We start from the raw sequence: 72,089 nt of genomic DNA on the forward strand, positions 1-72,089 counted from the left end.
TCAAACGATCGCGTATCTGCACGATCTTGTCTGTCGTCTCAAAAACGATATCTGGTCCAGACAACTGGACATCCCCAACTTCTGCCCAACAAATGGGCGATCTACACTTTCTACCGTATAGGGCCTCAAAAGGCGCAGCCTTTATGCTGGAATGGTAGCTATTGTTGTAGGAGAATTCAATCAGTGGTAGGTTCTTATCCCAACTACCACCCAAATCGATCGCACATGCACGAAGCATGTCTTCCAAAGTTTGAATAGTACGCTCACTCTGACCATCGGTCTGAGGGTGATAAGCCGTACTAAAATTCAAACGAGTGCCCAACGATTGTTGGAAACTCTTCCAAAAATGCGACGTATATCTAGTATCTCTATCGGAGATAATAGATATAGGTATACCATGTAGCGCTACAATCTTATCGACGTATAATTGAGCCAACATATCGGAGCTATACGTCTCCTTGATGGGTAGAAAATAGGCTGACTTAGTCAGTCTGTCTACTGTGACCCATATGGTATCATTTCCCTTTTTCGTCTTCGGCAACTTGGTGATGAAATCCATTGTCACCATTTCCCATTTCCATTTGGGAATTTCAGGTTGTTGAAGCAAACCTGACGGCTTCTGATGCTCAGCTTTGACTTGCGCACAAGTCAAACACTTTGCTACATGTTCAGCTACCGACTTTTTCAAACCAATCCACCAGTAGTTTGCTTTCAAATCCTGGTACATCTTATCAGCTCCAGGATGAACGGAATATTTAGAGCTGTGGGCTTCCTGGAGGATAACATCCCGAAGTCCCCCATAGACTGGAACCCATATTCGTCCGTTTAGTCGTAGCATTCCATCTTTGTCGTAGGATAACTGCTCCTCAGTTACTCCTAACTTTTCTGCAGGATAGTTAGCTTCCAACACAGCTTCCTTCTGTGCAGCTAACACCCTTTCATTCAAATTATTCCTTATCTCAATGCGCTTGGCATTGATTCTGATTGGTTTCACCCTTTCCTTTCTGCTTAAGGCGTCGGCAACCACATTTGCCTTGCCTGGATGGTATCGTATCTCGCAGTCGTAATCATTGAGAGTTTCCATCCATCGCCTTTGACGCATGTTCAATTCCTTCTGATTGAACAAGTGTTGAAGACTCTTGTGATCTGAATAAATTATGCACTTGGTTCCATACAAGTAATGTCTCCATAGCTTCAAAGCAAACACAACTGCACCCAATTCCAAATCGTGGGTGGTGTAGTTCTTCTCGTGCACTTTTAGCTGGCGGGAAGCGTAGGCAATGACTTTGCCTTTCTGCATGAGTACGCAACCCATGCCCGTATGTGATGCGTCACAATACACCACAAATTCTTCTATTCCATCAGGCAATGTCAACACTGGCGCATTGCTCAGCTTCTTCTTCAGAATATCGAAGGATTCCTGCTGCTTAGGGCCCCAATCGAACTTAATCTTCTTACGAGTCAACGAAGTTAGGGGCGCAGCAATTCTTGAAAAGTTCTCGATAAATCGCCTATAGTATCCTGCCAATCCGAGGAAACTGCGAATCTCGGTGGGAGTCCTCGGCTCCTGCCAGTTCATGACTGCTTCTACTTTAGCGGGATCTACTTGGATACCACGCTCGCTTACAACATGTCCAAGGAATTGGACTTCTCGAAGCCAAAATTCACACTTCGAAAATTTGGCATAAAGCTTCTCTTGATGCAGAAGTTTGAGAATACAACGAAGGTGTTTCTCATGGTCAGCTTGGCTCTTCGAGTAGATAAGGATGTCGTCAATAAAGACGATAACGAATTTATCTAAATAGGGTTTGCAGACACGATTCATGAGATCCATGAATGCGGCTGGTGCATTGGTGAGCCCAAACGGCATCACTAGGAACTCGTAATGTCCATAACGAGTCCTAAACGCGGTCTTGTGTACGTCTTCATCCTTGACCTTCAACTGATGATAACCTGACCTCAGGTCAATCTTGGAGAAGTAGCTTGCTCCCTGCAACTGATCGAACAGATCGTCGATCCTGGGTAACGGATATCTATTCTTGATAGTGACTTTATTAAGCTCACGGTAATCGATGCACAGACGCATCGAACCATCCTTCTTTTTAACGAATAAGATTGGCGCTCCCCAAGGAGATGAGCTAGGTCTAATAAAACCTTTAGCTAACAAATCATCCAACTGCGTCCTCAACTCCTTCATCTCCGTTGGTGCCAATCTGTATGGTGCTCTTGCTACAGGTGCTGCGCCTGGTATGATATCTATCCGAAACTCTACTTGTCTATCTGGTGGCAAACCAGGTAGCTCTTCAGGGAATACCTCAGGATATTCTGAGATAACAGGGATATCCTCAATCTTCGGCTTCGGTTCATCAATGGTAACTTGTGCCATATAAATGACACATCCTTTCTGCATGCATCTGGATGCCTTGAGCATGGACACTTGCTCCGGCAATCCATGATGGGTATCTCCTTGAATAGTAAGGGACTCACCAGACGGAGTCTTAACTATTACTTGCTTTCTGTTGCACAGAATCTGGGCTTGGTTACTCGACAACCAATCCATGCCTATCACTATATCAAATCCAGCTAGCTTAAAGGGAAGCAGGGATAACGGGAAAGAATGATTCCTAATGGATATAACACATCCATCTAAAACAGTCGAGGCGGTTTCTATGGTTCCATCGGCTAATTCCACCTCATATTTCACGCTTAAGGTTTTAACAGGAAGGTTTAACAATTTACAAAACTTATCATCTACAAACGACTTATCGGCTCCTGAATCAAACAAGACTCTAGCAAAAACATCATTTACAAGAAACGTACCCGTAATGACGTTGTCGTCAAGAACTGCCTCCTTGGCATCCATTCTGAAGACTCTCGCATTAGTCTTCTTCCCATCATCTGCTTTCTTCGCATTCTTTGGGCAGTTGGGCCGAATGTGCCCCTTCTCGTTGCAACCAAAACAAGTTGCATCCTTCATTTTCTTGCAATCCACAGCTTTATGGTCTGTGGACTTGCAGATTCCACATCGTTTCTCTGAAGACTGGGATTTAGACTCCTGCCTGCATCTCCCAAAGTGATGCCTCCTACAAACCTTGCATTTGGGTTTCTCACCCGACTGACGATCTCCTTTCTTAGATCCCGACCCTTTTTGGTGGTCGTTGCTCCCTCTGTGTCGTTTCTCAGGCCTTCGTGAGGTGTCATCCTCACGTTTCCTTTTGTTTTCTTCTGAGCTCTTAATAGCTCTCAATCTGACGACATCTTGAGTGAGGGAGAGGGATAGATCGGCTACTGATCTAAATGTAGTAGGCCTTGAAGCCTTGACGCTTGCCTTTATCTCCGGTGCCAGACCCCCAATAAATCGAGCAATCCTACGCGGCTCCGGGGTCACTAGATAAGGCACTAAACGAGACAAGGTGTTGAACGTAGTGAGATATGCCTGACAATCGAGGTTTTTCATAACCAGGGATACGAAATCCGATTCTATTCTTTCAACCTCATGCTGCGGACAGAAATTCTCCTTGATCAGTGCTACAAACTGATCCCATGTCATGCTATACAGAGCGGTCTTTCCAGTAGCTTGTAGAAGCGACTTCCACCATGCTAACGCGTCTCCCTTGAATGACTGGGACGCGTACTTCACAACATCCCTATCAGCACACCCGCTGATATCAACCACAGTATCCATCTCATCAATCCACGTCATACAATCGACGGCTCCCTTTTCCCCAGTGAAATCTCTGGGCTTGCAAGATACGAAATACTTGTACGTACAGGACCTGCTGTGCGTATCATGCTTCATCTTAACTTCTTGCTTTGGGATGCTGCTGTGGTTGGAGGAGTGATTATCATCCTCATCCTTCTTCGGCTCACTCTTTTTAGAAGGTGGCTTACTATGAGCCTCAGAATGAGTCTTAGGCTTTATGTGCGTTACTGTTCGGGTCCTGCTCCGAGTACTGCTAGATTCCCTGAATTGCCTATCCATAGCTTTGGCAACAGCGTTATTTATCAGTGCTTGCAACTCTGCACCAGTGACGTGAATCTTTGCATTATCTGAGTGTTCCCCAGAATGACTGTTGGTCTCCTCCGATTTGGCCATTGTAGCTTTAAGCTACAATAAAGGACAAGGTCTATTTAGAAACCTAGCAGCATTATCGTCCTAGACGATTTATTAACCATGGTATTAATAACCATAATAGTTAATTTAATTAATTTCATTCAAGGTTTTTATTAGCAGCTATATCATGGAATGAAATATATATTGGCACAATAGGCCTAGTCACTTCGGACAATTACTAAATTATAAATTTAGATTTTTATAGGATTATAAATTGTATAATTAAACAAATAATCATTTTCTAGACAGAGAGTCATAAACCACAACTGCCACTATATGACATAGTCATAACCCGTAGGTATCGAGTCATTAACAGACTTGTGTACAGATATAATCTGTAAATAATTTATTAAAAAGGGTGGCTTGTGTGATTTTTCAAATCACACCTGGCCAGGAATGTTAACATGTTTACAGATGTTAACAGAGACTTGAATCTTTTCAACCAGGTTTTACCATCATGGCCAGGCCTGTCAATAAGGCATTCAAGCTAAGTTATACCTTACTAAGATTCTTATTAAAATGGCAAATCAAAAAAAAAAAAATTTGATATTTTCCATTATTTAAATATTAAATTCATGCACATAACTAAAATGAGAAATTCCAATTAACCATTTCAAATTTCAAATAAAGTAACTAGTACATCTTTGCCCTAAACGGGACTTTAATTCAAATAACATGAATAACATGCCCGCGCAGGGGCTAAACAAATAACAACAACAACTAAGCAAAACAAACCCACGCAGGGGTTAACAGAACAACATACCCACACAGGGGTAGAATAAGGGAAATATACCCACGCAGGGGTAGAGTACAGGAGTAAATGTCCACGCAGGGACATGAGTAAATGAGATAACAATCAAAGGATTCAATGATCCTTCTTACTCTTACCCTTGAGTAAGTCAAACACCTTCTTGAACATGCCACTGTTGCGTCGGCGGTCAGCTCGCATCTCGTGTTGCAACTCACGTCGCATGCTGTTAATCCCATGCAGGATTTCTTGAACCTGCGGCGGCGACAACATAGGCGCCGGTGGCGGTGGCTGGTACTACTGCGGCTGCGGTGGCTGTGGCTGCTGGTAACCCGGAGGGTAACTAAAAGTAGACTGCCCAGCAGCCCAAGTGTCTCCAAATGGACCACTAGGTGGAAGCGAGCTGTAGTTTGCAGCTTGCCAATAAGGGTCTCCTGTTTAGTCGTAACCCTGGGGGAAAATCTGCTCGAATGGGTTAAAATGAGCTGCGCTGGCATAAGCCGGAATCGGCTCTCCATAGTTCTGCGGCGGCAGAGGCGGGATCGGTACTGAAGTGACCTCCGATACGGGATGCGGAGACTCTCCCGTCTCGGACTCCTCGTGAAGAGGCGTGTAGCGGCTGCTACCAACGTGTGGAGGGGTGCCAATGCGAATCCCTCCTCGCGTAGACATACGCGCATTCCTCCTTGGCCTCTGAGGCGGAGGAGGCAGAACTGGTGGTGGCGGTGGCGACAGAGTGATCACGTCGCGCCAGAGGGCCTCAGATAGGTCCTACTGCAGAGGCGGCTGCTGAAGCTGCTGCTGCTGAGAGTGGTGCTGCGAGTGCACCGGCGATCCATGGTGTGACTGGAGCATCGGAGAGTTGTGGCGGCTGGGGGTGTAATACCAATCGTGCTGCCGAAATCTCTCCTGAAAGCTGTCCACACCATTGTAGGGTGATCCCCTAAATGGTGACCCATCCGATATCTCGATGGGATGGTTAGGCGTACCTGACGGTGGCAGTGAAGGGTCCGTATCCTCGTCAACTTCCATCTCGTGATCACCAGGAAAGTGGTCCTCCGGTCCTAGTGGGTTATGACCCACCGGCTCGTCCAAATAAGCATCAGGGTTATACATACCCTGGTAAACTGGTGTTGGGTATTGGTGAGGCGACTGATGAAGAGGTATATAAGATCCATGAGAACCATGGGGCCCATTCTCCGAGTGGGGCCCAAATGATTGGGGTAGTGATGGCGAAGTGCTCATAGACACCGAGTGTCTAGCCGGCTCGGCGAATGATCCCCAAAGATCATTGGCTGCAGTGTTGTGCGTAGCTGACGGGGCTCGCCTGTGTGAAGGTCCTGCCTCATGGTCGTGAGATGTAGCGAATCCTCCCTGACCTCTCATACGTGGCGGCATAATGATCCTGTCAAAATTTAAACAAGTTGCACAACAAACTATATAAGACAAAGCTAATAATAAAAATAAAATAAAATAAACGAAATGTTGAACATTTCCTAAGTTCTTTGTCTAGACTCGAAAATCGAGGAATGTGCAATTGTGTAACTGAGATTAAACACATTAGGATAGTGTTTAATTCACTCAGCGTTGGCTCTGATACCAACCTGTCACACCCCGGTTTCCACGTGTCACCGGTGGGCCCGGTGTGGGGTACAGTGACGTAGTTGGCATCGTCATAGACAATCAACACAATATAATAATGCACAGCGGAAGCAGAATAGATACATTTCAACTTTTAAATAAAGTGCAATAATAATATCACAGTAGTTGAAACGGATCCACAGGCGGATCAAATAAAATAAGATAAAAATCGTTCAACAGATATTTTGTCGTCCGAGCTTGCGAGACTATAGTGGACGCTCTTAGGAAACAGCCAGCCTATTTCGTATAGTACCTGCACTTAACCTTTTGGGAAAAGTACGTCAGTTTACACTGGTAAATACAAATCAACCGACTCATTTTGAAAATGATTGAAAATTGATTTAAATGCACAAGGCATAAATATTTTTATTAACTTGGGATAATTATGTAATATAAACTTGTGAACGATTTACATGCACTCGTATCTTTGGTGGCCCGGGATCTACTGTCCGGGCTAAAGATTAAATGACACACCACATTAAAGAGTTATACACGCCGAGTGTACGCCTACACCCCGTGCTCTGGTCGTGGCCATCTCGTAAGATAATGCCAAGGATATCCGGGACACGGTCAATAACCCCCCAAAGCCTAAAGTAAGACAAGACTGTTTAAACGAGTCGCACAAGCTATTCAAGACTGTACACCCATAAGGCGCAGGACTTGTGTGCCCGATCAAGCGGTATTTTAAATACCGTACCCCAAGCCCGTATAGGGAAAATAAGTCAAAATGTATTTACCTGAGCAAGTATGTAACACAATCGGTAAGTGTGGTAGCTTTTACTGGGCCTCCTAATCTGGAACAAAGGTTTATAATAACCTATTAGATTTCTAACGGGTCTTTTATTTAAGCCTAAGCTTTGACCGGTTAGTTTTAAGAACGATACGGTTTACGCACGATTAAGCGAAAGACCGGATAGAATGTGATTTAGACCCGACAAGTTTGAACACTTGTATAATATGGGTATACTAAATACATTTTGGATTTTGAGATAAAAATGATAACGTTTGACCCGTTTCGGTCAATTTACGCAAACTAGTTACGTAAACCGAACCGAACACAAAAAGGGCGTTACGGGTGGCCAAAAGAGTCAAATGCAAGTTCCCTGAGATAATATGCTTTAAATATGATATAATATCAGTAAGTTATGTTCTATATTGCCCGGGATAATTTTAAACTCAATTTATGCCTTAGAAGGGCATTTTGGTCATTTAAAAGATCATGAAGGAGTAAAATTAGAAGTCTGAGTTTCGGGTCTGGTTCATACAGTAAATATACTTAATTTAACATGTTATAACAGTAGGGTATGACCCATATATCAAATTTATCATTTAAAACCAAACTATGCACCGTAGGGGTATTTTAGTAATTTCACAAGGGCTAAAAATGCCAAAACTGGAAATCTGAGTTCAACATATTATACTTACTGTTATCATATGAAAATATGCAATTTACATCAGTAGGTATAAGTCTTATATGTTAAAAATGAGTAATACGCTTACTATGCGCTAAAAACGCTTAAAATACGATTTAAAGGCGTTTCCGGGTTTTCAAAATAAATCTGGGATTTTTATATTTGCAGAACACTTAAAATAATTTATTTAACATATAAAATCAGTAGAAAAAGGTTTCGGGTCAAAAGGATGTATAAAACTCATTTTATGGCTAAAACGGTCAAAACCGACATAAGCCGAAATAACTAAGCGATCTAAGATACGACCAGCCAAAAATTAAATAAAAATCATCTAAAATCCCAAAATATTATATAACATCAGTGGGTAAAAATTTTTGTATCAAAACGTGGCCAGAAATGGGTTATACGCGAAAAGGGCCGTTTATGTAACTTAAGAACATAGTTTTACGCTAATGGCCATAACTCAAAATCTGGACCACCAACTGATCCGAAATTTTCGGTGCAAGTTTATATAATAGAAATAAAGATTTCTACTCTTTCACTTTTCCAAAAATCACGTTTTATATCAAAAAGGGCAAAATAGTCAACTTTTAAGCATAATCGGAAACATGCAAATGAATCGGCTAAGTATAGACTCAAGCAACAAAATTCCAGAGAGTTTTACCAAAATAAAAATGGTCAAAAATACTTTCCAATACAGATCTCAAACATGCATGTACGAATCCGAATCGATAGTCTACGAAATAGTCGTTTTATAGGACTTTCGGTTCCGATTCGTATCTATACTAAAGATTGTCGAGTTGATCGTGGCAAAACACATTCTTATATTCATTACAAAGCTATCTATGATGATCAAACAGATTGCATGTCATTTACATTACCATTCAAGCTTATTTTTGCAAAAATCACTTCTGTTGACTTTTTAGAAACACGTTTGACTCGACAATTAGCATGCATATAGTGGGATTCAGATAATACCCTTTTGAGGGTTTGTTTCCCACATAAATACCAACATATATCTGGTTTCAATTTGAGAAGTGACTGAGTGAAACTCGTTTAATCAGAAAGTCAAAGTATATGAACAATCAGTTTGACTTTTACTAATAATCGATGCAAGAACGAATTTAGGACTGAATTAGAAGCTTACCAAGGTCCTATTGATGCTTAGGGAACACTAGGAATCGGCCTTGATGTCCAGAAATGCTCCAGAGATGTTTTGAGAGTTTCTTGAGAGTAGAGAGTTCTTGATCACAATTGCAAATGCCCAAGAAATGGTCTTGTGAACTGATTTAAAGCTGAAATTGAAGGTTACTGTGGCACTAGGCATGCATGGCATCTTATTGGTGATTTATGGAGGTGATACCAGCTGGTTAGCACTCAATTTCGGACTCAAATCAACCATTTTCGCGAATTCTGTCACTGGCAGCCCCACGCGGCCCGCTTGGGTCAGTCCAGGCGGGTCGCCTGACCTCCTGTTCAGCCAAACAAGTTTCCAACTTGGCAGCTTTGGTCCCTGAACTTGTATGCGATGTTTCGGCTTCATATCTTGACTCGTAAACCCTAAATCTTGGTTTTTAAGAACCTTAGGACATTTACCTACATGGTAATGTCCTCGATAACTTTGCGCTCAACCGAAAAGCCATGAAATTTGACGTTGACGCTTTTAGCCCCTCAAGTACGGTTTTGGCCATAACTTTCTCATACGATGACGAAACTTCACGAAATTTTAACCACATATTCTAGTGAGTATATTTTAGCTTCTCAAGGCTTCGGGTCTGCCAAAAGTTCACTCAGAGGTATAAATTAAACATGTTGACACTTTTGGCCCCTATAGTTTGTAATTTCTCACTTTGGTGCAATTTCCGCGTCGTATGATCCATGAACCATCCGTTTAAGGTTATGAACATTATGTAGGGTTATCATAGAGTCTATTTATCCATTGTTGACACTTTGGACCCTTACGTTCCATAGTTTTCACTGTTTGTCACTTTTAGTCCCTCTAAAGTTTGTTTTCACATACCGGAACCTTATGACACGTGTCAAGACATTATTGGACGAAATTTTTCGAGGTGTTACATAATACTTGATATGAATTTGCCTAATCTTAGCATTTCTTAAACTGAATTTCAGGTTTACATGGAATTTGGTTTTAATGATTTAGGCTGCAAGTTTTGCTCGAACAAACATCGACCCATCTACGTGAGAAGACAAAAAGAACCCTGGTGAATCACGGATTCCGGCTCAGGTACGAGTAATAACTAGGAAATTAGCTAAGCCGTTGATTTTGCATTACACATGTGATTCACCGTTCTAATATTGTTGCACAAATCTTTTGTTAAGTTGTTTTGGTCGAGCGCTTGGTAACGGTTGTTAAGTTGGTTTCATCTAATGTTCATTCTATTCGTATTTATCTTAGGCCTGAGCCTCAATGGAATCGTACAACCGTCGTTGCAGTTGTTGTTTTTGTGTTTGTAGGTTCTTTCGGCTCCATTGATGCTTTCTTGATGGGTTTGATTTGTAGACTGGTGCGACATATTAGCCAAGAAGATGTTATTTCTTTACTCATTGATGATGCACAAATGGGGCGAAAGTAAAAAGAAATTCCACAGGTATGATAATTCACCATCACTTTATTGGATGCAACTGACTGAGTATTATGATTTTGTTTCTGTGGACGGACTTATTAGATGTTTTTTATATGATTCAATAACATTTGGTGCAATATCTAATCTCGACAACATTTGGTGGATGGTGAGTAATATGCTTCTAATAGGTTCATAGTCATTTATTAAAAAGCAATTTAGCTATATATTAACAATAGCATAAGTTTATATCTATTTTGACATAACATTGATCTATATTGATGTTATTTTTACCACAACAGCTCTTGGAAAAGTCCTTGAAGGTTAAGGAGAACGAACTTTTGAGATGTCACCAGTTGCTTTGGTTTTGGTATCAAGATCCTGAAGTTGATTGGATGGGGATTTCTATGTTTGTTATACGGACCAGGTTGAATATAAATTGCTATGTTATTTCCTTCTTTTAGTCTATAAAAAAGTAATATTTTATTGGATTATAATTTGAACACATATGTTGTAGGTAGAAGCCAGATGTAATAAAAGAGATATGGATTTAATCGGACCAGTTGTTTTAAATCTCTACAGAACATATGGTAAGCTGGCAATAGTTTTTCCCTAAGATCATAACTATACCAATCTTTGTTTTGATTCTAATTTACCATACTGGAAATTCGATCAATCAATTTTTTTTATTCTAATTTACCATACTGGAAATTTGAATGTATTTCGTAGGGATTTGTAAGCGACGGATGTGGTGGCAAAGATTCGAGCGATTCATATGAAGACTTTAGGGCTTCAATGGTGGAATTGTGTGAAAAGTGCTTTTGCAGAGAGATCAAGTTTAATGCAGGAGCTTAATTTCTGGTAATCTATTTTCATAGATGTTTCATTAGCAATAATTATTACCCTAATGGACCCCTAAATCCCATTAGACCATCATTTTCTTCTTTATATCAACAGATGTTGCTCTATTAATCTTTGTTTTCAATGGGTTTACTTTTTTAATGTGGTTCTATTATCATTATTAGGTCATTATTGAACAATTAAAGTTGTTTACTTTTAGTGTTGGGCTTATTGCTAAAGGACATGGCTGCCTTTTTAATTATATTTAAGTGGCATGGTGAAATAGCTTCTTGCTCAATGTGTTTCTTAAAGCCGTTATGATGAGAAGACGCCAGAGCTATTAAAGATGTTTCTCTATGAGTAATTAATTTATCAAAACTTCGCACATGTGTATGTCTAATAATATTCATTTCTTATTTTCTCCAATTGTTCTTCTGTTTGTACAAGTAAATTGACCTGGTGATGATCACTATAGATTGAATCAATGTACATATTTTCTCTTCATTAAGTTTTTAAACTGCAAGTGGGAGTGCGTTTGTTTATATGTAATGTTATATCAGTTGATTGACTTACATGCATATCAAATTAGCTTTTGTTTTCCATCTTGTATTGTACCATGGTGTAGTCATCGTAGATGAAAAGCAATACATTGCTGGTGGAAGTTGTAATGGGCAACAATCAGTTGATGTTCGGGTAATGTCATACCAGATTTCAAATGTAAGTTGATAATTAAGATGAATTGTTACAAGTTTGATAAAGAATAGCCAAAACAGAACTAAAGTCAATGTTTTTTCTTATTTTCAAATAAGACTCTTCTTGAAATGGGCAAATATAATAATTGGGTTATCCTATTTTTGAAGACACATATTAAGTGAAGGTCTTTTTTCTATCATTCTAACACACGTCTGCACATTATGAGGTTTTTATGCATTTGAGTCCACCTCTCATTTAGCGTGTTTACAATTTTGTTATTGGATGTTGCAGTCGTGTTGGGGTCTCGGGTATGTGGTGGCTACTCTTTTTATGTACATATTATTTAAATAGTTTACAACATCTTTTGGTCTTTTAATATGTAGATTAAATGCCTTACATTTTAAAAGACGACAAATATGAGACAAAGTACAAGACTGACTTAAAATGTACAGTACCTAGGCAATGCTACTTAGGCAAGCTTAGTATCGACAACAAAGTTTATATTATATAGTATCGACACTAAAGTTTATATTATATACATAAACACTTATAATTTGGTTGTTTTTTTTTTTTGTAAAGGGAATTCAATTTACTACGGGAAAGGTTTTGGTAACTCGAAGGATATGCATCTTCAAAGGGACTCGACTATCTTTAAATTGTGTATCCACTGTATCACTAATTTATGTAACATGAGACTTTGTATTTTACTTTATTTGTACACTTAATATTTATCTTAATCGTTTTCTCCAACCCGGGTAGCACCCGGGTGATAACCTAGTCTAAAATATCCATATTCAAAGCATCAAACGTTGTGTTAGTTTACGGCCCATTTCATGCCACTACAAGTCAGCTTAATTATGTATTTTTTATTTATATATATTTATAACTAGAAAAAGTGTATCGTACAAAATATTTTAATGTACGAAGCGTATGCTATGGCAAGTTCGTATGTTATAACCCTAGAAAGAAAAAACTTGCATGTTGAAAAAAACCAAAAATCGCATGTTAAAAAAAAATTCGAATGTTGCTGAAAATAAGAAAAAATTACAAGTTTTGTCCTTTATCTTAATAGCACTTATCAGGCGGTGTCCTTTTTAACGAATTTTGAGAAGTTTTGCCCTTTACATGGAATTTTGTTGCACGTTTTGTCCTTTAGGCTTAACCCAGTTAGATTTTCTTGTTAAATCTTGTCACCTAAGGGTATTTTAGTCTTCTTACCCATTTATTTCAAAAGTCAACACTAAAATATTTTGTTTTATTGTTTTAAATAATATTAAATAAATGGGTAAAAAGACTAAAATACCATTAGGTGATTAGATTTAACAAGAAAATCTAACTCGGTTAAGCCTAAAGGACAAAACGTGCAACAAAATTCCTTGTAAAGGGCAAAAGTTGTCAAAATTCATTAAAAAGGACACCGCCTGATAAGTGGTATTAAGATAAAGGACAAAACTTGTAATTTTTCCCTGAAAAAGAAAAACAAAAGTCGCATGTTCACAAAAAAATCGCATGTTGATACTGTATCTCGTACACAGTGTACGTTAAGACAATTTGTATAATAACCAGCCTCGTTATAACTATTTGCATATAATATTAATATAAATATTCGTAATTATAATCCTTATATATATATATATATGTATGGAAAATTGGTCTGTAATAATCCTTAGTAGACATAATTGGCAATTGGCAGTCCCACTTTTAAATATTCCCCCTGCCAGTCCAACATTTCACCTATTTTCCTCCACTTGTCAGTTTTACATCAATTGACCCGTATCGTCGTTCTGATCAAAAGCGTTAAAACATTTGTTTGTAATTCGGAAAAAAACTTAACGTTAAGTGTTTTAACCGGGGACCGGTAGAAGAAAAATAGGTGAAAGGTTGGACTCGCATGGGGAATATTCAAAAGTGGGTTGTCAATTGCCAATGATGTCTACCAGGGATTATTACAGGCCAATTTCTCTCTCTCTCTCTCTCTCTATATATATATATATATATATATATATATATATTACTAGGTTTAAACCTCGTGTATTACATGTGCTGCATAAATGTAATTTTATATAACAACTAACAGAAAAATATATCTTTAAAAAAACTCGTATATTGCACTTGTTGAATAGAAATATAATGTCATATGTTAACACATGTAGTCGTCAAGATTTATCTTATAAAAATGAACTTTGATGTACTATTTACTTATTATAACATTTTAGTTTGTTTATTTATTTCATATTAGGTAAAAAAACACATGTATTACTTGGGGTTGAATCCCGTTTTTATGATGCATCCAAATTATGAAATACAATGATTTTAGTTAGATTTATACATCTTCATGCTTATTTGTTTATTTCATTCATAAAAGACTCGTCTCAAATTTGTATTCAAGAACGTTTACGGTACAAAAAGGTGGAGATCGATCCCCACATTTTTATATATTTCATTATTTTTTATGAGTTATGTAAAATTGAGAATTAAATTCTCTTTGAATAAGTATGGTATTGTTATATTTTAAAATTGTATTCTTTCTAAATGTTGATGCAATATACGATAAATGATTGGTTTGAACTAATTATTAGAGTACGCCTAATATTACAAAGATGAAACTAAGTTATCTAGATTTGATATTTGAAAGAATTGTGCGACTATAATGATGAGTTCAAACCATTATAGCGATGCGTCTAAAAACACGTATAATTTGATAGAAGCATATGCCCCGGACTTAGAATAATTATTTATTCTAGTGAAAAAGACAATAATACAATTATTAAGTATATATGAAAGAGGAACCTTTGATTCTTAATTTACCATAGTTTCAATCACCGAACTCAAAAGTATACATATCTACTCATAATACTCGCGATATAACTTTATGATTATATAAAAAACAAACATTTATCCTTATTTAAATTTTTGTTTAATATTGTTTATAGAAAAACAAATATTCATTCTTATTTAGCTTTTGTTTAAAATTATTATTATTATTATTATTATTATTATTATTATTATTATTATTATTATTATTATTATTATTATTATTTAATATGAGGGATAAATAAAAAAATAAGGTGAGAAAACAACAGAAAGTGACACGTATCTAAAAAAGTTTTTCATTTATTAGTACAGGAATATATATATCATGGTTGCAAAAGTCGCTAGGCGCTCCCTAGTCGGATTCGGGAGTACTCGGGAAGTACTCGGCTAAGGCGGAGATTACTCGGGGAGTAATTGGCCTGGGAGACCAGTACTCGTGCCTCGGCAGCCTACCTTGTAGCGAGTACTCGGGGAGTACTCGGAGCCTAGGCGGGACTTTTACAACCATGATATATATATATATGTATATATATATATATATATATATATATATATATATATATCATATTTTTATATACAATAATAGTATTATATAGATATATTATAACCTTATAAAGAAGCAACAAACTTATGCATATCAAGGTTATACAATTGGTTTTGGGAGATTTTCAAAAAAAATTTGGAATTTTCCTTTTTAACCCTAAGGTTTTAATCTTTCACAATTTAAGTATAAAGTTTTAATCTTTGTTTCATTTTTAACCTTAAAGTTTTAATCTTTGACAATTTAAGTTTATAGTTTTAATCTTTGTTAATTTAACCCCTTTGATTAATTTTATTTTTCACTTCTAATTCAAAAGTTTTCATCTTATACAATTTAACCCCTTTAATTAATTTGATTTTTCACTTCTAATTCAAAAGTTTCCATCTTTTGCGATTTAACCACTTTGATTTTTTTTACTTATTTGTTGTAATCTTGCCTTTGAGAGTTTTCCAAAGAAAAAATGGTTATGCATATGGTTGTTGTAACCTTGGCTTTGAGGGTTTTTAAAAAAAAATGATTTTTTAACTTTTCACTCAAATGTATTTCATATGGTTATGCATATGATTGTCGTAACCTTGGCTTTGATGGTTTTTAAAAAAAATGATTTTTTAACTTTTCACTCAAATGTATTTCATAAATTACCTTTAACGCAAAACTATTTGTTTTTTACTTTTAACATAAAACTTTTTATCTTTTGCAATCTATCCTCACAACTTTTTTTACTTTCAACTTTGGTCCTTTATAATTTTTATTTTCCGCAAATTTTTTCGCTTTATGCTTCGTTCAAAAATTTTGTGACTAAACACATCGAAACGTGCGTCTTTGGTTTAACGTTTTTATGTTTCGTTCTAAATTTTGCGAGTTAACACGACGCAACGTACATGTGTGGGTGAACGTTTTTACATCGTCTATTTTTTCCCGTTTGAAAGGTTCAACATAACATGCGCGTCCTAAATCGACTTAGTTATAACTAAAGAATCCCCGCCGCATTGCGGCGGGTCGTAATTCTAGTTAAATAAAAATTATATATAATAAATACTTGTTTAGGCTTGCGAACCAGCTCAAGCTCAACAAGTGAAACTCGAGCTTGAGCTCATTTAAGCTCAGCTCGATTTGAGGTCATAACAAGCCGATCTTAAATAGCTTACAGGCTTCTTGGCTTGTTTACACTTCCTATTATGAAGTACTCAAATTTCATTAATTATATTTGTTATGATTATCATACACCTATAAACCGTAAAAGAATTTTAAAACCGTTTTCTTATTCGATTTCATACCTGAATGCTTGTTGTATTACCCAATCAAAATATTTTGATTTATAATTAGGAGGTTATTTTGTCATTGTCATCCTAAATCTCACCAACATATTATTTTTTCTGTTCTTTGAAACAGATGTCCTCTTTCCAGCTAAGGATATATGTGGCAAGAGCCAATTACATTTAAAAGGATTTTTACCTCATTTTTACCTATTGTCGGTTTTTTCTTCTATAAAGATGCTCAAGGAATACAAATCATATAAAAAATCAACTGTCTAGACAGATTAATGTATTCTTAATTTTAGTTTAGTGAGATTGATGTATTCTTAAGCTTAGATTAATGTATTCTTACGTTTAAAAAAGAAAATTTAACTAAAGGTAATTATATGAATAAATAAATTATTTTGTATGTTGGTATTACAAGTAGTGATATTTAAAAACTAAATATTGATTCGTCAATTCAACAATTGTATGAGTTATAGATTTACAAAATACTGAATAAAGTCTCAAAACTGTTGTGGCTCAACCCAGTTTGACTCGGTTTCATAACGTAGCATAGTGTGTGTGGGGGGTTCCCCGAACTTTTCGCTCAGTAGTGTTCGGTATGTAGTTTTTATATAGAATTTTTTAGGTATATATGTTTTCGACTCCATGGTTTTATAATTTTTTATGTATAATTTTAGGTCCAGTGACTTCCGACCCCAGTCAGAAATCTCAAGCTTCGCCGTTGCTCGGTTCTATAAATATTGTGTGGTTTGCTGTGATCCGGTTCACCATGGGCGAAGGATAGTGGGGGCGGGAGGGGGCGGCTGACCTCCCGAACTTTTCGCTCAGTAGTGGAAAGTATGTAGTTTTCGTATAGAAATTTTTGGGTATATACGTTTTCGACCCCTGCTTTATAGAAAATTTTTGGGTATATACGTTTTCGACCCCCCGGTCGGAAATCTCAAGCTTCGCCACTGCGGTTCACCAACCCCTAACCAAACCACCTGGCCCTCCAGGTCGCACTTCGGTTGGTCCGATCGACCCTAAGAACATTGACAGAGTATTGACTGATCCTATCTTCACTCACGCATATGCCCGTCGGTGAATTTATCTGTAGCAATCGATTTCTCTGCCCAAGTAAAAAATTAAGGAGAAATATTTTTATGATTACAATATGAATAAATATTTCGATATTCCAATTTAGTTTAAAAAATACTTAAAGAAGTAACAAATTTCATGTTTCAATCAAGTATAAAAAGTATTTTAAGAACTTTAGAGCATTTATATCTCATTCTCCTGCCTTATTTACATAATTTATTTAACTAAAATATATAGAGATGAATAGTGACACTCCTAATATATTTTTAATAGCAATGTTTATATACTCGTAAATTACACCAAATAAATTAGGGCTAACATATTGTGTCAGGCACGATCTGTTAAGACACGAATACGAAATAGGTAAATACGAATACGGCACGAAATTTTATCGTGTCAGTTTTTCCAAACACATACATGATCATAAACAGGTTACACGAACACGACCTGTTAAGACACGAAAAAACTTTAGAAGTGTATCATACGACTTGTTAAGACACGAGCATGACCTATTAAGACACGAACACGACCTGTTAAGAGTTAAGACACGAACTCGCCCTGGAGGGATGGTGTGTAGAGTCTAAGGCTGGCATATCATGTCAGACACGACCTGTTAAAGCACGAACATAACCTGTTAAGACACAAACATGACCTGTTAAGACACGAACACGACACGAAACCTAACAGGTCTTATCGTGTCGACCTGTTTAAGACACAAAACATGTTAAGGGTCAAACACGAACCTGTTAAGGTCATGTCGTTTCGTGTCGTGTTTTCATGTTCGTGTTTGAAATTGTCAGCCCTAAAATAAATCCTAATCTACTCATTGCTTGAGACTAAACCCAAAACCTCCCACTAAAAGGTAAGAGTCTCTACAATTGAGCTAGCTCCTCTAAAACTTATCTCTAAAATAGAGAATGGGGTGTGGATGTTATATTCTCTAAATCTTTTTTTTTTCCATTTTGTAGAAAAAGGTGGGTTTAGAGAATGGGATGTGAATTCTTTTAGTTATATAGTGAAAAGGCATTAAGAGTTGTTAGAAGTATGGATTAATATAGAAAAAACACATATAAATAATAATTTATTAACAAATTGTAGTGGACAATAATGGAAAAGGTCATTTTCTATTATGATAACACAGAAGAAATAGAAAATAATAATAATAGATGAAGTAGTTACAAACCATTCGTTGTTAGCGGACCCTACTCGCAAACGTCCACGCTAGTGTCGAACGACTAGCTCCCATATGACCCACCATCTGGAGCCTATGGTGTGACTTGTATTGGTCTTGTCATCGTTCATTTGAGCCTCTCTTTCGATTCTTACCTACCTACCTACACGTACACATCTTCATGTGTTTCACTTATATAGTAGACCTGGCAAACGGGTCGGGTCGGGTAGAGTAGGGTAGGGTCATGGGCTAAAACGGGTTCGGGTCAAAACGGGTTCGGGTCAAAACGGGTCAATTAAAAAAAGGGTTGTTTTGGTTCGGGTCGAAACGGGTTCAGGTCAAAACGGGTTCGGGTCAAAACGGGTTCGGGTCGGAACGGGTTTGGGTCGGATCGGGTTTCGGGTCGGATCGGGTTGGTTCAAAAAATGTTTTTTTAATTGATTATATATCAAGGGGCAATTTTGTCGGGTTAAAACGGGTCCGGGTTGGTAACCTTCGAATAATGTACCTACTTTGTCCAAAAAATACAAACAAGAATGAATATCAGCACAGCTCTGATCTCATTGATAACTAATGAATTATTCTACCGATTAAAAAATACAAACAAGAATGAATATCAGCAGCTCTGGTCTCATTGATGCAAAGCTTGAAGAACATCAGTTATGTGGATCCAAACACTGTCCCGGATGCGGTCATCGACTTGAAGGAAAACCGGTACGTTAATTCAGTCGTAAGGATGATTAAAATTTAAATCTTTGGTAATATAATTCTTGAATTCCTCTTCTATATATTTAACACCAAATTAATTAATTCCCAGTATTTTTTTTTTCATTTTGGTGTCAAGAACTAAACTCAAAAGGATTTTATAATTTTCTTGATTATTTCTTGGAAGTTTTATTTTACTAATTCATTTGTGGAGATGAATTAATATTAGCAGGATTGGATGGGTCTACCAGCAGGAGTGAAATTTGATCCGACGAACCAAGAACTGATCGAACATCTTGAAGCCAAAGTTGAAGCCAAGAAGTTTAAATCACACCTGTTGATTGATGAATTCATCCCTACGATTGAAGGCGAAGACGGGATTTGGTACGCGTCGAAACGGTTGGATTCGAAACGATACTGATCGAAACAGTACGGCGGTTCCATTCAAAACGGTACTGGTCGAAACGGTACGTGTCGAAACGGTACGCGTCGAAACGGTACGAAACTCGTCTCGTGCGGAAACTCGTGTCGGCCCAAAACCCGTTGCGATCCGAAACCCGTCCCGTGCAGAAACCCGTGTCGGCACGAAACCTAACCTGAACCGACCCCGTTCCGATCCAAAACCTGCGTCGTGCGGAAACCCGTCTTGGCCCGAAACTCAATTTAACTAAACCTATTCCGATCCGAAACCTACCCCGTTTCTTTAAGACACTAACCCACATCGACCCATTTCTTTAATGTTGTCGACCCGCTTTGACCCGAAAATAACAAGATGGAATTTCAAGTGACCCATTGTGACTCATTTAGTTAAAATATCCTACCTAAACCAACCAATATAATTTTAAAAGCAACCCAAACTGACTCACTTGAAAGACTTTGGGTCAAAATTGCCCCCTCTACTCATATATCCTTTGATCATTGAAGGCATCATTGTCTTGATTTAGTCACCCTTATGATCATTATCTTATAACATATGTCTTTGTGTTAGATCACTTCCTTATTCATAGCCCCGTCATCAGTCTCGATACAATTCCACGTCTTTAGATCGCTTCCTTATTCATAGCCCCGTCTTCAGTCTCGATACAATTCCACGTCTTCTAAGTGTTGATCATACACCATCAACCAGGGCCGGCTCAACCATTTTAGAGGCCCAAAGCGAAGTAAGAATTGAGGGCCCTTTGTCAACAAAGAATTTGGTCCGAAAGTAGTACTTTCAATTTCTATTTAACGGATGAGGATCAAATACAAAGGATCCTAATTGTAAGAAGGGTACAAAGCCTCCTAAAAAAACTCACTACACACACACTAAAAAAAAAAAGCCCCTTAAACATCCACCACCACCCAAAAACCTAAACCCCCACCCCCTCCCCCATCACACCCCCCCCCCCAATTTTTTTTTTTTTTCGGAGGGTGTGGGGGGTGGGGATTTAGGTTTTTGGGTGGGGGTGGGTGTTTAGTTTTTTTTTTAGATTTTTTTTAAGGTTTTTGGGGGGTTGGGGGGGGGGTAGGTTTTTTTTAGGTTTTTGGGGGGTTAGGTTCTTTTGGGGAGGTATAGTTTTTTTTTTTTTTTTTTTTTTTTTTTGCCGGGGGAGGGGGGGGGTTAGGTAAGGTTTTTGGGTGGTGGTGGGGTGGGGTGGGTGTTTAGGTTTTGGGTGGTGATGTAGTGGGTTTAATTTTAGGTTATTTGACACTTATCACTCTAAATCCTTCTTACACTTGTTACAATTAGGAGCTTTTTGTAGAATAACTTGACCCTCTATTTAACATGAAAAGTATTAATAAGTAGCTAATCATTATAAATTAGATGGTTTTTATACTATGCAAATTAAGTACAAATAATGAAGATTAGTAAATGAATTTAATAATTTAGCAACCATACAAATAAAAGCAATGAGTAGCAAGTTTTTTAATGAGAAAATCTAAATAAATAAATAAACTCATTGTTAATTCATTCTCTTAGACATGACATTTTGGAGGCCTATTAAAAATGGTGGCCCTAGGCTGGTGCTTCATTTGGATTGCACTAGAGCCGGCCCTGCCATCAACTCGCTAACTAATCTCTCTTGATTGTCGAGTCGTTTATGGACACATACTGGGCACCACATACCCAAGAATGTTTTTTCACGACAATTTTTTGGTGTTCGTATGTCAATCGGGAAGGGTTTTTTGCCGATTGCCAAAAAATTGTCAAGTTGATTGGATGATGACCAAAATATTTTGGGTTTTCGAGTGTAGATTGTCAGGTTGATTAGGACTTTGACCAAAATTGCATTTTATGTCCTTTAAGTTTCAGCAAAACTTTAAGCATAAAGCCTTGTTCTTTAACTAATGACATTACAGCAGACTTTAAGTTTCAGCAAAACTTTAAGCATAAAGCCTTGTTTGTTCTTTAACTAATGACATTTCAGCAGATGTCCTTTATGATTCTAATTTTGCGAAGTATGCAACCCTACAAGTAATTTAGAGATAAACTTTTAAGTTGTAACTGCATGACTAAAATATCCAAAATTACTTGTGACAATTACTATAAAAGTTACTTATTATTGCACAAGGATTTTTTTTCTTTTGACACCCAACTTCCAATGAAACCTTTTGGAAAATACATGCAAAATCTGATTATGTGTTAATTTCATTTGACGCGCATGCACGCACACATACATATCATATAAGTTGTAAAACTATTATAGGGGTTCGGCTGAACGTTATTAGCTCGAATACAGGACGTTATATATTCCAAGATTGTATTCTAAACTCGAGCTCGAACTCAAGCTCAATAAGAGCTTGATTCAAATGATATTGGGCTCGAGCCGAGCTAGAACTACTTGATAAAAGCTCAACGCGTTTGCAACCCTGGCTTAAATATGATTAGCAACACAAAAACAAGTTCTCCGCTATAATCAACTACATAAACACGATAAGCAAAAATAAGAACTCTAAACTAAAGATGTCATTCTCTTTCTTTTTTTTGTTTTTTCAATTTTCATTTAACAAGAAAGAGGGGAACATAGGCTCGTCCATTGTGGCTAACCCGTCTAGGTTCTAGCTAAATCCATGAACCACGGGTTCACACCAACCCACCACCTATCCCTTAGTAGGGCCGATACCTTCCACGATTGGTATCGTCACCACCACCTCCTCCTCGCCCTCGTCCTCCCCCTGAGCCACCGTTGCTGCTGCCACGCTCGTTCCTCCGTGACGGCCTTGCCGCTGGCAGCTGGGCTCCTGGCTGTTGCCTGCACAAAATCCAAATCGCATAAGATATATTTTATTATCAACTAAATTATAATAACCAGATCTTTAGTTTACATATCAAGTGACCATAAAGAACATACTTATGTATAAACATAAATACACATGTAAAAAAAGCCGGCTTATTTTATCATCGACGGTTCAACAAATTTTATAAAATTTCAAAAGTTATAGTTTTGCCTGGTGGGTAAAAAGGGGTTTTGGGGGAGAAGAAGAGGATTCTAGAAGTAGTCAGGATGATGAGTTTGGAAGTTTACACAAATAGTCCCTTGAATATCAAGTTATGTACTCAATAGTCCCTAGGGAAGTAAAATGACAAGAATACCCTCATGTGCATGGCACATGACCATAATTAACTAAAAGATCTAACTGGGTTTGACCTAAAGGTTAATACGTGCAAGATTTTGAAACATAAAGCACAAAACTTGCAAACTTTTGCGCTAAAGGACAGCGCCTGCAATTTGGTGTAAACATAAAGGACAAAACTTGTAATTTACTCTATTTTTTAATAAGTTTGTTGGAACATGCATTTATGAAACCAACTAATTAACCCCTATATACAGCTATAATGAAGAGAGATGGCTACTTACAGAACATATCCGATTTGACCATCAGGCAAAACCATCGGAACCATCTGCATACCACCTGGTACCGGTCCTCTTCCATATATCATTGGCTGATTCATAATTCAATACACATTTTTTAACACAAATTGACGTCACAAAAACCAAATGAATTTTACAAATTACAACGGTATTTGAAAAGTAATACCTGCTGAAACGAAGGGTTGACCCCGTATCTAGGGGCAACATATGGACTAGCGGCAGAAAATCCACCATACGCAGTATGAGGAATGTAATTTGGGTGGGGCCCAGAATGATGCGCGCTATTGTTCGCATCAGATTTTCTGTCGTTCTGTGGCTTTGCAAGTACCACTTCCAAAACCTGACCTGCACATCGTTTTTGACGCGATAATTATTTACGTTGATAAAATAAAGATTAAAAATTTAAAGAAGGGGGAATATATAATTATATACCGTCTACTTCATATTTTTCACCGTCTTTAACAGCTTTCAAAGCGCTTGATCTTTCTGCAAAATGGACAAAGCCAAAGTCTCTTTTGCAGCCGACTTTTGCGGGCGGCATTACGACTCTGGTGACTTCCCCGTGGCGTTGAAATAGTTCCTTTAACTGATCTATTGGAGTGTTCTCGGGTATGTTCTTCACATACAGTGCTTTTACCTATAAATTTGGCACTAACAAACTTCAACTCTATCGAAACTTAAAAGTTTAATCTGATAAAGTAACTTTTACAGTTCTTATATCGAGCTGTTTGGCCAAGAATGCATCACCTAACTCATTTTGGAGAATACGGTTTATAATTATCAACAAAATTGTTTCTGTTCAATATATATTATAGTTAAACAGTTTGCTATTACATGCAATACATAGCAGTCCATGAGATGAGTCTTATCAATAACCAGTAACTCGGTCACGGCTAAAACTAGGGCTGCAAAGGAACCAAACATTCAGCGAACTGTACATGAACCATTCGGCGGGAAGTTCGTTTGTGTTTTTCGTTTATTAAACAAACGAACACAAACAAGAAATTTTGTTCGTTTAATGAAATAAATGAACATGAACAAAGGATGTGTTCATTCATTTATGTTCGTAAACGTGTTCGCTTATGTTCGATAGTATTAGTGTTTTTAGTTTTTATATTTTATTTTCATACTTCAAAATTCCAACAAATAAAATATTTAATAAGTGCCAGTGTATTATATACTATGTTCATGAACATTAGTATGTGTTCATCAACGTTTGTTTTCATTCGTTGCCTAAAATTAACAAACGAACACGAACACTTTCATTTCCTTAACAAACGAACACAAACATAAAATCTTGTTCAACAAGTGTTCATGAACAGTTCGTGAACACGTATATTTCTTAACAAACGAACACGAACAACGTGTTCATTGGGTTTGTTTGCAGCCCTAGATAGAACAAAAGAGACTCCTAGCAAAGTCAATCAAGTCTTTACGAATCTGGCATAAACATAATTTATTCTTTAACAATAAACTTTGCTGATAAAAGTTCAGATTTTAGTTTTACCTGGGCGGCAGCAGAATGATCAGGGGTGATTTTAGGATCAGCCCAAGTAACCGTTGGGGTGTTTCCATCGAGTTTAAAACTCGCGCTAGCTAGTTTCTGTCTTGAATAATCCGCACAAGCATTGTTGTAATACTCAACAAAAGCAAACCCACGATTACGTGATGGGTTTTGAGGATCCTGAGGTTTCAAATGACGATATAATATAAGTATAAAACTATAACGTTGATGATATATCTGGTTCATAAACTATGCACATGTAAAAAAAACACCTTTATGAGTTCAATGACTTCTGAACCCGGGCCTGTTTCCTCAATTACTTTTCTGAACTCATCATCGGTCCAAGTCTTTGGCACATTGCCGATAAATAGTCTGTATTTAGATTCAGAGAGCGAACACCTTATTGTCTTACCCTGCAAACAACATCATACAATTGAGTATCAAATCCTAAGAATGTCTAGCATTAAGTTTAAGTGCCAAATTGTATTTAACAATTAAAAAATGTTAAATGGTAAAAATAGTTAATTAGGGTGAGTCAATGTTTCTGAAACGTTGCGACGTTTCACAAGCAATGGTTTAGCCTATATATGTATATAAGGCATCGATGTATGAACAAACGTGTAATAAACTAATAATGAATCAAGATTCAATGTTGTGTGTTAATCTGTGTTTTGTTCAATCAATTGTTCTCTGAATTTCCATCATAACAAAAAAGCAAAAGTTCATAGCTTTATAATTTAGGAATAATGGATTTTAATAATCCTAAATATTAGCCGTTGGCCGGCAATGGTCCAAGCTTCAAAAATAACCAGTGGTGGTCCCAGCTTTTCATATATTGTAAACCAATGGACCTTTACTAAACGGAAAATGATAAGGGGACAAAAAGAAATTAAGGTTCTGTTAGTAAAGGTCCATTAGTTTACAATATGTGAAAAGGTGGGACCACCACTGGTTATTTTTGAAGTTGGAACCGTTGCCGGCCTAACGGCTAATATCTAGGATCATTAAAATCCATTATTCCTATAATTTATACCTTAAAATCTTTGTTATGCAGCTCTTCAATGGCCTTTTGAGCAACATCTTTAGTTCTGAATCCCACAAATGCAAAACCCTTACTTTCATTGGTGTCTCTATTCCTCACCAACCTTACCTGAACAACAATCAACCCGATACCGATTAATTCCAAAACAAAACAGCAATAAAAAAAAAAAACAAAATTTAAAGGTCTCTGACCTCAACAAGATCCCCAAAAGGCTCACAAAGTTCAGTCAAATCTTCTTCAACCACATCTTTAGGAAGGCCACCAATGAAAATCTCAGACCCATGTGGTGGAATAGCAAGCAGCTCATCATGCTTTTCTTTATCTACTCCTCCTCCACCTGAACCTGATGATTTCTTTTTCTGATTTCTATCTTCTTCAGAATCATCCTCATGTCCTCCACCTTTTTCATCAACATCATCATCATCATCACTGTCATCATCATCAGGTCTTTCATCTAACTGGTCTTCAACATCATCATCCATCTCCTCATAGTTATCATCTTCAAAATCCACCTGGTCATCAACATCCCTGCTGCTATCTGCCATACTGTTTGCCCTGTTCTACAAGCAGATCTTTTGACACAAAGATTGAAACTTTAGCTCTGATAAACACCAGTATGTACACATGTCACGGTGAGGAAGCAAAGGGAATGGATTACTGGAACAAATTGTTCCAATTTTGATGAAGATATGAGAGGGGGTGAAATTGGGCATTTTTAGTGAATAATTTAAGTAATAAATTTGGGGGAAATATGTGTGTATATAGTTTGTTTGTTTGTTTGATTGATTGATTGTGTGTGAGATAGATTTGGGGGTATTTAGTTACCTTGACGGAGATCGTTGCAGAAGGTTGCAGATCGTCGTTGAGTTGAATCGAATCGAATCGCAACTCGCAAAGTCGTCTGCTGCGGTCAAATGACCTAATCGGGAAAGAAAGTGATCCGTACTTCCAGCTGTGATGTGATGATGAGAACCTTCAAGAATCATGGCTTCTTTTGGGCTTTCATTTGGGCTTAGAGGTTAAAGGTATGTAGTGTAAGCTCATACGGCCCATTTATGGAGTTAATATCTTATTACCTCTAATCTACTTCTAGATGTAGGTCAACTATTAGGATTTTCTCGCGCTATGCGACGGTTGGTTTAATTCGTTATGGTATTGATACTTATTATTGCAATAAAAAGGGAAAACTCAAAAAATTAAGTTGTGATATGCTCAAAGTGATATCAACGTGTATTTTACATTGATTGAAAACATAAACATAGATACGGGTATCGATTCTTGATAATCCCATTACAGATATTATTCATTTGGAATCAGTTTGGTTCATCGTGTTATCGACACTCATATAACCTAAGCTACCAAAAAAGTGTTATATTTTGAATACAACTTTGTTTTCAATAAAATTTATATTGGAATGTCGAATAAAAAAATTAAACACAGTTGTATTCAGATTTTTTTTAATTAACGAACTCATGTTATTAGTGAAAAAATAAATTAAATGGGTTAAAAATTATATTATTAATAGTTGTCGGTGCAGTTATCTGTCGACTACATCTTAGTTCGAGTCTTAGGTTAGGGCTGTTTGTATCATGCACGGAAATCGAGAAATCATGATTTAGTAATAGTTTCGCTTATAGGGACATAGTGGAGGTTTCGCTTATTAGTCATTGTAAAAGTTCCGCTTATGTGTCATGTACACATAAGCGAAACCATATGTCCTATAAATAGGGGTCATTTGAAGCGAAACTAGGAAGAGTGTAGTGAAGTTGTGTAACGGCGAAGCCCTGCCGAATCGTCTCCAGAGCTTGTAAATTGTTATCAAGTGCAATAAACAGAGACAAATTAGTGAAATCAAGCTGAACTAAGACAGAATCAATGAATTCTGCCTCTGATTCTGTCTGAGCACTCTTCTGATAGACTCGTCAGGTCGTCTAACGATCCTACATGTGGTATCAGAGCTCAGGAGGAAGAGTTCTTACCGTTTAGCTCGTTTTTCGCTCAAAATTCTGATTTTTACACCTTCTTTTATCAGTTCAGGAAGTTTTACCGGTCAAATTTGGATCAAAATTTCACAGACTGTGTGATATTGGACATAGACAAACCCTGGAAAGTTTTAGACCTAAATACGGATTAAAAATGGATCAAATCAGCTTCGGACTTGGTTTCGCTTATTCGAACAACTGATAGTTTCGTTTATTTGACCTGATAGTTCCGCTTTTGTGTCAACAAAATCCAGGAGTTTCGCTTGTAAAGTTTCGCTTCAAGTGTAAATTTGTAGTTTCGCTTGAGTAGTTCGCTCCAAATTGATTGGTAGTTCCGCTCATAGATACACTTTTCAGAAGGTTCCGCTTCAAATAACGTGTTAGATCCGCTTGTGTGAACATAAATAGTTCCGCTCCAAAGGTTCCGCTCATTTGACCAAGTAGTTCCGCTTGTTATGACAACTTTGTGGTTCGTTTATTTGGTTAAACAAAGGTTCCGCTCCAAGGAACAAATAGTAGATTCGCTTTTGTGAACAGTACAGGTGTTTCGCTTTTGTGAACAACAAAGTTTTATCGGGATTGTTTAGTAAAATGGCAATGGGCTTTGATGAACAAGAAAACTATTATTTTGAGAGATTTAATAATTGGAATCAAGGGTTTATAGATGAAAGTTATAAAAGAGTGAGCAAGATGGATGGGCAAAAAGGTTTAAATATTTTGTATGTTTGAAAGATGAAACTTTGGAAGATCTAGAAAACCGATATGGAGTCTTACTTAGTTACTTGAAAAATCATGAGATATTTCTGTCAGATGCTGAAAAGTTAGAAAAGTTTGCAGATGCATTACCTGTTGAATGGAGTGAATGTTTGAAAAATTTAAGGAAGGATTCAAATTTTTCAAAATTACCTCTAAACAGATTCATCAGCATACTTAAAACTCATGAATCTGAAAATAGAAAGAAAAGAAAAAATATGATTAAAGTGTTGGAAAATCATTTGATGAATACGGAATTAGATGTGATTGGTGAGATAAACAGAAGGATTGTTGAATGTGTTAGAGCAAAATATGTGATGAAATACGATATCAAGAGAGGTTGTTATATAGATGAGAATGAAAATCCTCTTGATTTCGTTAAAATATTTTGTGCAGGTACATTCAGGGCCAAGGAAGAAAAAGCTTCAAATGCTGAGGAATCGGTAGAGTTTGGATCTTCAAATTCTGCATCAGTGTGCTCCAAATGTGACAGCTTCAAGACTGAGAATGACAAACTCTTGAAGGATGCGGAAACTTTGACATCGGAAGTCAAGAAGTTGGAAGACGAGAAGCAAACTGATATTAAACAGATTTTTATGTTTCAGGAAATGTGTGAGAAACTGAAAGTTGAAAATGACAAAATGTTAAGTAATGTTAACAGTTCGACATTGGAAAACCAGAAGTTGAAAGATAAAATTAAAAGTTTTGAAATTGAAAAATCAAGAGTTGAAAAAGAATTTCAAAATCAAATGAAAATTCTTGAAGATGGGAGAAATGTTTTTAGTCAAAACAACATTGAAAAGCAAAAAATGATAAATTCCCATCTTCAGAAAATTATTAAACTTGAAAAAGAAGGTGAAAGTGCTCAAAAGAAAATCAAAGAGTTAGAAAAAGACCTTGAAAGCAACAAGAAAGCCTCAGAAAATGAAGATTTCTGGATAAAGCTTGAGAACAAGAATTTGAAAGCTAATGAAACGAAATTTCAAGAACAGATAAAAGTTTTGGAAAATGAAAAGACTGTTCTTGAAAACTTGAGAAATGAGAATGAAAAATCAATCAAGTCTCATCTTGAAAGAATATCTCAGCTTGAAAATGAAGCTGAAAATTCAAGAAACAAGATCGATGAACTTGAGAAGAAATTGATAGGTTTTGTGACTGCATCAGACAGTTTAAATTTTCCCTGTCCAAAACCAATCAATTCAGTTCCAATAAGTGACGATGTCACAAACTTTGACAATGTCAAAGTCGAAGATTGCGATGAGAAATCTGATGATGTAAAAGAAAAATTTCAGAAAACTGTTCTACAATCGACTGAAAAGGGAGAATGCTCTAAGCAAAAACCTTTGAAGAAGAAAGTAGAACAGAAACAAAAAGATAAAAATTTGAAAAATTTTCAAAAAGAAAATACAAGTTCATCAGATCGATCATCCAATCCCAATGAAAAATTACAAAAAGTAAAAAATGAAAAATCAAAAATTGTTGGTAATAAGTGGTGCAGGTTGGACCACAGTACTCAAAAGTCAAGTCCAGCAATCAACAGAAGAAAGGAATATCACCAAGCCATCTGAGTATTTGGGCTGAAAATGGTGATTGGTACGATAACAGAGTGTGTTACCGATGTGGTTATCAAGGACACATTGCTGTTAACTGCCAGAGAAGGAGTTATGAGACGAGAAGATGCTTTAACTGTCAAATTAGAGGTCACATTGCCAGAGATTGCCCAAGGAGATCGAATGACAGATTGAGGGCTAAGTCTCAGAAATTGGCAAAGATTCCAGTCAAAGTCAAACCCCATGAACAGAAGGTTCTTGTAACACCCGTTCTTATAAACTAAGGTTTAACGTCTCATTTAGGAAAAACAGTCATGTAATTAAGATTACATATTGTAACACTCTGGTTACTATTTAACGTTTTTTTTTTGTTTATATATATATAAATACCAACAATTAGATGTGTAATTAAGTTTACACATACTATGAAAATACGAGTTTATTAAAACTTTTACAAATCATAAGTTATTCAACATAAGTGATCGAGTTTGTCGTTTAAAAATTTACGACGAGGAAATGTGCGGAAGCATGTATCTTTATCGTGTTCGGTCCTTCGATGAGCTTGATCGTCTTCCGGCATCCAAAAAGAACCTACATTTCATCAACATGAAATGCTTTAGTCATACGGGAAATGTGATAAGTCTAAACAAATCCGGTAATAATAATGGAAGGAAAAAGAATCCTAACGTTAAACTTTTGATCTCAAAACATGGATTTCCAACTGGCCTCCACCGTAACTTACGGTGGCACCGTAAGTTACGGTGGCCCCTGGTGTGACATGCCCCTACCGTAAATCAGTAGGGGGCTGCCGTAAAGCCTTCAGCTCCACCGTAACTTACGGTGGCACCGTAAGTTACGGTGGCCCCTGCATTCCAGCTTTCCTATTTTGCCGTTTATTTGCACGAAAACTTTCGTATCTTTCAAACCGCTTATCCCATCTTCACCTACGGTCAAAACCATGTAAATAATTAGTTTTGACACTTTAATAATCGTGTATAAACAAGTTCCGTGCATAACGTAACAAAACAAGAAATTATTTTTGTTTTGTTTTCAGCCCCTTCACCCGGCCGTGTCAAAAAGTCACCCGGCCGTATCAGTTAACATATATTTTTCACAGCCCAGCCACCCGGCCGTGTCAAAAAGTCACCCGCCCGTGTCAACTCTGCACGTCTATTTTTCATTAGTTCTTACCGAAACGGACATAACTCTCTCGTTTTTAATCCGTTTTACACGATTCTTTTTCCTACGCGTCCTTAATTTAATTCTCCATCATATGGAGTTAAAATCCGACATCCGGATTAACAAAAATTTAAGACTTTTAAGTCTTCGGCTTATTACCATTTTTACCCAAATTTTGACCCGTTCATGAATTCATCTAACGAACTTGATTGTGGCCTTTGTTTCTTTCGTAAACATAATATTATGATTATTTCCTATTGCACAAGGTTCAAATCACGGGTTATTACACATTCTTAACTCGTTTCGCTAATACTTCTATTTCGACCCGTTAAGGGTATTTACGCATTTTGGTCTAGAACTTTTGCTTTTCTTTTGATACTACAATATTTTCCATGTCTAATTAACTAGAAATATTCCACCACAACTATTTTGTGGTGGATTTAACATATGAACCCCTTTTTCCCAATTTTACCTATCGGTTGGTCATTTTTCCGCAATTAACTATTTCTAGGCGTTCGACCCGCAATTGTTTTTGCCTAGAACTTTTATACACATCTAAGGGTTTCAAACTCATAATATAAGTTTCTAGGCAACCTCTAAGGGTCGTTTACATTGTTTACCTATTAAGGGCTCTTTGGTCACATTTAGTCCTTCATTTTGAAATGAAGGATTTCGGCTAGATGTTAGACCTTCTTGCACTTTTAACTATAAATTCACGTATGCGTACCTGGCTCGGATCATAGTATTGACCCGTTTACATACTTCTTGCTTTAAATTTTCTAATTAAAGCAACGCAACACATGTTATTTCCTGAAATCACAAAACTCAACAAGCGATTGTCAATTGTTATTGCCAAATGGTGTTATCCACACCATTTGACCCATTTAGTCTAATTGACCATTTGTCCGTGTTGAGATGGCATTTAATTACCATTTCACCCCTTTTACCTATCTCGGTTTTCTTTGAACTTGTTTTACTTAAAACCGTTTTTAATTATTCGTCATTACATGACTAATTTACCATTTTCCCCTCATTCCAACTCTCATTGAATCGCGTCGGAATATCATATACCAACCACTTAGTAGCATTCATATCATTACTTGAAATTAAGTAACTTTGCAAATAATGTAAAGGGGCGTAAGCTCTACTTACCTCGCATCCGAATACGTTTTCTTCTCGTGCTTGATTCGTTTGACCGCTTCTTTTTCAAGCCTCCACCTAGCTCGTTAGGCGACAAACTATCATTATTCACAAGGTGGTTAGATTAGTCATTTAAATTCATGACTATTCCACCTTACGTATTTAGTCAAACAAGGCAATTACGCGTTTCATTCGTAATCTCAACATATAACATTCACTTAGGCATTTTAACAAACACCTTGCGGGCATAATTTCTCACAATTTATTAACAAGCTCAATACTTGTCATTTAGCCATGGTTAACATCAACTAAGCATGTTTACATAAATTTTCACATTAACAAAAATCTGAATTTACTTCCTAGAACTCAAATTACACTAGAACCACAATTAAAATTCTAGTGTTTAACATGTTCCTACTACACCCACTTATCACCTTCAATGGTGATTGTGAATTCACAAGAAATAAGCATGATTTCAACATGTGATTGACTAGGGTTTTACTCCTAGACATTATATCATCCCTATTCTATCAAATTAACAAACATGCATCATCAAATTTCAGATTTCCCAAATTCATGAGAATTTCAAGTAGAGGATTTTCATGAATTTTCACATACCTTATGATCTCCTTTCAATGGGGATCACGAATATATGCTCGGTTTTCGTTTTGGACTCGATTTGATCCTTCAATTGGTGGTTTTTGATGTGAACTAGGGTTTTGGGGAGCTTGAAGTCGCCCCCTGCCTTCTGATCGAACCCAACAACACAAACAAGTGTTGTGTTTTAATTTTTTTTTTGTTTTATTATTACTAGTTTTCACTTACACAACTTTAGTCCCTCAAGTTTCATTTTTCTTTTGTTTTAACATTTTAACTACTCATAAGTTGTCATTTAACTAGGTTAATGCCAATCCTGGTTAGTTTATTTTACCAATTTTATTTGTAACTAAATACAAATTTAAGAATGTGTATTTTCGGGATGTTACACCCTTCTTATTTTAAATCCACAATCCCTCTTATTAACTAAACCATACATTTCTAGTTAACTTAGCGGGTTTCGGGGATATTTACGACTAAGTTTATTTTAGGTCCCGTTAACTCAGACCTTTTATAAACTTTATTTATATATAGACCTTTATTTATCTTTTTATTAAATATTAGGTTTATTTACTTAAAATTCCTAATATTCACCGGGTAAATTTTATTACTAATGGTACTTTACCCGTCTTTTAGTATTAACGGGGTTTGATTACCAAACCCGTTTTTGGAGTGTTACAAGTCTACCCCCCTTAAAGAGGTTTCGTCCTCGAAACCTTTTTCCTTCATAATTTATAGAGTTTAACTCCATGCATATGCTCTCAATAATCAATTGAGCATTGCTCTTATTTTAATCGATTGTTAGTATTACCAGAAAATTATGGTAATACCTTTTTGGTTACAAAACATCTACGTGCCCCATTTGACATAATGCAACTTGAAATAACGTAATTTCGTTATTTCTACTAGTTTAGTTAATTTAGCGATATCCATATTATCGAACCCTTTGTGAATCAGTTTCCTTGACCTGTTTAAAGGTCTTTAGTGAAATCTTTCATTTTTTTAACTACAATTTCTTTTGTTTTCAAGTTCATTTATTCGGTTCAGTTATACCGAATCCTCTGCTTATACGCAACCAAATTTGTTTAAATGACCTTAACCGGTCTCACTAACTAGACTTATTAGTCCGGTTACTCTTTACCGCTCGCTTGGTTATATTGTGATTCTACTTCACATTGTATTTCTTGACCCTGATCGGGTCACATCATGTTTAATTTATATCAACCTTTCATTTCTCGAAAATATCTCTTTTCGAATATATCGTCTTGCGCCTATCCGTGTCAAGACTTGTATCTTTTAATATTAACCTTTTCTTAACTTCTCTCATAATACTTATATATTTGTTAAACGTCATTTCTTACTAAAACTAAATTTTAGTTTAACGTTTTCTCTTCACCTTGCCTTATGTCCTTTTATTACTCCTAGGAATTTTAAGTCCGAGGATTCATTCTTTTCCGATATTATTTAATTCGTGGAATTAAAATCAGTTTCCACACTTAACTCACCGACCCGTAGGTTCTTTTACTCAGCCTTGTAGGCTATTCCTTTAGATTTTTGCACCTTTTTAAGGCGAGGCCCTTATGATCCCTTTTTACTTCAATTCATGACCCGTGGGTCATTTTGGCCCCGTAGACCTTTACACTAATTAATATCCCGTAGGTTATGATGATCCCGTAGATCATCTTTTATTGTAGTCTTTGTTCAAATGTGTATACATTTATATACGCATATGGCGTTAAGGCACCCCTTTTTATGTTTATAATTATTCACCTTTACTTTTTGGATTTCATTTGACCTTGACCGTAGTCTAAGGCTACATTGTTTTCTTTCGAATCATCTTTCCGACTTCTCGACTTCCAACTTCGATTTACACGTCGGTTTTTTTTTCCATACACTTACCGTTACCCCGTTCATACTTATACCCCTTTACGTCCCATTACCCGGGTTCTTTTATTTTAATGTTTTTAACATTTTTTTTTGTTTCGCTAGTTTGCGTTTTTCCTATGTATATTCCTTTATGAGCCATCACGTAGGTTCATTAATGTTTCCCGCTTCCATTATTCGGTTTGCACTTACTTGCACTACCAAGTTTTTATACTTTATTTATCTCGTTTGACTTGTTCGTGTGAAATTTCATCACTTGTGAACATCAAACTCTGTTCTTTATTCGACCCGTTCAACTTTAAAATAGTTGAGCGTAGTTATTAACATTTCTGTTTGCAAATCCTCATTGTCTTTTAGTCATGACTCATATTCCGAGTCTTTTGACTTTCTGTTTCGCGTTCCCGTCTCTTGGTTTACGCATTCTTTCCAAATCCTACCCATTCATCGGGTATCCTTACCGTACTCCTTTTCAAGTAACCATTTCTATATGGTTTTAGACGTTATTTTAATTTAATTGGTCGTCTTAGCGAGACCCATCGCTTTTATTCAATCAAGTCCTTTATTCTTTATTCAATTCGTTTGACTTGTCCATGTGAATTTCATCACCTGTGACAGTCAAACTTTTATCCTTATACGTTAGCATTCCTATTAGTCGGTCTGTATTTCCATTTACTTTAATCTTTGTCCCTTCTCTCGGGCTCGTTATTCTAACGTAATACGCTCCCGTCATCCGACTTGCGTTTACGTTTGCTATCAAACATCTTATTTGTTTGATTCATTTGGGTACCTTTTTAATTCGTCCCATTCACCCCGTCCCTACTACATCGAATGTAAGTATGTCCATCATAAAAAGTTCATGACATCATGTGTTCACTGCTTACTTGGCCAGAGTAAGCGATCAACACATGACACACATGACCTTTTCATAATTTCCGCACTACACCCCATGTAAGTGACGCCTCTAATCTTTCTATATTCTGGACTTTCATTGGCAACCATTTATTTAGTTACCATTTAACAGTTATTTGATTTACATGTTTTATTCATGAACATATACAATGTTTTTTTTAAACTAATATTTAATCACATTTGTTAATGTGATTGCTACTTTTCTCAATAGTATTAAATTGAGAGTTTCCCACTTGGATAATTACCCCAATCCAAGTTTCCATATGAACAAATCTTGTTACTCATCATCGTGAATGACACATTTTCTATTAAATTTCTCTTGGAAATCAGGTTTTCTAAGTTCTATCATATGTGTATGCAACCGTCATTACTTACGTGTTTGTTGCATATTGCTACTTGTGCAATTAAATTTTTAAAAGTGTGCACCTGGCAATGCTTGCCCCGACGGGCGTTTCTTGCCTTTAACTTTGTTCGCGGTCGTTACGCGATTTAGTCCTTGGTGAGCATGCTCCTCTTGTCATATTTTGGACCGTTCTTCTATCATATCCGTAATTTGTTAAGCTCTCGCTATCCTCATATGCGAGTGTCCTTCAACTAAAATACATACAAATGTTAATAATTTCAACATTAAAGGATGCCCGTATTATAATACAAGGCTTTTCTACTATACGCATCAACGCGTGTAATTTCATTGACTATATCTATTCTATATCGATTTTATTGGTGTAACGTGTATTACACGATAACCATATGTGTTGTTCTCAACACTTTAATCATATTAAACCATTGATATACATGTACTTACCGGATTTGCGATCAAGCCTCGAACCGAACACCAATCTTTATCAAGAGCATAAGGTTTAAGTCCAAGCATAGCTTTCCCGCCATACTTGAATCTCTTAAACCAAGGCTCTGATACCAACTTGTAACACCCGTTCTTATAAACTAAGGTTTAACGTCTCATTTAGGAAAAACAGTCATGTAATTAAGATTACATATTGTAACACTCTGGTTACTATTTAACGTTTTTTTTTTGTTTATATATATATAAATACCAACAATTAGATGTGTAATTAAGTTTACACATACTATGAAAATACGAGTTTATTAAAACTTTTACAAATCATAAGTTATTCAACATAAGTGATCGAGTTTGTCGTTTAAAAATTTACGACGAGGAAATGTGCGGAAGCATGTATCTTTATCGTGTTCGGTCCTTCGATGAGCTTGATCGTCTTCCGGCATCCAAAAAGAACCTACATTTCATCAACATGAAATGCTTTAGTCATACGGGAAATGTGATAAGTCTAAACAAATCCGGTAATAATAATGGAAGGAAAAAGAATCCCAACGTTAAACTTTTGATCTCAAAACATGGATTTCCAACTGGCCTCCACCGTAAGTTACGGTGGCCCCGTAAGTTACGGTGGCCCCTGGTGTGACATGCCCCTACCGTAAATCAGTAGGGGGCTGCCGTAAAGCCTTCAGCTCCACCGTAACTTACAGTGGCACCGTAAGTTACGGTGGCCCCTGCATTCCAGCTTTCCTATTTTGCCGTTTATTTGCACGAAAACTTTCGTATCTTTCAAACCGCTTATCCCATCTTCACCTACGGTCAAAACCATGTAAATAATTAGTTTTGACACTTTAATAATCGTGTATAAACAAGTTCCGTGCTTAACGTAACAAAACAAGAAATTATTTTTGTTTTGTTTTCAGCCCCTTCACCCGGCCGTGTCAAAAAGTCACCCGGCCGTGTCAGTTAACATATATTTTTCACAGCCCAGCCACCCGGCCGTGTCAAAAAGTCACCCGCCCGTGTCAACTCTGCACGTCTATTTTTCATTAGTTCTTACCGAAACGGACATAACTCTCTCGTTTTTAATCCGTTTTACACGATTCTTTTTCCTACGCGTCCTTAATTTAATTCTCCATCATATGGAGTTAAAATCCGACATCCGGATTAACAAAAATTTAAGACTTTTAAGTCTTCGGCTTATTACCATTTTTACCCAAATTTTGACCCGTTCATGAATTCATCTAACGAACTTGATTGTGGCCCTTGTTTCTTTCGTAAACATAATATTATGATTATTTCCTATTGCACAAGGTTCAAATCACGGGTTATTACACATCCTTAACTCGTTTCGCTAATACTTCTATTTCGACCCGTTAAGGGTATTTACGCATTTTGGTCTAGAACTTTTGCTTTTCTTTTGATACTACAATATTTTCCATGTCTAATTAACTAGAAATATTCCACCACAACTATTTTGTGGTGGATTTAACATATGAACCCCTTTTTCCCAATTTTACCTATCGGTTGGTCATTTTTCCGCAATTAACTATTTCTAGGCGTTTGACCCGCAATTGTTTTTGCCTAGAACTTTTATACACATCTAAGGGTTTCAAACTCATAATATAAGTTTCTAGGCAACCTCTAAGGGTCGTTTACATTGTTTACCTATTAAGGGCTCTTTGGTCACATTTAGTCCTTCATTTTGAAATGAAGGATTTCGGCTAGATGTTAGACCTTCTTGCACTTTTAACTATAAATTCACGTATGCGTACCTGGCTCGGATCATAGTATTGACCCGTTTACATACTTCTTGCTTTAAATTTTCTAATTAAAGCAACGCAACACATGTTATTTCCTGAAATCACAAAACTCAACAAGCGATTGTCAATTGTTATTGCCAAATGGTGTTATCCACACCATTTGACCCATTTAGTCTAATTGACCATTTGTCCGTGTTGAGATGGTATTTAATTACCATTTCACCCCTTTTACCTATCCCGGTTTTCTTTGAACTTGTTTTACTTAAAACCGTTTTTAATTATTCGTCATTACATGACTAATTTACCATTTCCCCTCATTCCAACTCTCATTGAATCGCGTCGGAATATCATATACCAACCACTTAGTAGCATTCATATCATTACTTGAAATTAAGTAACTTTGCAAATAATGTAAAGGGGCGTAAGCTCTACTTACCTCGCATCCGAATACGTTTTCTTCTCGTGCTTGATTCGTTTGACCGCTTCTTTTTCAAGCCTCCACCTAGCTCGTTAGGCGACAAACTATCATTATTCACAAGGTGGTTAGATTAGTCATTTCAATTCACGACTATTCCACCTTACGTATTTAGTCAAACAAGGCAATTACGCGTTTCATTCGTAATCTCAACATATAACATTCACTTAGGCATTTTAACAAACACCTTGCGGGCATAATTTCTCACAATTTATTAACAAGCTCAATACTTGTCATTTAGCCATGGTTAACATCAACTAAGCATGTTTACATAAATTTTCACATTAACAAAAATCTGAATTTACTTCCTAGAACTCAAATTACACTAGAACCACAATTAAAATTCTAGTGTTTAACATGTTCCTACTACACCCACTTATCACCTTCAATGGTGATTGTGAATTCACAAGAAATAAGCATGATTTCAACATGTGATTGACTAGGGTTTTACTCCTAGACATTATATCATCCCTATTCTATCAAATTAACAAACATGCATCATCAAATTTCAGATTTCCCAAATTCATGAGAATTTCAAGTAGAGGATTTTCATGAATTTTCACATACCTTATGATCTCCTTTCAATGGGGATCACGAATATATGCTCGGTTTTCGTTTTGGACTCGATTTGATCCTTCAATTGGTGGTTTTTGATGTGAACTAGGGTTTTGGGGAGCTTGAAGTCGCCCCCTGCCTTCTGATCGAACCCAACAACACAAACAAGTGTTGTGTTTTATTTTTTTTTTGTTTTATTATTACTAGTTTTCACTTACACAACTTTAGTCCCTCAAGTTTCATTTTTCTTTTGTTTTAACATTTTAACTACTCATAAGTTGTCATTTAACTAGGTTAATGCCAATCCTGGTTAGTTTATTTTACCAATTTTATTTGTAACTAAATACAAATTTAAGAATGTGTATTTTCGGGATGTTACACCCTTCTTATTTTAAATCCACAATCCCTCTTATTAACTAAACCATACATTTCTAGTTAACTTAGCGGGTTTCGGGGATATTTACGACTATGTTTATTTTAGATCCCGTTAACTCAGACCTTTTATAAACTTTATTTATCCATAGACCTTTATTTATCTTTTTATTAAATATTAGGTTTATTTACTTAAAATTCCTAATATTCACCGGGTAAATTTTATTACTAATGGTACTTTACCCGTCTTTTAGTATTAACGGGGTTTGATTACCAAACCCGTTTTCGGGGTGTTACAGTTCTAAAACCAAAAGTTCAATTACAAACAATTCAAGAAAAGAAAGTTAAACTTTCACAGGGGCAGAAAGACAGACTGAGGAAGAAGAGGAAGAAAGCGAGAGAGTATCTCGAGAAAATCTTGTCCTCGGGTTCATCTGTTGGTAAAAATAAGAGTTCTGATGAATCAACTTCTTCGATTGCAAAGTCAAGCAAGACGAATTCATCAGATACAAATCTGAGGACGAAAGAGGAAAAGAAGAAGAAAATGGTCGGCGATGAATCTGACGTGTCAAAGTCAGACAAGCCACCTTCAGGCGATGAATCTGATTTGGCAAAATCAGACAAGCCATGTGCAGGCAATGATTCTGGTCTGTCAAAACCAGAGGAGCCTGGTGTTGAGGTAAAAAAGGAGAATTCAGGTTTAACAATGGATGATGCAAATTTTCCACCATTGTTGAACAAGAATTCAAAAACACCCAAGGTCAGTCAGGCTTGGGTGAATCTTTTCAAATAGAAAAACATGACTTGCCGGAGTTCCCAGGTTGGTAAGCGTGGAACATGAATCGGCACATTTCTTGAGAAATTTCACTCTGGTGATTTTTCGCCTTACATGTGGTAAATCAGGGACATTAAGTTGTACTTGATTTTCTACAAATGGTTTATGGTAAAACTGGAAATGATAAATCTTTCAAATGTTTCAAGAAAACAAAGTGATGAAGTAACCTCAAAACCTACAAGTGGTTAATAAACAAACTAAGTTTTCCGGAAAAACCATTTTGATTAAAACAAACTTAAGTGTTTTGAAATCATAATGGGAAAACAGTTTATTGTGAGGGGGAGTTCTGATTGTTTACGCCTAGTGGATGGCGAATTGATGTGATTCTCATCATGTTGTCAACTTTGTACAGTTTGTTTCAAATTTTCCCAGAAAATCAAAATTGAAACATATTTTGATTTTAACGGGAGTAAAAATTTAAAAAAATTAGAAAATTTGAAAATGTCAAAAACATCGGAAAAATAAAAAATGAGTTTTAGTGTGAATAGGGTAAATGATAGTACATCAGCTAGACTGACACAGTACGCTAAAGATTTGTAATGTATAAATACAATTAAGCAGTCTCGCTAAAGATGTTTCGATAGGTTTTCACAGAATTAGTAGATCAGTTTGGGATATAAACATAAATTTCACTTGCGTCTACGTGGGGAACACCTCCAGGATATATAGGTAACCCCTGAAATCCTGTTTGAAGGGTCCCATATTCTGAGATACTAGGTCTTTATGCTCAGTGATATCTGGGCTATTATCCCGGGACTTCTGCTGTATGGAAGTACTGACCTAGTCCCCGGATAATACTTTCTGCAAAAAGCTTTGAAATATAAGCTCGCCCTCAGCATGCTGATAAAACAATAAAATTGATAGTCGCTGCTGTTGAAAACAAAAGATCCTCTAAAGGGGACACACCTTAAAGTCGAGGCCGTCATCTCCCTGCGTATACGGAAGTATCGACCTGAGCTCTCACGGCCCTCGCACTTACCCCTTAACAGATATCAGCTGTGGTATACTCACCTGTAAGACTGAATACTGGGGTCTGGATACGGGAGTATATACTGAGGTGGGACACATGTAGATGTTTAAGTTCTAAAACACTAATTCTGTATCCCGAACAGGTTGAACATTTTGTGAGAATTTAAGTGGATCAGAATATCGGCAATCTATGCGAACTGTTTAAAAGCTTAAAATGAAATAACAGCTTAACGGTGCTAGTGTTTAGTCAGCAGCTGATATGATCCTCTTGCACGAACTCACAAAAATATGTTTGTATATATTTCATTTCTGCATTTAATTGTTGTTATTGCTTTTATGTTTCATATTTTGAAAATCCAAAAAGATTTTCGACAACTGATGTTGGAGAGCTGATATTCAAGATCTCAAAGGCTAAACATGATGATCAGAGGTTTGGTTAAATTGGTTTGAAATGTTTGGAAAGTTTAATAAGTTTTAAATGTGAAAAATTCTCGAAGATTCTCGAATGCTTAGTTGATTCATTAAGTTGAATCACAATTTTGTTTGTTTGTAATAGAGTGTTTGAGTTGTGCAGGTTTCTGATCCTGTTGCTACGGAAAGCCAGGAGATACATCAGAACCTGAGAAGAAGTTTAAACTGATAAAGCCAGGAGTTGATTTCAATGGTGATAACAAATTCCAGACGGCGATCCCAGCATGATGATAGGGGGAGTCTGATGAAAGTTAGAGCCAGAGAAAGATCCAGGTACATAATTCCAGGAAGAATTCCTGAAGAAGACCGATTAAGAGTGAAGAGCTGTCATGATTGAAGACTCCGTCAACATTCAAGGGGGAGTCTGTTGGTGCAGTTGTCTGTCGACTACATCTTAGTTCGAGTCTTAGGTTAGGGATGTTTGTATCATGCACGGAAATCGAGAAATCATGATTTAGTAATAGTTTCGCTTATAGGGACATAGTGGAGGTTTTGCTTATTAGTCATTGTAAAAGTTCTGCTTATGTGTCATGTACACATAAGCGAAACCATATGTCCTATAAATAGGGGTCATTTGAAGCGAAACTAGGAAGAGTGTAGTGAAGTTGTGTAACGGCGAAGCCCTGCCGAATCGTCTCCAGAGCTTGTAAATTGTTATCAAGTGCAATAAACAGAGACAAAATAGTGAAATCAAGCTGAACTAAGACAGAATCAATGAATTCCGCCTCTGATTCTGTCCGAGCACTCTTCTGATAGACTCGTCAGGTCGTCTAACAATCCTACAATAGTATAAGGGGTGAAATTAAAAATGTACATTATTAATAGTATAAAAAATGTAAATAAAACTTGAAATAAAATAACCAATCATAGTGAACAATTGTTAACAATGTTTGTAAATGTAAATAGATATAGTGTTTCATCATATAACTTATATTTACACCCACCTGAGCACGCTTAACTGTGGAGTTTTTATGTGCTCCACAACTAACAAAGCTCAAAATGCGTTGGTGATTTAAGAGGCGGGAAATGTCTTATGAACCAAGCATCTCGCCTGTCAGCGACCGATGTGGGATTTGTCTAGGGTGTCACAATCGTTCATTATCATTGTTCAGTATTGGTATCATTACAGAGTAATACCTTACAAAACATCTTGATACCACTAGAGTACAAACGCATTAATAGCCAAAAGTAACAAATTAGAACGTAAAGAATTTCTTTAAATTCAAGAATCATAAATCATTTGAACATATTTAACAAAATAAAATGCTTGAACTTGTTTTATTTTATTACTAGATTAGTACTCGGATATCACATGAGTTAAATATAAAAGTATTAAATATTTTGTAGTGAAGATTTAAGAATTATAAACGATATTTTGAAATAAGTTATTACTGAATTTTTTAATTAATTTTTTAAATTAAGTAGAAATAGTGAAATAAGAGAAATTGGAAAAAAAAAAAGAAGTTATTTGCTCACAAAATTATAACACATGGTGCAATCAGATAGTTATTTATTAGGTATAAATTAGCAATGTTTTAATTGCTTGCATTGAAGTAGTCTTTTCTTGATTATCTTCTTATTTTCTTAAAAGCATACAACCTTGTTCATTAATCAGCTATAGAGTAATGTTGAAAATTGTTTATTTAGTTGTTTCACATCTTTCTAAGTATTGTAATAGTAAACTTATATCCATATTCAATAGGGGAAATGGACCGTATCACCCTAAACTATGCAAAATTGATCAATACCACGCCCAACTTTCAAATTGGCTCCCACCACCCTTTACTCGACAACTTGGTGTCACTGTCACCCCTTCGTTAAAAAAACACTAACTGGGTTTGTTTATTTTGCTAATGTGGCTTTTTATCTGATGTGGCAAGGTGACGTGGCATTTTTTAATTATAATTAATATAAATATATATATATATATATATATAATACAACACATACAGTCACTTTATAACAACAACAGTTATCAAATCTTTCTTCACCAGCGACGTTCATCATCTTCACCAACATTAGATCTGAAAGTTCAGTTACACAGCGACGTTGCATACGAGTGCAGCAACTACTGCAGATTTAATCGATGAATAACAACAATTATCAAATCTTTCTTCTACTTTGCATATTTCAGCAACAACACAAATCGGAATTAGAAATTCAGCAATGATTTAGAACTGGAACTCAGCCGATATATTCACTAACATTCATCAATCTCAGCTTTATACAATCAGATCTAAAAGACCACAGCTTGCATTTTCGATCAGTTCAAGAACAACTTTGAAACAAACTTTGATTAACAACAAAAACCTGAATCAAATTTTATTATATCCAAGTAGATTAGCAGTCTGCATTTTCGATCACCGCCACCACCGTCAACACCACCACCACCACCTCCTTCCCCCTTCTGACCACCACCGCCATCGACTCAGCCACCACCTTCTTCCCCCTTCTCACCACTAGGATTTTCAGATCTGGCCGGATTCGAGAAAGTGTGGTGCCGTGTTCGCCGGTGATGTCGAAGAATAAGAGGTAAACGACGATGATGACGGCGACAACGTTGAAGATGTTGAAATATCGAGATTTGGTTTTTTCTTCGACGGCGGTGGAGGACGGAGGCTGATGATGATGATGATGAGAGATTAGGGTTAGGGTTCTGCCAGTTCTCGTTGTAGAGTGGGCTGCCGGTGGCGGGGTTAGGTCGTAGCGGTGTGGTGGTGGTCGGACACGGTGATTGATCGACTAATTGGGGGGTTTTGAGAGAGGAAGGTGGAGGTGGTGATGAATTTAGGTGTTAGTGGAACCGGAGCCATGGATTTCAACAAAAACAACGCAAAATCAAGCTTGAAACCGGAGCAATCTTGCCGTCTCCGTCTTGCCGGAGCCATGGATTCCGACCTTCTCCTTCAAGGTAAAGAGAGAAGGAGAGTTAAAGATAATAAAGTGACTGTATGTATTGTGTTATATATGTATATATATATATTAATTATAATTAAAAAATGCCACATCACCTTGCCACATCAGATAAAAGCCACATCAGCAAAATAAATAAACTCAGTTAGTGATTATTTAAAGAAGGGGTGACAGTGACACCAAGTTGTCGAGTAGAGGATGGTGGGAGCCAATTGTAAAGTTGGGCGTGGTATTGGCCAATTTTGCATAGTTTAGGGTGATACAGTCCATTTCCCCCATTTACAAATGAAACGTAGTGTTGGCCGTTGGGTGTATATGTTGGTTTACCATATAACTCGTTCCTTGTATAACTATAACTAGTTTAAGAACACGGGTTGTATAAAGAAAATATTTTTTAATTGGAATTATATTCCATGATCTTGAAGGACAAGAAAATATTTTTTTTAATTGGAATTATATTCCATGATCTTGAAGGACGACGATCATGGGCCATGCAATATCACATGTCCACAAAAGAGATGCGCCTGTCGAGTTAATTTTGACGAAAACATTCTTACGGAGCTACGTGATAAAGACATACATTTCCTGCTTTGGTATGATCTTGTGGAAGATCTGCCCTATCTTAAGAAGTCAAAAATTTGAATAGTTTATTTATGTTTTTTATTAATTTTTTAGATATAAAAAACGACGTATATTAAGTTATTAAGTAAACAAGTAATTGGATTTAAGGTTTAAAAGAAAAAATATTAAAAGGAAACGGATTAGTAATTTAGGAAACTCAAATTTATATAATCTTATTTTGAAAGGTCGGTGATACCTTTCTTTTAGACCCTAAACTTTGTTTTCTTTTCTTTTTTACCCTCAACTTTGTTAAATTTTATTTTCACCCCTCTTAGCTTTTAAGTTTAGGAAATATAACTTTCAACCTTTTAACTTTTATAAAATTTATTCAGAACAGGATGACGGCGTAGTTTGTTGCCCGTCTACCTGCTATCCTTATGTAATTTGCCTCATGATTAATTTAAAATCATTAAAAATTGTTAAAAAAAATTATAAAATGTCACTTTAACCCTCTCGAGAGTATAAATAATCTGATTAAAGTTTGTTAATTAAAGTAAAAAAGTTGTTGCGTGCTTTTTTATGTACGTATTGGTATAAATTCGAGTTGATTTAAATTCGAGTTGATTTACGTTTCGATGTACATTTTATTTGGAAACGAGTCGGGTCAAATATAATGATAATAAGTTATACATACTCATGCCGCATAGGCTATACAATATTCGTAATGTTCTACATTTCAACATAAATTTGGTATAATTTTTCGTATAAAGTCGAGTTTGTCTACGTTTTGATGAAAATTTGGTGTACTCTTCCGTGCTTTATTTTTGACGTTTCCTACGTATGAGTCGGATCGCATATAATACATTTTGACTTGACGGTATAAATTCAAGTTAGTCAGGTCGCATATAATACTTTATGAATGTACGGTATAAATTTAATTAACTTTACATTTTGATCGAATCGCAATGCTTATATAAGTTACATTGAATTCAATCGGATACGTCGAAACATACGTTTTCATATGGTTAACGCATCACAAAACGCTTAGACTAATATGTTCAACATTTGCAATGTACCCGCGCCGCAACGCGCGCGAGTAGTATTACTAGTTTGATTGAAAGAATGATCTAAGCATGCAAAAGTGGAACATGTAATTGGATTTAAGTTTTAAAAGATTTTTTTTTTTTTTTGAATGGAAACAAATTAGTACTTTGGGAAACTCAAATTTGATTGAGAAAATAGGTGATACGGGATTGAATAGCATGGGAGAAAAAAAGTTTTGAACACCCCTGTTTTCTTTAGCGCTCAAATTTAGTCAATGTCTCCCTATACATTGCAACGTCGCAATTAGGCTGGAGGGTGTGGTATAAAGCCCCTAGGGGCTTTATCAAGCCACGTCAGATCCACCTAAACGCCATATCATATGGGGGGTTTTAAAGCCTCTCCCTTTAACTTGCATAGTGTGGTATAAAGCCCCCTATTAAACAAAATTAAAAAAAAAGATTTTATTGGTTGAAATTAGGTGGGCCCCACCAGCACACACTCTTAAAGCTTGTTAACACATTGGCGAGCAAATCATAGCCCCCCCCCCCCCCCTACTTTGCTCGGTGTGGTCTTTGATGCCTCGGGGCGCTATGGAGGGTGAGGTGGCAGGGTGGCGTTAAGCCACACCCATCAGCCTTAGATGTTTAAGAGAAATCCATGTGCCTTAGGTTTTGATTTATTATAATTTATAGATTTAAAAAATATAGGAAAAGCATTTCCATAAGGTTTTTCAACAATTATGGGCTCTAAACTTTTTTATACCAAAAGAGTACAACCCAAAAGTTTTTTCAAGTCCCTTTAAGAAAGTAATTTTTATTCAATAAGTTATCATAGATGTGCTTTTTAGATGAGTCAAATTGGATGAGTTGACATTTCATTAAGTAGTTAAACGAGCTTAATGTGAATGAGACGATCAATGATGGTATTCTAATTCTAATTAGTGTTATTCTACCCTCATATGTTGTCTGGATCGAATTGCATTTGAGAACTAGTTCTCTCACTATCATGCTTTCCAATCATAATCAGATTGAGGGTTTAGAAGAAGCCAAACTAATTATGATTATCATGTTTTTTCCCTGATAACGTTATAATATTTTGTTTCCGTAAGTTATGTTTAATTATTGTCCTTACTTATCTTGTTTGTGTTGTCATGATGGACAAACTTATTAATAATTGGGGTTGGTGTTTAAATTGTATTTTTTATCTTATAATAATATAAACTAAAAACCACGTACATTATTTAGAAATTAACGTGATTGGTACACTGTCTGATTGAAGACAAGGTTACCAGGTTACTTAGACTATCCGGCGTACACTGTCTGATTGAAGACAAGGTTACCAGGTTACTTAGACTATCCGGCCTGGTCGTCACCACGGAGCCACGCGTGAGTCCTACGCCCCCTAGGTGTGGTTCACAGCTGTGAGACTTTGGCGCGGACCTGGTTACCATTGAGTCACGCGTGACAAACCGTACCCCCTAGGCGTGGCTCACAACCGTGAGACTTCGGCGTGGACTTGCTCTGCTTTCCGGTCTCCCCCTTTCCCATTTCCAGAGTAACGTTCAATAATAATAATAGTAAAGTTTGTATAAAACTTACCCATGTGAGTAGTGGAAACTATTTCCCCCAATCAAATGACTCGAAGCTGTTAGTTGTGATGGGAAATGAAAACCGATAAGACGCTGATATGGCAATAAAACCCATGTGATACGTGAGAACCACGCCCCTATAGGCTATATAGCCTTACAATCAGTAGCGGACTGACTGACGTTCTCACACTGGTAAAAGCTTCAAGTGATACGTGTTACATATAGACTAGCTACAAAGTTATATGTGTTATCATCACTTATCAATGTATACTATATTGCTCAACTTTTTGCTGGCTTTTGTTGATATATAAAAGGTAGTGTGTCAAAGCTTCAAGTGGTTAGCAGTTAGCACCAATGTTTTGACCATAACAACACTCGGTCAGATCACAACCTCTGAGCAAGTAAAGTTGTCGGTTTAACGACATGTCTGGTTTTCAAAATACTGGTTAGCACCAGTGGCGAAACTTGACAATGAAGTCAGGGGTCGAAAACGTATATACCCAAAATTTTCTATAGAACCGGGGATCGAAAACGTATATGCCCAAAAATTTATATACGAAAACTACATATATAACACTACTGAGCGAAAAGTTTAGGGGTCTGGCCCGGCCCCTCCTAAGCAATCAAAGAAACATGATTTAACCCTACAACAAAGTTGGTGGTTTATTGTGTTGCCGAATTTCAACACTGATCAAGATAAGTCCCAAATTTCCATCATAGACGAACATCACTAATAATCCATATCTATTTTCTAAATCAAACAAGATCATAAGCTCTAACCCTATTTATATAACAAACCAAATCGATTATTAATTTACATCAAAAGCGGGAACAAAGAGAAAATTAGTCAAATTTATTAACCGTAAACCTTACAAAAACAAAAAGGAAAAAAAAAAAAAAAACTCAAGATCACATAATCCCGCAAACTATTGTCAAGAGAAACAAACCATAAACAAGAAAGCAGCAGAAATATGTACAAAACAAACAGGCGTTAAGACTTATGTCAAATTAACTTGCGGTGTTGCAGAGCATACAATCCAACAACCTACGAAACGCATACCGAACTCTAGGGTAAACCCTATGAGTATAGCCGCTAGATTCCCTCCATATCTCCTCCATCGTTTGCACAAAAAGATTCAAGCTTCTGATTGGCGGAACATACAAAGTCAACGGCACTGCTGAAAACGCAACTGCAAAGAACATGTGCAGCATCTTGTAGACAGGGGTCGGTTTTGTTGTTTAAGGTTTTTGATGTGTTTGAGGAATTTGATTTGGGGGTAGAGAGATGATGAGGATGATTTTGGGTTGGGTATTTCTTTTTTCTTTTTTTTTTTTTCTAAATAAGAAAAGGTATTTTGTAGAGTTTATCTGTGAGTTTGTTTATATATGTGGGGGTGGTGGTGGTCATAAATTGTTATTCAAGAAATGGCATGAAGGTTGTGGGTTCATCTGGTTTTGGCTTACTTTTCAACCCATGGTTTTGTGGTTGAGAATACACCTGTCCAAACATGAAATTCATTAAATATTATAATATATGAGGTTTGGGTTAAAGTTGAATATATTTTGTAGAAATTGGAATTCATTTTGAAATTTTACTTTTCTAAAAAAAATAATAATGTATTATTTGTATTTAAGATTTGTTTGTTCTTGTCTCTCTAGATTCTAGAACATCAAATTATGTTACATTAACCTAACCATTACTTTTTAGAATTTGTTTTAACTTGTGTTTGTATGTTGAGCGGTTGTTGACAGTGTTTGGTCGTAGGGGGTGCAGGGTAGTGGTGTTTACTGGCGATGGTGGTGGTGATGTTTAGAGGGCGGTGATGATGGTGTAGTCATGAAAAGAAAAGCACAAATAAGAAATAAAAAGTCGAAAGATAATTCAAAAAATTGTAAATGTTTATAATCAATTATATAAATGTTAAAATGAGTATGAATATGAATGCAAAAGTTGATATGATCTTATTATAAGTTATAGAAAGTGTGGTATTAGTGAGTGTATGTTTAAATATTATATTTCATAAAAATATTGTGAGTCTATAGACGTTAAAGTTGATATAAATGTATAAAGATTATAAACTGTAAACAAAAATTAGTATGTATTTATCAAATCAATTATTAAAAGCAGGTGTCCGGACATCGTCAAGCTAAACGCACATGCTCATAATAATTTTTATAAAGGTAAAGAAAGTATAACATTGAGCAAAAAAAAAAAAAAATTATTAGTCCTATTAATCAGGGCCGGCTTTTGGGCCGGTCAACATATGCCGTCGCTCGAGAACTAAATTTTTAAAGGGTCCGAAAGGTTTCTATAAGCTTTTATATATAAACTGAATTATACATTTAGCATATCCGTCCACTTATTATACAAAAAAAGTGTTGGTGATTGAGTGGGAAAAAACTTTCTTAAGATAATGTAAAGATCTCAAATTCAAGTCTTGAAACCACCTCTAAGGTTTTATTTTCTTAATTCATTTCCTCTTAACCACAGTTTTGGACCCACTTTTTTTGTCGCCTGAGGCCTAAATTTTTTTGAGAGTTCTGAAAAACGGCTCTTTTATAATTATTAACATTGTAAATACAAACATAAAATTTATTTCTAAAGTAAAGACCCATCTAATTCGATTAAAGCGTTTGTTCACCTTTCTAAGAACTATTATTACAATTGTATCTAACTAAGACTACTGAACTGTAATTATTAGCTATTTTTTTATATCGGGCATTGTGTTAAAACCGAGCAAATGATAATGTAAAATAAACGTGATTTGAAAACAAAGCATGTTGTTTAGAAAGTCAAACCACTAGAACGATTTAGTTTATCATTGTATCGTTTTATGATACCAAATAAATACTTTATTTTGAGTACAACCTTGTTTTTAACAAAACTTATAACGGAATGTCAGGGAAAGAAATCAATCACAACTACGTACTTAAGTATTTAGAAAAAAGTTATAAACGTGACTTATTAAAGAAATATCAAATTAATCGATAAATTAATATATGTTAAAAAAATAAAAAAAAAGCAATTATTAAAAAAAGGTAAGGAAATATATGTTTTAAAAAAAGAAAAATATGTTATTAAATGTAAATATAATAATAAATATTATAATGTATTAAATAATAAAACAATAAAAACTATATAGTATTATAAAAATAAAGTTAATATTTATTATCCATCGAAAACAATATATATATATATATTTTTAATAAAACTTATAATGGAATGTCAGTGAAAGAAATCAAGCACAAATACATACTTAAGGTATCAGAAAAAAGTTATAAACGTAACTTATTAAAGAAGTATCAAACTAATCGATAAATTAATATATGTTAAAAAAAAGAAAAAAACAATTATTAAAAGAGGTAAAGGAAATATATGTTTTATGAAACGCCCTCACACGTAATAACTTAAAAACGACGCAGCGGAAATAGAGCCTTAAAAATTTCTTTCTCTATTAGACACATTTCTTACATGAAGGCTCAAATACGGAATGCCAAACGTTAACTAAAAGAAATATACAACATTCACTTTTAATTAACACTTTAAGGCGTTACATAATTAAAGCTATGTGACTGTTCTTTTCCGTTCAATCCTTGCTCTCGACTCGATCTATGTCCGCTTCTCTTCGTTTGTGGTAGAAGAAATCAGTGTAGTACCTGTGGACATCACATACATCTCATTTTGTACCATACAAATAGTATCTCCAGATTTTGAGAGCGAACACAACTGCACCTAACTCAAGATCATGAATGGTGTAGTTCTTCTCGTGTATCTTCAACTGCCTTGATGCATAAGCTATGACTTTGTTCCTTTGCATGAGAACACATCCAAGAACCAAATTTTATGCATCACAATACACGAAAAAATCATCATTGCCCTCAGGCAAAGATAGAATAGGCGCATCACAAAGCTTCTGCTTCAAGGTCTGAAACACTTCTTCTTGTTTGGCTCCCCATTCGAAGGGTTTGTTCTTTTGAGTTAGAGCAGTTAGGGGAACTGCAATCTTTGAGAAGTTCTCGATGAAGCGGCGGTAATAACCCGCGAGACCAAGAAAAGAACGAACCTCAGTAGGAGTAGTAGGCATATCCCAATCCTTAATCGCACTGATCTTGGAGGGATCTACATGAATACCTTGTTCGTTGACGATATGTCCTAAAAATTGAATTTTCTTAAGCCAAAATTCACACTTAGAGAATTTGGCAAAAAGTTGCTCCTTCTTTAGGAGTTCCAAAGTAAGACGAAGTGGGCTTGGACCCAAGGCCTGTTAGTGCGTAAAAGTTTTATGAGCGGCCCATTCGTATTTCTAGAGCCCGTTAACGCACCCGAACTTCGTGTAATGTTGTAGGATTAAATTTTAGGGTCATAAAAATGTAAAATAGTGTCAGTACTCGACGTTTGACGCGTTCGTTCGTCGGTTGCGTTAAAATCGCGTAAAATGCGTCGTTTGTCGTTTTTAATCCGTTTTTCGATCCGGTTTCGACTGCGGACATTAAAATTTGATTACGGCGCTAAGTATATTATAATATTCCAGTTTTTAAGGTAATACACGTGTCCGATGCTTCCGGTTCATTGTCGGTGCGTTCATGCAGTCGCGTTTTTCGATCACGTATGCGTTTGTGACATTTGAAGGTACGATAAATTCTCAAAACTAAATTCATACGTATAAAATTCGTATTTGTTGGCGTTGTCAGTATTTTGTCCGGCGTCAGTTCGTTATCGTTTGACATTCAGCAGATTTCCCGTAAATCACCATTCGCGCACTGTAAAGCCGGACATACGTTCCTAGGCACTCCAAAGGCCTAACTAAGTTAATTTACTAGTTAAAACACTACTTATAATCGTCTTAATGTTTATTATTTGTGTAATTAAGACCCGAAAATTGCCGGTTGTCACACTCACTACTCAAATCCCATAAAAAAGTAGGGTTCAGAAAAAAAAGAAGGTTTTCAAAACAAAACTTATATCTAATGTGAAGTTGTGAAACCAAATTCCGCAAAACATAGTAACCTGCAATTGAAATCAAAAGACCGATGAGAGGAAAACGATCTGCTATTGAATAATGTGTAATTAAATCCATAAAACCCAAATTAAATTGCTTAAAAGCTAAAAAAACTTGAAATCAATCAAATAGAGGACCTCTGTTCATTGAATTTTCCCTTCATCACACTTCGATCTCATGGTTGGGAGGCGGTGGCATCCATATGTCACTCGATTGCAACAAAAGCAAGATTTGGGGCTATGATAATTGAAAAGGAATTGGCCATTGATCATCTAGTTATCTCATTTACAAACATTAAGAATCACACAGATGAAAAGAAAAGCTTAACCTAATTTCCAATTCGAATAGAGGTGAGATGAGATGAAAACCGCTAATTGCACATGGATTCCGAAAGGCATTCTTCCAATCAGCGTCACCGACTATGAACTCAATAAATCCACCAGAAGATTCATAGTTGTCTTTAACGGTACTTGTAGCCTCTTACGTAAGCCGACAATCGTGAAATAGTGGTGGTGTGTGAAGAAGGATGAATCTGAACTTGGTGATGGTGGGTGGTGGAGGCCTGGAGGGTTTATATAATGGGTGGGATAGGGTGGTTGGGAGGAAAAAATGGAAAACGTGGGTGGAGGAGAACGTGTGCAGTTGCCAGACGTGGGAGCGCTGATCTAGGAAAAGCATCGCCAACTGCTGGATTTTAGGAGAGAGAGTGTAGAACTGACATGAACCGTTGCTTCTAGAAGAAATTTAAGCAATTTGAATGGCTGAGATCAAAAGATGGAGACTTTAAACGGCCAGAATTTATCTAAATAGCAGTTATACTTTACGGCGACAATATAATATATAGTTAGAGAGTGTCTTCAAATACAGAAACATAATAAAATACTAGTTAGAGAATGTGTCTTCAAAAACAATATTTGAATTGTATAAATGAGTAGAATTTGACAAATTTTAAACTGTATTTTTAGAAAGAGTTTATGACTAGTAAAACAAGGGGTGCATTTAGCCAACCCCAATCTTTCTATACTAATAAATGAAAATCTTTTTTGGACACGTGTCACTTTCTGGTGCGTTCTCACCTTATTTTCCTATTTATCCCTTATATTAAATAATAATAATAATAATAATAATAATAATAATAATAATTTTAAATAAAAATATTAGATAAGAATAAATATTTAGATAAGAATAAACATTTGGTTTTATTATGATCATATTAAATAATAATAATAATAATAATAATAATAATAATAATAATAATAATAATAATAATATAATGATGATTTTAAACCAAAAAATTAGATAAGAATATAAACATTTATTTTTATTATGATCATATTAAATAATAATAATTTTAAACAAAAATTTAGTTAAGATTAAGTAAGTGTTATAATAAGTAGATAATACATTAAAGTTCATCTTTAAAAGATAAATCTTGACGATTGTATGTGTTAACATATGACATTATATTTTATTAAACACGTGCAATATATGAGTTTTTCTTAAAGGTATATCTTTTTTTATTATTTATTATATAAAATCACATTTATGCAAAATAAAAAAACAAAGTAAAATGTTATAATAGGTAAATAGTACACCAATGTTCATTTTTAAAAGGTAAATCTTGATGACTCTTTGTATTAGCATATGACATTATATTTTATTCAACATGTGTAATATACGAGTTTTTAAAAATATATCTTTTTATTATATTATATAAAATTATATTTATGCAAACCGTGTAATACACGAGGTTTTAACCTAGTTTATTATATTTTTAAATCCTCTTTTATTAAAATAATTTAATTACTTATTAAAGCCACCAAAATTAAAATAATTATTTGATTTGATTTGATTGAGTAAAATCTTAAATAGTTTTAACAAAATAATAGGGTTTGCCGTTAAAAAGAATAAATAGGGTTTTGATTAAATGCATTTACAAAAAACTCTTCTACATCTTCCCTTTTCACGTACTCAATGGCTTCTTCTTCTTCTCTGATCAGCAACCAAACCCATGTCTCAACCACACTGGCCGCCCACCTTCTCTCCAACAAACACGACTCCAACGTTGTCTTCTCGCCCCTTTTCCATCCAGACCCTCCTGAGCTTACTAGCCGCCGGTTCCAAAGGTCAAACACTCGACCAACTCCTCGCTTTCCTTAAAACGGACACGACGAATGACCTCAATTCTCTCTATTCGCACCTTGTGTCCTCGATATTAGCCGTTGGTAGCCTCGCTGGCGGACCTAGATTTTCTTTTGCAAACGCGGTTTGGGCTGGGAAAACCTTTTCTCTCGAACCTTCTTTCAAACAGGTTGTGGACACCGTTTATAAAGCCACATGCAGACAAGTTGATTTCCATAAGGTCAGTTTTTAATGTTTTTTTAAGTTAGGGTTTGGGATGACTGAAATAACAGGCCTCTTTTTCAACTTTCTTTCTTAACTTCTAGTGGAGGTTTTTTTAATGTTGTGTGAATAATTATTTTGATATGAATCTTGGTTTTTATTCACAAACTTAGGCTTATAACGGTTTGGATTTCTCAAAACTGATCGCTATTAAAGTTATCGAACTATGTTTTTGATATGTATGCTAATATATTATTTTCTGATTTTTGGTTTGATTATTGAAGGCTGAAGAGGTGGCCATGAAGTGAATTCATGGGCCGAAAACCAAACAAATGGCCTCATCAATCAAGTCATTAGTGCTGAAGAAGTTAAAGATGGCACGATGCTCATGCTTGCAAATGCTATCTACTTCAAGGGAACATGGACTCAGAAGTTTAACACCTCATTGACTAAAGAACGTGACTTTCATCTCCTCAATGGAAACAAAGTTCAATTTCCCTTTATGACCAGCTCCAAAAATCAATTCGTGCGTGAATATGATGGTTTCAAAGTACTGGGTCTCCCCTATTCGCAAGGCCAAGATAACCGTAAGTTCACAATGTACTGTTACCTCAGTGATGCAAAAGACGGGCTTCCGTCTTTGGTAAAGAAGATGAGTTCCACATCTGACTTTTTTGAGCGTCACATTCCACGCGTAAAAAAAAAGGTCGGGGAGTTTTTTATACCAAAATTTAAGATCGAATTTGGGTTTGAAGCTTCTGATATGCTGAAGGAATTAGGGCTTGTATTGCCTTTTGGCGTTGGACATCGTGTCACCGAAATGGTTGACTCACCTGTTGGTACAGGCCTTTATGTATCAAAAATCAAGCATAAATCCGTTGTGGAGGTGAATGAAGAAGGTACAGAAGCTGCAGCGGTCACTATATCTAAGATGATGTATGGATGTGCACCGTCAGTTGCTAAAGAATATTTGGTTGATTTTGTGGCGGATCACCTGTTTTTGTTTGTGATTCGAGAAGATGTGACCGGGGTTATGTTGTTTATAGGACAGTTGATTGACCCTAGATAGAATTATCTACTGTCTTTGCCTTTTGTTTATGACAGGTAAAATCTCTTTTTGTGTTTGCTAATTAAGACATGTTGGGTTTATTGCACCAATTGAATTTTGGACTAACATCTTGGCACACTATTTAGTTCTACTGTTGAAGCTTTGGATTAATTTGCTATGTTTTGTGATGTTCATTCTTCTTTTTACTACAAATAAAATGGTATAACTAATCCTTTTAAGAAAACCAATTAGAGATGTAAAAGATATACAAATGTGCATGGAAGTGACTCAAGTTGAGGTAAGTCCATTGTTCGGGATGATCATAATACTACTGCAAATGTAACAGGTTCGTCTACATCTCATTTACTCTTATCCAAATCTCCGCCACACGTGATCTTGTGAAGGGCTGCAGTTGCGACTGCCGCTCGGTTCTAGCTGCTGAGAAACCCGTTTACACATCTCCAACAATAAACCAAGTTTGAAATCCAAACCCGTCACATCTCCATGCCACATTATTCCAAACCTACTTTTTTTCCAATAATTAATCATTCAAAACCTCCACCTATAACCTTTTATTTTTATCTATATCTGGTTTATTTATCCATCTATAATTTATTTAAATGATAATATTATATCTTATTTATTTTAAATATTATATTTCTTTACACTTAAAGTATATTAAAATAATAAAAAAATAAAAATTTATAAAAAGATAAGACATTAAATAAAAAAACTTATTGAATGGAAGAGGATACCAACCTCGATGAAGAACCGTCAACGGGAGTCCGTGATGATTTTGAAGAACTGTTAAAGGAAGTCCAATCAGAATTATACCCTGGTTGTACTAAGTTTTCTTCTCTTGACTTTGTTTCGAAGCTTATGCATGTGAAGACAAAGAACAAATGGACTAACAGTTCATTTGATGAGCTTCTCGAGATTTTGCAATCTTCACATCCAGAAGGCAACAAGGTTCCCCCTACACTATGTAGCCAAAAAGATATTAAAGAAGATTGGTTTGGGTATGAGTCAATACACGTGTGCAAAAATGACTGTGCTCTCTTCTGGGCAGAGCACCAATCGTTGCAGAATTGTCCTGTTTGTAATGAGAGTCGGTGGGTCGATCCAAACACACATGGTAAGAAGGTACCTCACAAGAAATTACGATACTTTCCTTTAACCCCAAGACTACGACGTTTGTATTCTTCAAGGCAAACGACAAAAGATATGATATGGCACAGTACCGGGCGATCAGAAGATGGTAAAATGCATCATCCTGTTGATGGATCTTCATGGAAAGATTTTGATAAAAATTACCCTGACTTCTTGACGGAACCTCGAAATATCCGCCTAGGGCTTGCAGCCGATGGTTTCAATCCATTTGGTAACATGAGCTCAGCTCATAGCACGCGGCCGATTGTAATCACCACATACAATCCGCCTCCATGGCTATGCATGAAAGAGTCCTCATTCATGTTGACCTTGGTGATTCCAGGACCTAAATCACCCGGTAAGGATATGGACGTTTTTCTTAGACCGTTGGTGGATGAGCTTAAGCAACCTCTAAACCTATGCCTTGATTTCGTTCACATCAAACATGTAACAACCATAGGTACGACATTATTCTCATGTAATTTAATATCAAATATCATTCAACAATATAAACTTTGATTCATTCAACTATCCTCTCGTATTTTCCCATTCTGAGTTCGGCTTCGATACCTCATGAACCCGATGTTCTTTTACCTGCATTACATTTCAACTTTAAGGCACACCATTAGCAAACGTCAATGCCCAAACATCATGAAACCATTCCTTCATACATTTATAACATCTCGCATTCATATATGTATACTAATTGTTAGGTGCATTCATAGCATATACATCCATACATGCATACATTCATAAATCATACATGTACACAAACATATACACCTACATATATACGCACACATTCATACACGCAAACATACATATGTACAAGCTCTTACATACCACTTACATTCCCATATAGTTTTACTAACATATCCAAGTCACAAACATCCATATAAATAAGTCTCATACGTACAAACTTACGTGCATGTTCATTTCTATTCATGCTTACCTATGGATTCCGTCACTAACATGTAGGTAGATCTATACACATACATATCTCCAAACTTATTTCTTTCCCACATATACTTTGAGTGAACGTTCTTGCTCATGAGTGAACATTTCAATTGTTGAGTGAACGTTCCAACTGTTGAGTGAACATTCTTGCTGACGAGTGAACGTTCCAACTGTTGAGTGAACATTCTTGCTGAAACGAACTAGAAATAGATGGAACAGTAGAAGTATACGGTGTGTGTGCAATGTTGGATGTCTGTGTTTACGAATGTCAACTGTTACGTGCCTTGTGAAATAGGAACTTGTGATATGAGCTTGTAAATGAAACAACTACATACTATGAGATTTCATGATGATCACCGGCTGTTAAGTGTTAATTGGGACTTGGACTTATGAAGTAAACTTGTATGTGGCACAATAATCTGTTGTGTGGATAAACTTTGTTAACATGAATGATGTGTGACATGGCTAACAACTATAACATGCATATTATGTGTATATATTCATGAAAGTAACTTGTGTAATATGTGACAAAATACGTGATCCAATGTGAATACAGAACTGATTGTTATTGATAAACCATGTTAGGACGTGCTTGATCCATTGATAAACAAAGTAATAAAACATACCGAGCAAATCCAAGGTGAGTTCACTTCTCTCAAAACAAGCATGCGTCCGATGGGGACAATCAAACTGATAAAACTTGATAACGAATTTTTGTAAACCCATATCCTGGTAGGGGATATGAGGCGGTTTCAAATACCCACATCCTTGTAGGGGATGTGAGGCGCATTTCACAAACGCATATCCTTGCAGGGGATATGCAACGGTTTTCGGTAAACGTTAATGTTGGATAATACACTCACTCTCTATCACTTAAGTCCCATCATACTATTGGGTTAGTTGCTTGTAGGGCAACGGGGTTATTAGTTGATAGCGTTATTAGGTTTGGCACCCTCACGACGTACCTGGATAGGACGAGCGTGAACTAATAACTTTAAATCATGACCAATGTTTGATAGAGCATTGGAGAAGGGCAAAAAGGGCCGTCTGCGGTATCGAGTTATTATCAACATAGCATAACATAACATATCATAAGTCACTACACGTTTTTCTGCATGCTTGCAGGCCTTTAGGTACATGTCATTGGAACTTGCTGTCTGGGATGCTGGAGTGGTCATGGGTCGAGATACAAGGAATCGCAAGTCACGTCTAATGGTTTTCGTACTCATGGCTTAGGAAACACCTAACAAATGATTTATGCTTCCGCTGAACACGATGAATTGCATTTAATGTTTTGTAAACACTTTATGATAATAAATGAAAGTTTGTATTTGAAATTTTTATTATGAGTTCAATGTGATTGGTGGCTAGATCCTGGTACGTCACACGCCTCGCGGGGGTTTCCGTAGGTGGTATTTTGGGGGGTGTGACAGTTTGGTATCAGAGCCACTGGTAATAGTGAACTTGGTTTTAAAAATGTTTTTTTATAAAACCAGACTATAACCGAACAGTCCTGAATACGTGAATACGACCATGACACTCAGCTCCAGACTGCAAGGTTCGTCTTTTTTCACCTGCTGCATACATTACATGACTAGTACACATTTGTTTATGATGTAACGTACGAACACACACTCGTCATTATAGCATGATTACATGAATTGTTTGCTTGCATTTGATGCGTTGATAGTATGTCATAGTCCTTGGATTTCTGTGATCTTATCCTTTTTGATAACCTCTGTTGACATCGGAGTTTGAAGAACCATTTGACATGAGTTAGGAGGAACTGAGATGAGCACGCAAATCACAATATTATTGTGGGTGCACACATAATAATAATGTGGGGTGCATGTGAGTCCCAGTGAGACTTAACAGGTGAAAAAAAGGGTTCTGTTCCGTTATTTAATCAATGAGAAACATAACAAATCTATAGAAGCCACAGCAATGATTGTCTCCTACTCGAACGTGATCTTTTCATTCCTTCCTGAATCCTTACGAATTTCGATGCTATCGAGTATTACCTGAACACCCATCTGTACATCTAGCAAACTGTGTAGAATGTTAGGTGCTAGTACGAATGTCTCTGAGATGAATGTCGCAGCATGGTTGGTCTATACCTTTCTCACTTTCCTGGAACTTAATGTATTGACGCCATATATCCTGAAGTGCGATCACTTCAGCAACGCTTTATCATCATACCGTGTATTACTCAATCAATCTGCAAGATCGATGGACAAGAGGATGAGTGTAGTGCCTTATCAACCCCAGTATTAGAACGACCCTGATTACCGGCAACGAACACCAGCAAATTGACTTCAACTGAATCCTTAACCTTAGTTAGCAACTTATGGGGGTCAATTCTTACGAATTGCTCAGGACGTAAACGATGACAATTGACTATGGTGTGGAATGTGTAACTGCCAGCACAATGAGGACGTGACGCGGAATGTGAAAAGATGGACCCTATTGGTGACAGGTCGCAGGACTCCGTTTCAAGAAACGACATTAGAGGCAACAGTTACGGCGAAATCAAGGTACTCGTACAGTATGGAAATGAAGGTGTCTACGACATGGGTTGGCCGTTATTAAATTGAGACGACAATAATCAAGGGAACGACGACAGTACTGGAAATCCTTGTAACGAAGACAACAATACTGGAAATGATACTCATGGAAGGGCATTTGGGATTAGCGTGGGCGACGCCAGGATTATGGCAACATGGTGGTCTGCGTGTTTTTTTGGTAATTAATCGCTCCGTCTCTGTTCTGTTTAACGCTGATGCTTCTGGAAACCAAACCTGTTGTGGAACCGACTGATGGCAAGCCAATGGAAACCTTCTATGATCGTTGGGACGCTAACTCGACCTTGTGGGACAAGCGTTCGATATCCACCCTTGATTGTTTTGTTGTAGCAGTTAGTGTGGATTGGTTATCCAGATAACGCGCGAATCTACCTTGTGAGGAGAAAATTTTGAGTATCCCTCTCCCTAGTGGCAAATCGTTGTCTGCCTTAAACGTCAGTGTGGTATAAAGGTTAGCATCATTTCAGCAATGAAGGCCCAGAAGTGTCTACGGAGAGATTACCCCGCTACGTTAACAACCGTTACCGACGTTAAGAATGAGAAAGAGAGGATCGAGGATCCACCCATTTTTTCTTGATTCCTTTCGGTGTGCTACTCGAGGAACTTTCAGGTCTACTCCCACAGCTATTAGGTAGCCACTCAGTTGGATCTCAAGCCAGAGGCAGCCTTGACTGGTCGTACTCCCTACCGTCTTGCACCAGGAGGATTGCAAGAACTGTCAAATCAACTACGTGGACCGTTGGACAGGAGTTTTGTCGGACCTAGTTTTCACTCTTGGGAGCCCCGATTATGTTCGTGAAGGTAAGCTTTATCGTTGGACGTGTGTACTGTTTATCAAAACTCATCAAGGACAGTCAAGAACCGTTTGTCTCAACCATGTATTGACAACCTGTTGACCAGTTGCGAGGGGCGAACCTCTATTCGAGGGTTAACTAACGAACGAACTATCATCAGATGGAAGTCCAAGGGGAGAATGTTCATAAAGCGGCATATCAAACGCAGTACGACCATACGACTTTGTATTCCATGACCTTTGGGGTAATCAACACACTAGCAGCCTTACCGATCACATGAATCGACCGTGTTTTTTATGACATTTTGAATCATTTCCAGGAGAAAGGAGCACCATGGGCGGTATTTGTATCTTATCTTAGAGCTCCTGAGGGAGGAGCCACTCCACGCGAAGTCTTGTTGAGTGTAACTTCTGAAATCAAGGGGGTACATTTTTTTTCTTGGTCACGTAGTCAACGAAGTAGGGATACACGTGGATCTCGCTAAGGTCTACTTCATTAGAATTGGTCGGCACCAAGGAGTCCTTCGGGGATATAACACTTACTTGGCCTCGCTAGATGCTACCGCAGATTCATCGCGGAAATTTTTTTTTGAAGATCGAGCAACTTTAATCTCTTGAGCACAACAGGGTGCTGTGTATTTGTGAGTGACAGAACAGGAGGGCATCTTGTCAGCTTTGGAAACCCAACTCAACAATGCACTGAGCATTGTCTTTACCTAGGGGTACGGGTGATTTAGTGGTATACCATGATGGTTCAAATCAGAGTCCTAGTTACACGCCGATGCAACACGAGAAGGTGATAGCTTACGTAGTAGACTTACAAGAAGAATTGTACGAGTCACAACCTGTGGTGGAAGCCATAGTCTTTGGATTCAAATTGGAGGCATTACTTGGACGATACCAAATGCACTACTTAGATCGATCACAAGAGCCTCCCGCGTGCCCTGGTTTTGAAAAGAGTTAAACATGTGATGGCATCGCTGGATGGAACCTTTGAATGACTTCAACTATGGAACCTAAACGCGTATGAGCTTGCAGCTCACCATCGATTCTAGCCTAACCGATCAGATTCGCCTTGTTCAACCCGAAGCATTGAAGGAAGAAATTTTCAAGTTGGGCCCATGTGGGGCATGGAAGAGCAACTTTTAGCAAGTCGGATGATATTCGCTACTGTAACACCTCATAAAATCACGTCCAATGATGTATGGACACGTGTAATAAACCCTAATAAAGTCAAACGTTGAATTTAAGGGACTAATTTTTCGAAAAATCGAAAACTTTGAATAAGAACGGACTAAAAGTGTCAACGTGCTTAGTATAAGCCTTCGAATAACGTTACACGGTAATCATATTCACAAATGAGCCACTCGTTGATCGAGTGTAGCCGTTTGCATAATTAATTAAAAGTTTGTGCGACGAAGGGTTAAAAGCGTCAACATGTTAATTCTTACCTCTGATTGACCTTTTAACAAACCGAGAGCTTCATGATGGTTGATTATACTTTCGGGGATGCCAAATATTGGCCGTCTAAGGCTATTATGCCTATAAGTGGCGTTACGCGCAACTTTGCAAGTTTAAGGGGTTAAAAGCGTCAATATGTTTAATTATACCTCTGAATGACCTTTTTATGAACTCGAAGCATTGTGATGTTTAATAATACTCTCAAGAATGCCTAACATGGATTAGATAAGGCTTCGATGCTATTAAACGATGATATGCGCAAGTTTGCGCATTAGAGGGACCAAAAGCGTCAACTTTTGAATCTACGCCTTTTGGTGACCATTTAAGCGAACGAGAGCGTAGTAATATTTAAACACATTCTTGGGAACACCCATTATGGTCCATGGAAGGCTAGGATATCATTAAACGACACTTCGCGCTACTTTGTGCGATTAAAGGACTAATTGCGTCGAACTGCAAAAGTATATCGAATCGAATGGTAGCGAACATTCCAGAACTTGAATATAAGTTAAACATGCCCTAAATATCCTTTACATAGCTTAGAAATAGGCTTTGAGGGGTCCGGCGTGCAAAAATAAACTTTTAAGTCAAACAGGGACTAAAAGCGTCAAAAAGTGCATAAGTTTGCATTTTCATGCATATCTTACGTTCTGAATATATCCTGACATCCAAAAATTTATGTAATCATTAAAATATTTTATTTTGAATCTACGCCTTTTGGTGACCATTTAAGCGAACGAGAGCGTAGTAATATTTAAACACATTCTTGGGAACACCCATTATGGTCCTTGGAAGGCTAGGATATCATTAAACGACACTTCGCGCTACTTTGTGCGATTAAAGGACTAATTGCGTCGAACTGCAAAAGTATATCGAATCGAATGGTAGCGAACATTCCAGAACTTGAATATAAGTTAAACATGCCCTAAATATCCTTTACATAGCTTAGAAATAGGCTTTGAGGGGTCCGGCGTGCAAAAATAAACTTTTAAGTCAAACAGGGACTAAAAGCGTCAAAAAGTGCATAAGTTTGCATTTTCACGCATATCTTACGTTCTGAATATATCCTGACATCCAAAAATTTATGTAATCATTAAAATATTTTATTTTAGTGATTGGCATGATAAAATTCTATTCGTCGTGTAATTTGGATCGTCTTTCGCGTCCATTCGTGTTTCGTCATAATTAGCCGAACAACGCAACCGTGCGGCCAAACGAACTGACTTCCGGCATATTTTTGGGCATGTTTTATGTTCCCTATGTTTAGGCATTATTGTAAAGCCTTAAACATGGCTTAACGGGCCTTAAATTGTCAGAAATAGCATTTATCATATTCAGGGACTGATTCTGCATTTCTGCCAAAGTTTTGGCTGGGCTGGACCTCTAGGCGGGCCGCGTAGCCTGATGGGACGGCTTACGCGGGCCGTAACCCATCAGCAGCTGCAGCCAGGATTGTTTTGTTGCTGGTTTTTGTTGAAACTGGTTTCCATACTCTCATATCTCGACTCTAGGGGCTGCCAACTGATTTTAAAGATGGTTTTACACTTGTTATCATCTTGTTAATCCTTCTGACACTTGGCACTCATCCGTAGCTTCCCGAAAACTATAAATAGGTGGTGGGTTTCATTATTCAAGCACCCCATCTTTCCAAATCTGCTATGTCTCTGATTCTAAGAGGATCTTGAACTTCTTGAGAACCTCCTTCAGTCCATTGGACCCTTCGTAAGTGTCCTTTCGTGACTAGTTAATATTATTTGGCTTAAAAAGCCGAAAAGTCAAGCGTTTATAATAAACGCTTTGACTTTTAAACGGTCAAGCCATTGTTCGCAACGAACATGGCTACGTGATCATAATTAGGTAGGTATTAAACCCTCAAAAAGGGCAGCTCCTGATTACCACGTTTGCTTAGTTAATTGTCGGGTCAAAATAATTAAATAAAAGTCAAACAAGTCGGTTTTAAATGAAATTCATAACTAATGATGTAAAGGAAATAAAATCAGTTTTGTAACTTTAATAACTTGGTAAATATTAATTGAACATGTCTAGGCATGTTCAACCCGACAATTCTGAGATTAGGCTCGGTTCGCAACCGAAAGTCGCAAAAGTTGACTTTTGCTTTGACTTTCAGTTCTGACCCGATTTAGCTTAGTTTAAATATGCCTTAGGATTCCTTTAGGACCGTATTATATGTTAGTATAACTCTCCAAGGTTATACAGCTTGGTTCCTTAGAAATCCTAGTTCATTGCATGTTTCCGTTAATTGCTTAAAAGTTGACTATTATGCCCTTTTCATGTAAAAACAAGATTTTTGAAAATGTGAGAGGACAAAAACCTTTATTACTAATTTATAAACATGTCCTGAAAATTTGACATCAGTTTGTGGTCTAAATTAGGAGTTATGCTCAATATCGTAAATTGAAGCCTTTTTATTAATTAAACGGCATTTTCGGCATTAAACCTATTTAAACCCAAATTTTGACACCAAACCTTTTTCCCACTGATGTAATATAATATTTAGGGGTTTTTTAAGATTTTTTTTGAATTTTAAGCTGATCATAACATAGGGTTCTTGCATTGATTCAGTAATTGACGGTTATGCCCTTTTTGCTAATAAAATGAGTTTTACACATCCTTTACATATCAAACCTTTTTCGACTGACTTTATATATTATATATTATTTTAAACAGTAAAGGCTGTTCAAAATCTCAGATTTACTTATTTATCTCGAATACCGTCAAATACCGACTTTTATGCGATTTAGGCGCATAGTATGGTTTAAAACCATATTCGGCACCTAAAGCTTGTTACCTACTGATGTTATGAATAAATTTTTATACTTTAACAGTAAGTAAAAGTTTGAACTCAGATTTCCAAATTTGACCCTTAAAGCCTATGTGAAATGACCAAAATGCCCCTACGGTGCATAGTATGGTCATAAAAGATAAATTTCACATATATATGATATCTTACTGATATAACTTATTAAAATAAATATTTTTACTGATCATTTTAGACCAGAACCTCAGAATGCTATTTAACCTCTTTTATAATCCTTAAAATGACCAAAATACCCCTACGGGGCTTAAATTGGTTTTAAATTCGTCTTGGGCATAATGGAAGGTATCCTACTGATATCACAACATATTTAAGGCATATTAACTTGTGAAACATGTTCATGACTCATTTGGTTACCCGTTATGCATTTTACGCGTTCGGTACGGTTTATGTAACTAGTTTACATGAATTAACCGAAACGGGTCAAACCTTATCATTCTCACTTCAAAATCCAGAACGTGTTTAGTTTACCCATATTATACAAGTCTCCATACTTGTCGGGTCTAAATCACACTCTAATCCGGTCATCGCTTAATCTTGCGTTTTGAACCGTAAACCTTTCCTTAAAACTAACCGGTCTAAGTTACAACTTAAATAAGACCCGTTAGGAATCTAATAGGTTAATAAAACCTTCGTTCCAGATTGAGAGCCCCAGTAGAGGTGCTTGTACTTGCTGATTTGAATATACGGCTGAGAATAAAATTACATTTTAGCTCAGGTAAATACTTTTAACTTATTTTCCCTATACGGGCTTGGGATACGGTATTATAATAATATCGCTTGGTCGGGTATTGAATGTTTAATCGATTAGTGGTTAAATTATTGAGGTAACCCGTTTTAATCTGTCTTGTTTGAAACAAAGCCTTTGGGGGTTAATGTGTAACATCCCTATTTTCATCATATAAATTATAAATATGGTAAAATTTATTAATCACTAGTATCTAATAACTAGTTTATTTTTAATTCAACCCAAATAGTTTAAACACTATCTTATAAAGTTGGTTGAAATATTATATTAATTAATTGGCCTATATATGGGTGACTTTTCTAATAAAATAAAAATCTATAAAAACTTATATTATTAGAAAGGTAACTTACGGGTAGGTTGACCGTAAGAAATATGAAGTTCCTAGATAAGCCTAGGAACCGTATAATAAATTAAATTATAAAATACATTGTACTTTGACCCTACTCTATTTTTAATGAAACTTAGACTCAAATGTAGACAAAAATATTCTCGTTCTAAAGACATATTCATTATTTTCTGGAACATCATATTTTAAAAGTTATAAGCACTAAATAAGTAAAGCATTTAAGTTAATTATAATATATAAATTAATAAAATAATAATAATAATAATAATAATAATCAAAAGATACGAATGAAATAGAAAATAAATAAATAAATAAACTAAATTTACATTTATTATGAATGTTTAGTGAAAATGTGTACATGTACGTGTAGATCCTCCAAGATGTTTACAAACATCATCCAATTACAATTTAAAGAATGGTAGTACAGGTGTCATAAGAAGAGACAATTTCAAACTTCTCATTTCAATTTCAACTATAAATATGAACGATAGGCCTCAAAATTTTACACACATCTTTCTTTCTTACTCCATATATCTCGCATGCTCTACATAGGTACATATTTATATTTTTCTTTTTCTAGTAATTCACCCCAAAATAATAATAAAGCCCTGCCCCGTTTTAAGTATTGTAACTTCCAATCACCGCTACCCTTTCCGATTGATCTGAGTCCCATAACGCATGTCAAGGCTTTGCCCGACTAAGTTCGTTTGGATTCTATCTCGGGACTTCGGGACAAGGTTGAATTAAGGGTACTATACTTAACACGAGTGCATTATATATTTTTAATAGCCCAAAAGTTATACCCGAAATTTATACCAAGAATCTTTCTAGTTGAACCCTAAAGTTACACAGTGGGTCCATTCCTTTTTCCCACCATTTTATTCTCCTTTTGTAAGTTACCCAAAACTATTATTTATTATTTATTATTTCTATTTTATAAACAAACTTTCATCAAAAGTCATGCCTATTATTTTATTTACCCAAATAGGAAACCCTAGTTGAGATACCCAAGTAGTCCTGCACAACTTCTAAAATTTTCATAGCAATCAGAATCAGGATCAGGGCCCCTAAAACTCAGGGAGGGCATTTCCCATTCAATATTATCATCACAGTTTTACGTATAATTCGAATTTTCACGAATCGTCGACTCAGCTAGATTACCAAGAGACGTGGCAACCTTATGTTAAAAGTGTATTCCTCGCGCCACGCGACAGGTGCATGTGTCGCTGTCGCGACACGCGGGAGGGACCATTTTTCAGATATAAATAGAGGGCAGTGGGACTTGCAATTGTGCGTTCATTCGACAATCAAAATCAAATTATACTCCGAGTTATAGTAGAAACAGTCTCCAAATCACTAATTAGGAGAGGGGGTGCTGCTACAATACAGGGTAATTACTCGATCGCTATTACGATTCATTTCCGGGATCAATATATCCAAAGAATGTCTAAGTGCCGCCCACATTGGGTTATGCTTTGTCGTTTGTCGATAATTCGATAAATGAGTTGAAGCATTATACTTTGTCGTTTGTCGATAATTCGATAAATGAGTTGAAGTATTATACTTTGTCGTTTGTCGTTAATACGATAAATGAGTTGAAGTATTGCACTTTGTCATTCGTTGTGAGAATTTGATCTCGTGAGTTATCGTAAAAGCTGTATTAATCATTAACCCGGTTTTGTGTGCATCATCTCCTAAATTAGGATTATTAGTCTTAATACACTTACAATCAAAAGTAGATGCTAATTCTCAGAAGAATCTGAACCATGAAGCTTGTTAATTCAAATACTGCATGCTTATATTGTGAGTTATTCTCCTTTTATAAACTCTTTTCTCACAGTTTGTGAGCTGTTAACTGTTTACAATACTCCAAATTATTTTCAGAACTATAACTTACAGTGATTAAGTTTATGTAATCACCAAGTTACAGCCGGTATGTGGGGTATTGTGCACATTACTTGATAATCTTCACCATTGGGGCAGCCATTGGGTGATATGACCATAATCACAGACACCATTGGACGTATGGGCCAATGGGTCGAGTGGTAAAGTACTGTGGGTAGTTGGTTGATATCAGAAACATTGTAAAAGACCTTAACACTGTGAATTATAATAAATGTGTCATTTTCAGCAACTAGAATAATTCACTCAGTATTTCCCGCTGACAAAATCTTTTTAAAACGCGTTTCAGGTAATTACAGTAGACTGGAGTAAGGATTGGATCCGACACTGAAGGACTTCAAGAAGTGGCTTATTTTCAAATTAAGAAATATTGTTTTTATTAAAAGCTACCTTTATAAAACATGGAATTTATTCCATCTTTTTAAATAAAATCCGGTGTTTCTAAACTCTGATATTTTTCCTAACTCACGGTCCTGATGAAATTACCGCTGCAATGTTTTTTTTAAATAATCACCGGTACCACTGGACTACTCACGGCACCGATTCCGGCTAGATGGGGTCGGGGGTCGTGACAGAAGGTGGTATCAGAGCTAAGCCACTGCTTTAAGCCTATAAGTGTTGTGATGACAATACTTAAGCTTAAATAAAAGAGTTAGGAGATTGCTATTAACTTAACTGGTAGCACATCTGATAGCATTTAGACTTGAACATAAGAAAAGATGCCTTAGTATACGCTAAGCCACTTGTTTACACAAATAGGTGTTATAATAATACCTAAGCTTAAACGGAAAGTTAGAAACTCAATATTATCTGATAGCACTCTGAATGATATTTAGACTCGAACTTAAGAATTTTGTCTTAATATAAGCTTCAAGATAAAATTACTTATGTAAGTATAAAGAAGTATAATTGGTATTCAATAAGAATAACGACTAGCAGGCAATAACATTTAATTGCTATTAATTCTTGTTTATTGGTATTACTTGGTCAAGAATAAAGATATGTTCTGGGAATACAAATTTCCTTGATTCTGGATAAAAGTCCTAATAAAAGAGACACTTTTAAAATCTTGAAAAGATACTATTTATGGGAACTAGAAAATTTTCTCCGGCAAAACTGGGTATAGAGTAGCAGACTCTCCAGCTTGTCCGGATATACTGAAATTACCGCTCCGGCGCGAACCGGATAAGACGGGATAAATGGTATGTCAAACCAGTAACAAGATTTCCCTAAATAGTATCATGACCAAATATCTGACTGGTTTTTGGAAATATAAATCTGATAAATACATTGACCTTATAAAAGGTATGTATATTACAACATGTGAAATATTTGATATGTATAAGAAATTCCAAAAACCTTAACGATTGATAATTAAGAATAAAACACAAGCATATGTGTCAATAATAATTCTAGATCAGGAATCTCCCGCATATATCTTTAATTTTGATGTCAAACATTCTTTCGTTTGATCATCTACCTCGTAACTCGTGCAACAAAATAATACTGGAAACCCATTAAATTGGGACACCATCAAAAATATATAAGAATTACCAATACATTACTATAAACTATTAACGCCAGTAAAAAGCAGGTAAAGTTGTGCTAATATACAAGAAAATACATGAAACATAAATTATACGTCCACAGATGTTGAAGTTTATCACACACGACTCCCAAAACAAAATCTTTGGAAAATATAAATTAGGCACGATGATACCAACACTAATTCCGCCAGTAAAAGAACTCCTAATCAAAAAATCGGCACTTTGCCACATGATCTTACAAACGATCAAAATCTCGCTGCGGTACAATATTTCACAAACATCAGTGCATAGTCTAACCTGAGTCATAATTATTAGCACTACAAAAGAAGTCATATAGTTTTGCAAATTCCCTATTTCATTTCATTCGACATTCCTTGATACTGTCACGTAACAACGGTTATCACACGAGATTTCAGATAAAGTTCTTATATTTCTTTCATTGCAATTCTGACTTCTGCCTATAAAGAGTTGACTTTCGTGTTTCTACTTCCTCTAATAGTCATCATACCATGAGGATTTCTTTCATAATAGCAAATATTGATCTATATTATTTCTTGGTAAATCTACATGGTACACATGCACTGTTTGTTGTACATGTGGTTCCTTAGAGTTATGAAGACCATGGGAAGGCTTCATTCCAAATTATTGTTTTATCCAATCTCAAATATCATTTCGCTTGCATTGTAAACCGCGTTTTGCAAAATGATTACTCTTTGATATTTGATCGATAAATTTCTTGAAAAACTCGATTTTCTTTTAATGGTATACATGGTTTTGTTGTAACCATGTCAAAACTTTCTTAAACCCGTTTTGTTTAAACCCAGTTCAATTATTTTGAACTTGCTCGCATTACATATTCATTTGAAAATCACATATGATGGATTAAAGCTATCCTATTCAAAATAGTCCCAACAAGCAATTCAATTATTTTGCTTGGCCTTCGACTTCACTGAATTATTTCTTTAATCACAATCACTTTGTAAATGACATTTTCACAAAATTGAAGATTGCGCTAATCTAGGATTTAATTATTTATTTATT

The 72,089-nt window shown here is 36.2% G+C and overlaps 2 protein-coding genes, 3 long non-coding RNA genes and 1 pseudogene across 8 annotated transcripts in view; 3 read left to right on the forward strand and 3 right to left on the reverse strand.

Annotated features, from left to right (window-relative positions):
* Positions 1-10,497, forward strand: part of LOC118487981 — a 17,626-nt gene extending 7,129 nt beyond the window's left edge. Inside the window, exons 4-5 of the long non-coding RNA XR_004883074.1 lie at positions 10,046-10,160; positions 10,332-10,497. This is a non-coding gene — a long non-coding RNA (uncharacterized LOC118487981). The remainder of the gene's footprint in view (positions 1-10,045; positions 10,161-10,331) is intronic.
* Positions 10,498-19,443: 8,946 nt separating this feature from the next.
* On the forward strand, positions 19,444-20,867 carry LOC110916982 (NAC domain-containing protein 75-like). Its single transcript, XM_022161615.2, has 2 exons — positions 19,444-19,609; positions 19,833-20,867. Exons 1-2 carry the CDS (start codon positions 19,505-19,507, stop codon positions 20,019-20,021), a joined length of 294 nt encoding a protein of 97 aa, XP_022017307.1. The 5' UTR covers positions 19,444-19,504; the 3' UTR covers positions 20,022-20,867.
* Positions 20,868-22,439: 1,572 nt separating this feature from the next.
* Positions 22,440-26,982, reverse strand: LOC110918080 (heterogeneous nuclear ribonucleoprotein Q). Its single transcript, XM_022162460.2, has 9 exons — positions 26,826-26,982; positions 26,192-26,572; positions 25,992-26,108; positions 25,231-25,371; positions 24,962-25,138; positions 23,887-24,091; positions 23,621-23,799; positions 23,440-23,525; positions 22,440-22,833 (listed from the first exon to the last, which is right to left on the reverse strand). The coding sequence occupies exons 2-9, from the start codon at positions 26,543-26,545 to the stop codon at positions 22,689-22,691; spliced, it is 1,404 nt and encodes a 467-aa protein (XP_022018152.1). The 5' UTR covers positions 26,546-26,572; positions 26,826-26,982; the 3' UTR covers positions 22,440-22,688.
* Positions 26,983-30,632: 3,650 nt separating this feature from the next.
* On the reverse strand, positions 30,633-35,940 carry LOC110918079. 2 transcript variants are annotated; one of them, XR_004883076.1, is made up of 3 exons: positions 33,223-35,940; positions 31,074-32,702; positions 30,633-30,876 (listed from the first exon to the last, which is right to left on the reverse strand). It is a non-coding gene; the product is annotated as an uncharacterized LOC110918079 (long non-coding RNA). The 2 variants fall into 2 exon arrangements; XR_004883075.1 differs by having other exon boundaries at positions 30,973-32,702.
* A 61-nt stretch (positions 35,941-36,001) lies between these two features.
* LOC110918078 lies at positions 36,002-39,756 on the reverse strand. Of its 3 annotated transcripts, none has more exons than XR_004883080.1 (3): positions 39,596-39,756; positions 37,448-39,075; positions 36,002-36,588 (listed from the first exon to the last, which is right to left on the reverse strand). It is a non-coding gene; the product is annotated as an uncharacterized LOC110918078 (long non-coding RNA). The 3 variants fall into 3 exon arrangements; XR_004883079.1 differs by lacking the exon at positions 36,002-36,588 and adding an exon at positions 37,007-37,250; XR_004883078.1 differs by lacking the exon at positions 36,002-36,588 and adding an exon at positions 37,007-37,250 and having other exon boundaries at positions 37,347-39,075.
* Positions 39,757-55,310: 15,554 nt separating this feature from the next.
* Positions 55,311-56,853, forward strand: LOC110920077 (annotated as a pseudogene).
* Positions 56,854-72,089: the final 15,236 nt, after the last annotated feature.

The sequence above is a fragment of the Helianthus annuus genome, chromosome 16 (genome assembly GCF_002127325.2).
Source record: "Helianthus annuus cultivar XRQ/B chromosome 16, HanXRQr2.0-SUNRISE, whole genome shotgun sequence".
NCBI classification, from domain to species: Eukaryota; Viridiplantae; Streptophyta; class Magnoliopsida; order Asterales; family Asteraceae; genus Helianthus; species Helianthus annuus.

What these genes read in the sequence shown, in the direction of transcription:
- LOC110916982 (XM_022161615.2), top strand. Translation starts at nt 19,505, where the DNA reads ATGAATATCAGCAGCTCTGGTCTCATTGATGCAAAGCTTGAAGAACAT. An exon ending in ATCGACTTGAAGGAAAACCG is followed by an intron (nt 19,610 to 19,832) that starts GTACGTTAATTC and finishes TAATATTAGCAG; the next exon opens with GATTGGATGGGTCTACCAGC.
- LOC110918080 (XM_022162460.2), bottom strand. Translation starts at nt 26,545, where the DNA reads ATGGCAGATAGCAGCAGGGATGTTGATGACCAGGTGGATTTTGAAGAT. An exon ending in AAGTCATTGAACTCATAAAG is followed by an intron (nt 25,139 to 25,230) that starts GTGTTTTTTTTA and finishes TTGAAACCTCAG; the next exon opens with GATCCTCAAAACCCATCACG. An exon ending in TCAACCCTTCGTTTCAGCAG is followed by an intron (nt 23,526 to 23,620) that starts GTATTACTTTTC and finishes ATTATGAATCAG; the next exon opens with CCAATGATATATGGAAGAGG.